This window comes from Quercus robur, chromosome 2 (genome assembly GCF_932294415.1).
Source record: "Quercus robur chromosome 2, dhQueRobu3.1, whole genome shotgun sequence".
Taxonomy (NCBI): Eukaryota; Viridiplantae; Streptophyta; class Magnoliopsida; order Fagales; family Fagaceae; genus Quercus; species Quercus robur.
The window spans coordinates 8,256,141-8,328,229 of record NC_065535.1 but is presented as its reverse complement, the minus strand read 5'-3'; the positions used below and the strand labels follow the sequence as shown (position 1 = coordinate 8,328,229).

General features: G+C 33.4%; 5 protein-coding genes across 10 annotated transcripts; 2 read left to right on the top strand and 3 right to left on the bottom strand.

The window, feature by feature from the left end:
• The first annotated feature begins 22,801 nt into the window (after positions 1–22,801).
• On the top strand, positions 22,802–31,757 carry LOC126712181 (uncharacterized). The gene is made up of 17 exons (XM_050411403.1): positions 22,802–23,357; positions 24,161–24,520; positions 24,618–24,758; positions 24,956–25,088; positions 25,206–25,319; positions 25,422–25,495; positions 25,578–25,652; positions 26,353–26,445; positions 26,578–26,638; positions 26,889–27,221; positions 27,840–27,966; positions 28,081–28,180; positions 29,017–29,086; positions 29,178–29,330; positions 29,451–29,546; positions 30,190–30,509; positions 31,164–31,757. Exons 1-17 carry the CDS (start codon positions 23,271–23,273, stop codon positions 31,419–31,421), a joined length of 2,595 nt encoding a protein of 864 aa, XP_050267360.1. The 5' UTR covers positions 22,802–23,270; the 3' UTR covers positions 31,422–31,757.
• A 2,981-nt stretch (positions 31,758–34,738) lies between these two features.
• On the bottom strand, positions 34,739–35,974 carry LOC126712179 (pathogenesis-related thaumatin-like protein 3.5). Its single transcript, XM_050411402.1, has 2 exons — positions 35,766–35,974; positions 34,739–35,561 (listed from the first exon to the last, which is right to left on the bottom strand). The coding sequence occupies exons 1-2, from the start codon at positions 35,821–35,823 to the stop codon at positions 34,879–34,881; spliced, it is 741 nt and encodes a 246-aa protein (XP_050267359.1). The 5' UTR covers positions 35,824–35,974; the 3' UTR covers positions 34,739–34,878.
• Positions 35,975–42,463: 6,489 nt separating this feature from the next.
• On the bottom strand, positions 42,464–47,345 carry LOC126712178 (probable 1-acyl-sn-glycerol-3-phosphate acyltransferase 4). 5 transcript variants are annotated; one of them, XM_050411399.1, is made up of 7 exons: positions 47,110–47,345; positions 46,100–46,154; positions 45,269–45,924; positions 44,807–44,937; positions 44,047–44,300; positions 43,190–43,271; positions 42,464–42,794 (listed from the first exon to the last, which is right to left on the bottom strand). In XM_050411399.1, the coding sequence occupies exons 3-6, from the start codon at positions 45,841–45,843 to the stop codon at positions 43,212–43,214; spliced, it is 1,020 nt and encodes a 339-aa protein (XP_050267356.1). In that variant the 5' UTR covers positions 45,844–45,924; positions 46,100–46,154; positions 47,110–47,345; the 3' UTR covers positions 42,464–42,794; positions 43,190–43,211. The 5 variants fall into 5 exon arrangements, with proteins under 5 accessions (XP_050267356.1, XP_050267357.1, XP_050267358.1 ...); XM_050411400.1 differs by lacking the exon at positions 43,190–43,271 and having other exon boundaries at positions 42,464–42,834; positions 47,110–47,344; XM_050411401.1 differs by lacking the exon at positions 43,190–43,271 and having other exon boundaries at positions 47,110–47,344.
• Positions 47,346–51,077: 3,732 nt separating this feature from the next.
• Positions 51,078–52,320, bottom strand: LOC126712177 (elongation of fatty acids protein 3-like). The gene has a single exon (XM_050411396.1). The coding sequence runs from the start codon at positions 52,076–52,078 to the stop codon at positions 51,191–51,193; it is 888 nt and encodes a 295-aa protein (XP_050267353.1). The 5' UTR covers positions 52,079–52,320; the 3' UTR covers positions 51,078–51,190.
• Positions 52,321–63,440: 11,120 nt separating this feature from the next.
• LOC126712176 (uncharacterized) lies at positions 63,441–64,763 on the top strand. 2 transcript variants are annotated; one of them, XM_050411395.1, is made up of 3 exons: positions 63,462–63,604; positions 63,711–63,729; positions 63,848–64,763. In XM_050411395.1, the coding sequence occupies exon 3, from the start codon at positions 63,886–63,888 to the stop codon at positions 64,582–64,584; it is 699 nt and encodes a 232-aa protein (XP_050267352.1). In that variant the 5' UTR covers positions 63,462–63,604; positions 63,711–63,729; positions 63,848–63,885; the 3' UTR covers positions 64,585–64,763. The 2 variants fall into 2 exon arrangements, with proteins under 2 accessions (XP_050267351.1, XP_050267352.1); XM_050411394.1 differs by lacking the exon at positions 63,711–63,729 and having other exon boundaries at positions 63,441–63,604.
• The last annotated feature ends 7,326 nt before the right edge of the window (positions 64,764–72,089 follow it).

Genomic DNA, 72,089 nt, shown 5'->3' with positions numbered 1-72,089 from the left:
CAATTGAACTGTGTATTGCATGTGGAACATGAACGTACACCAAAATATTGTGCAGACCGAATCATTAGCAGCAGTTGAATAATTGTCAAAATGAACATCTTCTGGCTTACAATTACATGCCGACATATACACTTCAAGGTTCAGTTAAATTAATTCTGGCCCTTTTGTCAAGACATGACCATGGCCATGCTCAATTATTTTTCGTTTTGGAAAATCTAGTCACACACTCCTCTGAAGAGAATATTCACGAAAATTTTGGATTTGTCATGAGATGCAAAAATAGAGAAACATATACACACAAAAAATAATAATAATAATTACACAAGATAATATTTACGTAGTTCGGTAATTTGTCTACGTTCATGAAGTTGCAAAGATTTTACTATTCTCAAGGAAAAAATACCAGATGAGGCAATACAGTTTTTTCTCTAAAAAAAAAAAAAAATCAAAACCCTAATCTCTAAAACAACAATTTTTCTATTCTGCACACATGATTCACAATAGGCTACAAAATGGGCCACCGCTTACCTCCGCTCCATGTACTAAGTCTCGAAAATCTCTCATTAAAAATCGTAACAATATTATTTAAGGTCGAGTTATAATCCAGATCAAATACAATTAAGCTCCACAAAAGCCCAACACTCTTCTATACACATTACCACTAATATATTAGTATTGTAGTTCATGTAATAGTGTGTATACAGTGGAAAAATTTAAGGCACACAAAAAATTTTACAATAATTGCCACAACTCACCACGTGGGGACTTATGAGATTTTTTGTGTTTCTAGTATTGCTTGTATACCGTGAGTGTGAAATAAGGCGGGTGTGATTATCACTACCCTTTTTGTTTTTGTTTATGGGTGATTGAAGTTGAATTTTTTAATCATGCAAGGCTTATATATTGAAAGAGAGACAATGGATACAAAATAGCTTCTACTTTTTGCAGGCGCTGGGGTCCTAATGTCTGTTGAGAACCTAAGAAGGGCACAACAGAATTGCAGCACAGGCCACGTGAAATGGCCCCATGTTTTTTCTTTTTTTTGCGTGAAATTCAACTTAAGGTTGGCATGAATGGGCCCATTCCAACAACACCAATCCAATCTCTGATTAATTCAGCCCCAAAAATTTTATATAAAAAAAAAAAAAAAAAAAAAATCCAGTCTTTGATTACGTATTTGAACATTGTAAAAATCTTTTCTAAAGTTTTTGCTCTGTGATCAAAACTCAAAATCATTTTCGTTTCCCAATTATTCTTTTATCAGCATTTGTGCCATTCAATTAAAAAAAGATATTGGGCTGTCCTTAATTACCATTACGGCATTATCAATGTCACCACACTCGTATCAGTTAATTTGATTATAAAAAAGTTATCATTAAGAGTGGACGTTATAGATTAAAACTAAAAAAAAAAATCAAGTCACCTTATCTATCAAGAAAAAAATATTCATTAAACACTGATTTTTTTTTTAAATATATATATATATATATATCTCTTTCGTTTAAGGCATAAAATCCAAAAAAAAAAAAAAGGCATCAAAGAAAAAGATGCTGGAGATACAGCTCATCTATCAAGTTGATCACTAACTACTGTCAAGTTCATTTTACAATTCCTAATACCTTACATCATGGAAGCCAATTAAGTTTATCAAAGTCGGTTTATTTGTTTTAAAATTTTTTTTTCTCACATTTTAAACAAATAAAGTCAAAACAAATAAACTAATAGTACCAAAGAAGCTTAAAGAAATTTCTTATTCTTTCGATAATCAAGCTTAGCCAAATTTGGCAAACACATGAAGATTCTCTACTGAACAAAACGAGAATTAGGCAATGCCAGAGTTTACCTTAAAGTTGGCCCAAAAAGCTTTTGGATATAAGTTTGGGCCAACTAAGCAAACATTGGGTCATTGATCTACGTGGCCCATCGTGCTGATTGGCCGTTTTAAGCTTAAAGTGGTGCTAGCAAACCCTATGAAGAAGATCAATTGGCAATCCTAGCGCTTATCCATTCATAGAATCTCTTTTATTTATTCGAATCTGTCTTAAATCCAATACTACTATGCACTGAATTTTAGACATGTTGAGATACGGACATATGTCAAACATTTGTCATGTGTTTACATCTTAATGGATCTAGTGCATAAGAGCACTGAACCCAAGCCTTATCCTTAATAATTCATTATTCATAATTACTGCGAAGAATTCTTGTGGCCTCCCTGTGTTATTTAGATTATCTAAACTCAGGATGTCAAGAATCAAACGAGGCTTGAGAACTCTTAAAATACTTGATTACCTGGGTCCAAACTTAAAAGCCTATTGAACTATATTGTAGTTTTCGCAGTACTGTTGTATACTTTTCTTTTCTTTTTTTATGAGAATCTTACTGTTGTATACTAAACTTGTATTGTATAAAAGCTTTTCTGTACAGTCTTATGAGCAATTTTCTTTTTTCTTTTTTACGTTTTAACCCCATGAACAATGCAATATATATAGTTTAATGAGTTTCAAACTATTTAAAGCCAATGGGTCGTTCCATTACAAATTATAAGCCCTCGTATTTAAAGGAGTTATTCAAAGCCCAGACAAATGTTAACAAATGGATACCCAAAACTAGTCCGTTTAAGGTCTAGGGGCTGTAACAACTTGTGACTTGGGTCAACATTAAGAGACACTGTGATCAACCCCAAGTTGATATAAAGAAAAGGAATAGTAGCCAAATAATAATAATAGTAGTGACATGTTTTGTCTAAAATACTTGAAAAAAGGGGTACTATGCTTGTGCATCTAACATATATGTTGTGGGCCGTAGTGGAGGCTCTAAAAAATTTTTTCAAGGTGTTCCTCAACAAGTATAAATTACACAATCTAATAAAAAATAAATTTTGTATATTGACGACAACAACAATAAAAAAATACACAAATACATAAAGTTTACAATTACCTTCTACGTGGTTTTCTTATCAAATATTTGTCCATAATTCTAGCAAAATAATAAACAATAAACTATAAGTTCATTTGAAATATTAATAAAATTATTAATTATTGTTGTTTAATTGTTTCATTAATTTGTTTGTCTTTTATAAACTATAATTTGTTATATTATTGTTTCGTTAATTATAAAATTATTAATTGTTGTTTAGCCTAACATAATTTAATTTGTTTGTCTTTTATAATGTATTGGTTAATTAAATTATTAATTATTGTTTATTAGTTGCTTCCCGCAATTAAAATTTTATTGTCTATTTTTTTACTCACCAATATTAACTACTAACAATCTGTTACTTAAAATTTATTGTGAAAATATTGTTGTAGGGTCACAATTCGGGCTCCAGGCCCAACAGTTATGGGGTTCTGGCCCAAAGAGCCCTAAACAATGAATTTGTAGAGAGTAGGTTACAGAACTGGACTCTAACGAAGTGCGTACTAGTTAACATTGGGCCATACAACAATTGAAAATAAGAAAATTCCCTTCATGTCCATTAGATATACGGTCTGAGGAGACGTGTGGGGTGTATCTTTGTCTCTGATCAAAGGCTATGGTTCTCCTCCTCTTCTTCTGTTCTAAGTTCCTCCTTTTTCAGGTCCCCTCTTCATGGGGACTCCCCTCTCTTATATAGCCCCCTTGAAATCATCAGAACCTTACACTTGTTGATAATCTGGACCTTCACTTGAGTGTCCGTCCCATCGGACATCTCCCCCATCTTTCTGTGAGTTGTAGTAGCTAAGGTAACACTGTTCGCAAGTCCTCTCCACATTAATGCGGCCAGAAAAGTAGTTATCGTGCATTTAATGTGGCAGTTGTAGTCTCTCCATTGACATCCTACACTTTCCTCCCTCTTACGAGCTCGTGGGATTCATCCCTGCTACTAATACTCGTTGGAGTGAATCTTTATTGCTGGTAGAATGCATGTTTGAGTCATATTTGGTACGTCCGAGAAGACATTCCTCCTTGGATCGCCTTTTAAATAATTTTGGGCCCATGAGAATTGGGCCGAGAGCCCTTTTGGTACCCACACCTTTTCCTCGAACGTGGTTGAATTCTATATGGGGCCCAAGGCCCATTGTATGTTCTGGGGACTTTACCCCTACAATTGTGGTAACATTTATCAATTGTGATTTTTTATTCTTTTTATTATTTTTCCTTTCTTTCCATGCATCCTTACGTTTCTTTTTTTTTTTTTCTCTTGTTTTTTTCTCCTCCACACACGTATCCCCATCCCCACTCCTCTCATCTTGTTTTTATTTTTCTAGAACTCTTCATCCTCACAATGTGTCCTCTTTGCTTTTATTTTTCTTTCTTCATCTCTAGCTCTCTCATTCTCATACTCTCACCCTGTCACACACACATTACCGGTGAAGAACAAAGCAAGAATTTAAAGCTATGATGTTAGAGATGGCAGTAGCAGAATTTAAAGCTTGTTTTGCCCAAGAGAAGTGTGAACAAGAAACGCTACAGTGTTCTCTACTTGTAGAGAAGCACTGTAGCAATTCTAAAAAAAAAATGGAGATGGAGAAGCTGTTGAAGTGGGTTTTTGGGGTGTTTTTTTCTCTAAAATTGGCTTTAAAAAAGCCATTGGAGATGCTCTTAGGTTAGGTTGTAATCACTTATATTGGGTTTTGGTTTTTTATTATTATTATTATTTTTTTTTTTTTTTTTGAGAATATGTGGGTTTGCTATAATGTTGGGTTTGCTTTTTCTTTAGATTGGGTTTGAAATCTGTTGTTTAGGAATGATGTTGGGATTTTTTTTTCCCTGGTGACTTGCTCTATTACACCAAAAAAAAAAAAAAAAAAAAAAAAGTTTTTAGTTCAAAAAAAAATTTTGGGCCTTTTTTTTTTTTTGCTTAAAAGTAGAACAAATATATATTTTTTTTATTTGAGGGTGTTTCTAATTTTTTTTAAGGGTAAACAAATAAAATTTTTTAATTATTATATATAAATTTTTTTTTTTCAGGTTAAGGTGTTCCTAGGAGCACCCTGGACTGAACGTGGTGCCGCCACTGGTGGGCCAGATCTTATGAGGTAAATGAAACATATATTGAATGTATGACATAATTATTGGGAGGATTGTAGGGTCTCGTTCAACAATATTTTTTTCTTTGTTTCTATTTAATAATGTTATTTTATATTTAGTAATTGTTTGCTCTTTGCGCCCATTGGATTATTGTTAAGAAGGCCATGAAGATGGACTGTAGTTATTGCAAAATTAACTCGATTTTAAGCCCAATAGCCTAGCTGTCTGGTGAAGGATTAATTTGGATTGGGCCAGTTTTCATTTATAAGATCAAGCCCTTGCTAATGATCAACAGTCTGAAGGCAATAATCTTAATTAGTTTTGCTTTGTTTTTGTTTTTTTTTTTTGTTCTTTTACAAAATTATTAGCTAAGAACATATTAACTCAACTGGCATTTTATTGTTTCCAATAGAGACACTTAGGTGGCATTTGGATAAGTAAGCGTTTGCTGCGTTTTTTTTTTTTTAGCTGAGCGCCTCTTGCACTGTTGATGGATTTAGGCATGTGAACGGTGAAAATTTTATGAATAGTAACTTTTTTATTATTTTTTTATTGTTTTTAATTTTCAGTTTTTCAACAAAATAAGTGATATCCAAACAAACCCTTAGGGTATATTTGGTAACTATTTTTTCCCCTTATTTTATGTTTCCAAAAATAATTTTCTATTTTTCAGACTAAAAAACTTGTTTGACAACCCAAAATGGACAGAAAACAAAAATTGTTCTCAAAACTAAGGGTATATTTGGTAACTACTTTTTCTCTTATTTTCTGTTTCCAAAAACAATTTTCTATTTTTGAAACTAAAAAACTTGTTTAGCAACCCAAAATGTGCAGAAAACAAAAATTGTTCTCAAAACTCAATTTGTAAAGGAAACTGAAAACATGCAAAAGACTGTTTTCAGTTTGTAATTTTCAAAAGTCAAAGAATAAAGACATTTAATTTAATGAATCTATCTCATTTAATGAGTTAGTATTATAGTTCAAATCCTAGTAACAACATATTTTAGTATTTTCTATTTTTTTCTTCAAAAAACTATCTTTTTAATTTCAACTAACCAAACATGATTTTGATTTCAAAAATAAAAGAAAATTGTTTTTTCTTTATATTCCCAAAAACAAGTTTTTGAAATAAAAAACAAAAACTGTTACCAAACATAACCTAAATTTGTGAAAAAAACTGAAAACATGTAAAAGGTTGTTTTCAGTTTCTAATTTTTAAAAGTCAATGAAAGCATACATTTAATTTAGGCTGGGTTTGGATTCGACTGAAACCCACGTTTTCAGTTCTTTTTTTTTTTTTTTTTTTTTTTTTTTTTTTTTCTGCAGGCGTTACTTTTAGGGGACAGCAGCACTGTTGAACACTGTTTATCACTGTTCATAGACTAAAAAAATATTAAAAATGAGTCGTACGATACTATACACACATTTAAAAATTATTTTGCTACAGTGTTTTCAGTTTTCAGTTTCAGCAACAATAAGTTCAATCCAAACAGACCCTTAATAAATCTATCTTATTTAATGAGTTAGCATTAGAGTTCAAACCTAATAACAACATATTTTAATATTTTCTATTTTTTCCTTTAAAAAACTTTTTTTTTTTATTTCAGCTAACCAAACATGTTTTTTATTTAAAAAATACAAGAAAATTGTTTTTTATTTATATTCCTAAAAACAAAATTTTGAAAATAGAAAATAAAAATTGTTACTAAACATATCCTTAGAGTTCAAATCCCTCATCCCAACTTTTTTTTTTTTTTTAATGGAAACTTCACGTTCACATCCAACAGAACAAATAGGCATGTTATATATCCAGAAGTAAGCCCAATGTGAGTTTTTTTAAAAAAAATTAATGGGTCTATCAATTAAAAAGACCAATAATCTAGTATCACTTTGATCCAAACTTTCTTTTCAGTTCATTGTTTCAAGTAGAAAAACCATTGAGTTTCCCCATAACTTATCCACAATAACATTTTTTTTCTAAAGGTTAGCAACAAACAAAAAAGTGCAACTCTAAATAACTTTTCCACTCTGCTTATTTTGCAAGGAAAAAAAATATAATATAACTAATTTCTCTCTATCTATCTAGGGAAAAAGATATTCCATCTCTACTCTGGCCATATAATTTTGTTTTCCCCATGTTGTAGGCCATACATATTGAGTAATAAGAGAAAATCATTAAGCTGTTTGGTACCCACCCTACTTCATAGCTAGATTAATATCCACAACCAATTGTGGCCCACTTTTTTTTTTTTTTTTTAATTGTGGCCCACTCAGATGTGATACTCGTTGCTATCAAAGCCTCGTGAAAAAAGCTAGCTACATACAATGGTCCATTTGCATATAGTCAAATAATTTTTATTTACAAAACAAAAAAAAAAAAACTTTCTTACCCGAACCTATAGTGGCTTGTGTGATAGAATGAGCATAATGACAATGGCAGCTGCTGAATTCACACTACTGTAATTGAATTAGGGCATTGACTTAAGAAATATTTTTTAAAATTTTTTATGAAAAAAATAATTAATTTTTTGACAATTTTTTATATTTCTCATAAAAGTAAGATCAAGACTTTTCTAAAAAAATCTTTTAACAAATACTCTAATAATATCCGTTAACTGGAGTACCGAATCCATATACCAATTATGCGATGAGACCAAGTATTATTCTCAAAATACTAAATTAGTACTCAAAATTGACGTCTATTATATATAAGAATTTATTTGAAGTTTGTAGAATAAAATAGGGCGTGAGAAAAGGAAACATTTGAACATTTCTCACAAAATACCCGACACTCATTCAAAGTTCTTGGCATGGGAGCTATCTAATGTATTTAAAACTTTACCCAAAAAAAATAAAAATAAAAATACAAAGGTAACCCAACCAATTCTCAACAAGGTAAGAGGAAATTGCTTGCATAACAGCATAAGCATAGACATATAGGTCAATGAGGTTGTCCAACTAATTTGCCTAACCATTCTCTATGCAAATCTACCATTCTAGTAAAGCTCTTGTGGAGTAATCAAACTAATCACTAAATATAATTTCCCTTGTCTTCTTCGCAATTGGTCCGTTGTTTCAGTGGGTTCCATCTAGATCCTAAATCATTTTCTTCTCCACCCTTGACTTGGACCATTTTATAATTACAATTTTCTTCATGAATTTGATTACCAAACGAAAAAATTGAAGTTTAAATTTGGTTGGAGTATGATTGTAGTATATACATTATGTGGTTACATTGTTACGATCGCATTACTTTAGTAGGTGGGCTCCATTATAAGTAGTTGATAATAGTCTTTTTTTTTTTTTTTTTGAGGAGGAGAAGTTGATAATAATCTTAATCCTTGACTTTTGATTTATACAGCTATAAACATTTTTGAAAGCATTGATGTTGGAGAATCTAACCTCAGCAGCATTTGATAAGGATTTGAATCTCTCTCTCTCTTTATCTCTAACACTTTTATATATATGCATTACTACGGAATTTATAGTCTATAACAGAAAAAGCTAAAATTATTATAAACTTTAATGTATAAACCATTATAAATGAATTAATCTTTTAAAACACAAATCAAAAAAGCAATTAACAAATTTTGTACACAATGTTCTATAACATCACCCTACTTATAACTCTGATAGTGCACTATAATAGTGGGTGGGTAGAATAAAAGTAATGGATGGAATCGCAATGGGAATGCCTTGGTCAATCAAACAAAATAATCTATGACGAATTATTGCCCTATCTGCAAAAAAGAGATAAACCCTTAGTGCAACTTGGACCGATTTAGTTTAGGGTAAGTCAAAGATATTCATATGATTAAATCGATCACAATAATACTTTGAAGAGATTTGGAGTTCAATCCATGCCTATACCAGAAACTGATTAGTATCTTGGTCTGATGATAATGAATTATTATTAGGAGTAGATGTCATAAGTTGAAACTCTTTCAAAAAAAAAATCTTTAGAATAACATTGATTAGCGAAAAAATGGCATAACTTGCCAAAAAAAAACAGATGGGTTTTTATAAGGAGGGATGTGAGCATGTTCTTTGGAGAGAAACATGCCCTAAAGTTGGGTTTTTTTTGGTGTGCCCTAAACTAGTCTGCTTGGTTGGTTGATGAGTGGGATTTATCTACTTAACCAATCACATCATTCACATCTGAATATTACAACAAATCTATCACGTTTTGTGTGAGACTTTTACCAAACCACTTGTGGCACTTTGGTTAGTCTCATCTTTGAACTTAAGTCTTTTTTCTTAACAATCAAACTAATGAACACTTGCTCTTAAATTATTGGCTTTGTTATCATTTGTTGAAAGACTCCAATTGAGAGGTTAATATAATATATAGGAACACTTATTAATCCAAAAGCTCAAATTAATGAGTTTAAACTAATTATGTTATATTAATTGTTCATTATAGTTATTAGTGTTTAACGTGTGAAACTTGACTATTTATCCAACCATACCACTCACACTTTCTATGATGAACACATCATATATCTGGTGCAAAAATGCACTGAATACAATGGGATTCGGACATATATCCAATTTTTGAAGTATTCAAATCTCAACATATCTAATGCACTGATGCGTTGAACACCAAAAACATAAGCTAACTAAAATCCTTCATCCAACGGTTCTCTCGAGTGCCCTGCACAAACTCCAATGACAGTTCTATTGGTTGTGCTCCATTCCGTTAAAGTTCATGTCTAAATTATTGTCCTAGTTGGAATCCAAATGAATTCTGTCCTATTATCCTACACAGCCAAAGACCAACATTTATGTCCTGGTTGCAATAGTACTGCTTTTATTTCATGGATTCACTGTGTTTATGTCGGCAAAGACATAGCTAATCCTTGATGATATTATTGATATATACACGTATTTGGGTCGTACTATGAATCTATTTAAGGGATAAGCCCAATCCATGAGCAATGATCAAAATCCTTGACTCGGAGGAAAATATTCTTGAAAGTTGAAACCAGAGTAAAAAGAATTGGTAAATTCATTAAATGTTTGCTATAAATGATTGAGTTATTATCCATTACTCCTTATCGTTATTTCTTCCTCTTCCCACTCTCTTTCTTCTTGTTATTAATAAATAGTATTAAACGTTCAATTACTGCACCTTCTTTTTGAAATAAAAAAGTTACACCCATTAAGGCATTAACAATTCATTTGTGCAAAAGCAAATTTAAGGTTGATGTCTTTTTTGAGTGAATCATTGATGCACATACAAAATCAAGATTATTGTCATTGATGCACCTGTTAGCATTTCTCTTTGTTATAGTTACTTTTCTTCTATATTCATTTTGAGTTTTTTTTTTTTTTTTTTTTAAGTAAACGCAATCAAATAATAGAACATTAAACTAATATATCTTTAATTTAATGTTGTGTGTATTTGTTTGTTTCTAAAAAAAAAAATGCATTTAAAACACATGTTAACAAATTTTTTTTTTAATCTTTTCATAAATAATAATAATCTTCTACATCAAAAGCCTTGTAACTCTATTAACATATTTTGGTATCTCTAAGAAAGACATTTAAAATTCAAATACTATCTCTCCTAACTATCAAATTAAAAATAAAAAAATAAAATAAAAACAAAGAAACAAACCTTCTAAAAAAATTTAGAAATTTTTCGTGACACTAGGATATATAGAAATTACAGAAGTATATTTTGAGATTTGAAAAAACAGAGGCCTATCAATTTATATTGGCTAAGCTGTGCATTTGTACCTCTTGAGGTTTCTAAAAGAGATATATAGGGTTCAAATTCTCCCTCCCTTCTTCGTTATAACTTATAACTAAAAAAAAAAAAAAAAGGAGTGGCACCACCACGGTATCATATCATATGCATTACAGATCTAAACGTGAAAGCTACTCAGTGGAGAGAGTTAGGCAAAACAAATGAGATGGCAGTTATGGTTATAAAACATTGCATAGAAATAAAGCCTGCACCGATTCACTTTTCTTTGTTGGTGCAACACAGATTTTAGTGAGATTTAGCTAGTAGTAACAAAAGCAACATAGCTCATGTCAACTTCTATTTCTGTTCTGTACCTAAATTTCTTCAATTTGGCAAGGGTCTGATCTCACTTTGTTTTGTCATATTTAATTAAGCAAACTATGCCTAATCATAAAATGAAGAAAAAAGGCAAACTAATATTATGTGATTGAGTGGAACCTAACCAAAATACATATCTTAATCTTGCTTTGTGATTATGAGTGCAGGCAAATCCTAATTGCTAAGTTTTCTCTTTGAGGATTGTAATCAAAGCCATATTTCTTTCACTAATCAGCTTTAAATTGGGATTTGGGACCACTCTTTCTCATGTGGCTAGGCTAACCCATACGTGTGACTCATATTCCCACTTTTTGTTTTTTTAGTGATTAACAAAAGTAAAGAAGTATTGGTGGCAATCAAAGAATTGATAGTTAGCATATACCTACAAAATGAGTTTCATACGAATGACCAAATCCCAATAGGCAATTGCCTTTTCCAATTTCATTCTAATAAGTTTTTTTGGTAAGAATTCTAATAAGTAATACCATGTCTTATCGTTTCCTGAATTGATCAACTGTTCTTAGCTCTTGCTTGCATCTTTTGGCTTGTCAAACTGTGCAGAAGTACATCAACTCATGTTATTTCATTGCTTCACGGCAGTGTGCATCATATAGTCCATATAAAAAACAGTATTCCAACTTCTTCTTCTTCTTCAATTTTGTCTCTTAGCTGTTGGCATCTTAGATTTCTCAGTTAAACTTAAGTGCATGATGTTAGAAATTTAACCTAACTCCTAGAACAGACCTATGAGATGCGAAAGTAGAGAAAAATTGCTCAAAAAAACAATCACACAACTCATAAATTTACGTGATTCAGCAATATATCTATATCCAAAGAGTTACAACAATTTTCACTTTGCTAAGGAGAAAGATATAAAGAGCGCTAAAGTACAACAATACAACAAATCCTAATTCTATGGTAAAAAATATAAATACCCTTAACAATGGGTCGGTAAAAACCTCCACTTCATAGACTAAGCCTCACAAAATATCTCATTTAAAACAACAATGCTTTCAAGTTGGGTTGGATCATAAACTAAATCAAACGCAAAATCAAGCTCCACGTAGTCCAACTCATGATTGTATTGATCAATACAGTGCAACCAATGTTATTAGAACAATTAAACTCAATATAAAACCTTATGTTTGAATTTACTAGTTGAATCTAAGGTTCTATACCCAAGTTTTATCCCAATTAAAAACGAAATATTTTATTGTTTCCCTTAATAATTCAGCTTCCTTATTATCAGGTTACAATTAAAAATTACAAAGACGAAATGATGGTATTATGAATTGCACAAAGTATGACGTAGGCCACCATATAAATATAATACCATTTGCTGCATACATTGTAAACGCCGTACCACGAAATTCAATTACGCAGACATCATTGGTTGATTTTACCTAGAGTGAGAACTAGTATTTTACAAAGAAAAAAAAAAAACACAAATCAATGATGGTGTTAGGCAACCTAATTGCTAAATTACCCCCCCAAAAAAAAAGATGTCAAACCCGCCATCTCTATCCAAAATTTAAATACGAGTACCAAATCAATATAAAAAATGAGTACTTCAATTATGGTTGGAAGGTCCAACTTGTGAAAGCTTTTCTCGCATGACAAACTTTTTCCCATCCCACCAACTTTACATTATAATTAAGAATGCAAAGAGAAAAAAAATAGTAAAATCTTAGATCCAATTTCGAATATATGACCTAACCTTCTTTCAAGAAAGTGACAATATAACAATGGAGCTAGCTAATAGCTATGTTCCAATTAAAATGTTTAATCCATGGTTTGAACTTTGAAGCCTCAAGGATTTGTTCAACGACCCAACTAATTTAGCAAGAATGAATATGAAAATAGTGCATAAATCGTGCACATGCATTATTCCATTTACACTTTCAATGTGATTATTTTATATATCCTCTAAAGTCTACCATTGAAAAAAGAATAAGGTACGTAGTTCAATGAAATTTTTGTAAGGATTTTACGACCAGTGAAAGAGGGTCAACACAAGAAATTATAGATGCCTCTTAAATAAGGACTAGATTATTGTTCTACTCATCATTGTGGAGAAAAAAAAAATTGATGTATTATTGTTCATAATCTGCATTATTTTCTATAACAACTCTTATTACCATGCAATTTTTTTTTGGGGGGAAATTTACCCATTGATGAGTGACCCTAGGTCCTTTTCTGAATGCAACCATGCCTAGAAAAAGTTCAAACATGCTTTTGTCGATGTCACAATTATATGCTGACCAGTGACCACACTGTGATTAATTAACTAACATACATGTTAGATGTCTTATTCAGTGACCATTGCTACCTATTTGCTTCAAATTAACTCCAAAGCTTAACTAAACATGTAGTGTTTTGGAGCCTGGTGGTGTTCTTTTCTGCTCTTTATTTCATAAAGAGAGGCATCTTCAATTTCCTGTATTATCAAATTACATTCCCATTATTTCTTAAAAGCAAAGCATGATAAAATTTTCAATTTCTTTGCCCAAAATGGAGGAAATTTTGTTCATATCTACTAACTTGAGCTACAAGCTTTAATAGGGATGCAATTATTTCATCCAAAATTTAATGCATGTTAACATCAAGAAAGGCTGGCTAGATAATTGAAAACCTGTATTTATTAGCATATTTGGTTGGAATTTACTAACTCTGTTTTAAGGCCTTAAATTCCTGTTAAATTTTCTTCCCCTATTTTACCTATGTTTGAAAATGATTATGGACACGTCTGTGAGACTGTGACCCTACTATATGTGATTTAATTAAGATACAATCTTGAAAAAAAACCCTCCTGGCTTTAATAAAGGACAGTGATTTCGAATTTGGGGTTTGAATTTTTAGTGATATCTTTTATTAAAACATGCATACATGATTACAAAGTCAGCAAAATTTAGGGGATGTACATGTTGTGTAGGTGTTAAAAACTTAAAATAGTGATTAACTATTACTTCATTCATAATTTTTCAAGCCCTGTACACTAGCACGAATTCTCTGGCCCCAAACAATCTTGAGAGAATCATTTAAACCTTGTATTTCTTGCCTAAACATAATGAGCTTTTAAGTGTTATCCCATGGTTCTTATAAAAAAAAAAAAAGTGTTATCGAGATTTTTTTTTTTTTTTTGGGTAAATTCCTTTAACTTATTTTGAGATTTGGGTTAATACCAACAAAGTTCAAAATATTACAAAACTAATTAATTTGGTTCTTAAATCCAGCTTAGTTTCTAAATACTTTTAGGCCGATTAGTCATTTTTCTCTTCTCTCTTAAGGACTAAATTGGGTTTACGGACCAAATTAATTAGTTTTGAAATGTCTTAAATCCTATTTCACATTAGCCCAAATCTCAGTGTAGACCTTCTTTTTTTAATTAAAAAAAAATGAATTAGTTACATCTTGGGATGAGCTGTGACATCTTTGATCTTTCCACCAATATAATTTTTTACGAAGGTCATATGACTGCATTAATTTAAACCTTCCAATTGGATAAGTGGGTGTTATTTTATTGGAGTGCAAAGTACAAATGTCCCATAGTTTAAGATGAAAACCCAAAAAAAAAAATAATAATAATATGATAATAATGGGATCCAATAGATTAATAAATATTATAACCAAAAACATTCAGGGCCAGTTTGGCACGTGTATTTAAACAACAGTTTTTAGTTTTTTTGAAAATATATGTAAGTAAAAAAACGTATAATATTATTTAAAAATTAAAAACATGTGTTTAAATATACAAACCAAATAGGCCTCAAAATTTTGGAAGGGATTAGGTAAAAATAATTGAGGCAAAAATACAGCATAATCAAGTGAAGGTTTAAAAAGTCAGTGGGGGCTATTTATATATATCTCGAAGCATGGACCCCCTACTCCACTGGGCCACTTTTTATAGTGTAAAATATTTCATGTCGATATGTTAATCAGCCTTATTATAATATAGTGCATGAAGCCGAATTTGAATTGAGTTAGATTAGATGAGCTGTATTCTAATTCATATCGGTAAGCAACCACATTCCAAGACAAATGGTTGACTGTAATTTTTATTTTTTATAGAATTTTATTATGATGGAACAGCTTAAATAAATGGGAAAAGAGGGTCAAAGTAGCAAGAAAATGTTGAAGATTATGATGTAGGTTTAACCGGATACCAAACCTAACTCACCCCTCTCAAGTCCGTTTGTGAACAATTTATTTAGTTGAAATTAACAAAATTTTGTTGAAAATATTGTAAATAAAGATAAAAATTAGTTGAAGAGTGCCTGTTTGGATTGGGCTGAAAGCTGCGTTTGTGTTTTTTCTTTCACGTTTCGTTTTTTTTTTTTTTTTTTTTTTTTTTTTTTTTTTTTTTTTTTTTTTTTCAGCCTCAACATTTGACTTTTCCATTATGAACAGTGCACCCGTGCACTGTTTACGAGTCTCACAAATTACACTTTTCAACAACTTTTTCATCAAAAATGGGTCCCACAACACTATTTACACATTTAAAAATTATTTCACTATAGTATTTTCAGTTTCAGTAAAAATAAGTTATATCCAAACGGACCCGAAATAGTACAGTGAGACCCATGAATAGTACCAAAAAGTGCAGCGAGACCCATGAATAATAGCAAAAATAAGCTGAATAGTAAAATAAATTGGCAAAAATAATTCTTGCCAAATAGACACTCAATCTCCAAGAAGTAAGTATTCATGAGTTTTGTTGCGTCTTTCCCTTGTTTCTTAAGGTTCTTCTTCATTGCCATTTAGAACAAGAATTGTTCCAAACCAAGTTTGTAATCTAGGTAATGAACCTACCCATCAATTGTGTGAAACTTATGCTACATGGGTACACTCTTCTGGGTTGGAAAGTACCTTTCAATGATTCCCTTTCCAAAAGTTTAATTTATCCACAAAAAAAAAAAAAAAAAAAAAAAAAAAAAAAAAAAGAAAGAAGAGGAGAAAACCCACTTTGTTGGCTTGCTTGTCTTGAGAATTTGGTTGTTTACCTCCTTCTTCTTCTTCTTTTATTTTTTATCCTTTTAGTTTTGTTTCTTTTTTGATAATACAATACAGATAATCCAACTGAGAATTTTTCTCATAAAGTAAAGGATATAAAGTTACTGTAAAAAAGATACGTAACCTTTTTTACAATTTATTCAAGTGGGAGATAATGAGTTGTGAAAAATAAAAATTATATCAATGGTGTGTTTAAGTGAAAGTAATTATTTATCGCTCACAACTTTTACCATTTTTATAAAGTGGGCAAATAAGTTAAATTCATAATGAATTAACTAATCAAAATTCTCACCCAAAAAAAAAAAAAAATTCTAGTTTATTAAACCCCGACCAAAAGAAGAAGATTCGCCTAGCATGCTATGGGGACAATTTTTGCCTAAACCAAGTGTTGCACTTGTAGTCATTTTTGGCTTGGAGAGTCCCACATTGGAAGGAAAGCCTTCCTCTTCATGCCAGACTAATCACCATTGGTCATCCCTTATATGGCATGAAGAGGAAGGCTTTCCTTCCAATGTGGGACTCTCCAAGCCAAAAATGACTACAAGTGCAACACTTGGTCTAGGCAAAAATTGTCCCCACACATGCCAAAGTTTGTTCTGGTTTGGATAACAAGAAAAGATAATGGAGGAAATTTGTGTTCCTTTTCCAAGTTCATATGTTAGGAAAGGAACTTCATTTGGCATCTTGAATCCTTTAATGGGTTTAGTAGTTTATTTTGTCCCAAATTTTTTATATAAAGTTTGAGGATAAGGAATCATCATCAATCTATTATATCTTTTAAATATTATAGAGTAATGTTTATTATTTATGTTGGGCTCAAGAACACTAACATCGTTCACAAGGTGGTCCAGCAGCTTAGAAATTCATCAGTACCCCGAAGTTAGATATATTTGAGTTCATCTTTGTCTAGACAAAAAAATCTCTGAAAATCTCAGACATTAAAAAAAAAAAAAAGGGATATAGTAATTTTTTTTATGATTTTTTCTTGTGATCAAAACTTTTTTTTTTTAAACCTTCTCAAAAAAACAAAAAAAAAACAAACAAACTTTTTTAAAAGTGTTTTTGCGATTAGCTAATGGAGTATCATTTTCATATGAGATGTTGTTTTTATTAACAATTTAACATAAATGATAAATCACGTGTAAATTTTAAATACTTGAAAAATTATGAAATATATATATTTTTTAATTACCGTCTAACAAAACAAATCATTTATGTAACTATGCATCAACCATTTACTTCATAGCCATGATCAATATGAGCATCAATAATTTTATAATGACAAAATTATAGAATACTCCAAAATTATTATAAATATGTATTATTTTTCTTTTTATATGAATTGTAGATTTCACAATAACGCTCTATTTGTTTCAATGGAAAACTTTGTGTAAATATAGTTTTTCATGTTTTCCAATGTTTGGTAGCATAAAAAAAGATAAGTAACAGGAAAACCATCTTTAGTCAACATAAAAAGTATGACTTGTTTTTAGATACTATTTTCCATTAAACTTTTTTGGAAAACAACTATATCTCACAGCAAGCTAAATAAGAGAAGTTAAGAGGTTGTTTTTCAACTTATTTAATGTTACTACCAAACATTGGAAAATGAGATAATTTTATAAAAAATGCTTCTTGGAAATTAACTCATTTTCTAAAAAACATCATTGCTGAAACAAACAAAGTATAAACTTAACAAGTATAATCTACTATTACTTGAGAGGAATAACACACATTTATGATACTTCTAGTATTCTATAATGGGAAAAGTTAATAAATAACTTCAGGTATTAGTTTAAAAAATATTTTACAAAACTTTTTTAGAGATACGTTTTGCAACCCAAACCCAAAATGGATGGAATATTGGCCTAGTGAGTCTAGTACAATAAATTTGTAGAGAGTGGGTCAAAGGTCAAAGAACTAGACCCTAATGAATTGGACAACAACTAGTATGAATTTAAATGATGATCAAACAAGAGCAAGAAGCACTAATCTGAATCAATTCATTGTCCGAGGAGGTAAGTTTTTATATAAATCAACTAGACTGAATACAAGTATATTTTTTATGGCTATAGTGTTCTCTTTCTATTTTTCCGATCCCTTCCTCATGGGGGGTTTCTTACATTATATAACTCCCTTTGGACTATCTTGATCCTACACTTGTTGGTAATCTGAGCCCTTATTTGTGCACTTGCCCCATCAGACACTCTATTTGGCTTTCTGTGAGTTGTGGCAACCAAGGCAGCACAGTTCAGATGTCTTCTCCACATAAATGTGGTCAGAAAAGTAGCTGCAGTGCATTCAATGCGATGGTAACAGTTTTCCCTTAGATATTTTTAGGTTCCGCTCATTCTCGTATGTTCATGATGCACGTCCCTATCATTGGAGTTTCATGGAAGGTCTCTCTGATCATTGGAATACATATTTAAGCTGTACTTGTCGTATCCAAGGAAATATTCCTCCTCGGATAACCTTCCCATTTGTATCTTGCTCATTGAATCCTGAGCCTGAACCGTTCATTACCGTTCATTCCTCCTCGAACCACTCACGCTCTCGGCCAAGGCCCAATATATAATTTAGACCCTTAATCCTACAACTTTTATGGGTTAAAAAAAAAAAAAAGTAATTTTTTGACAGTTTTATTTATTTATTTTTTTATATAGAATTTGGTATAGGTGAAGATTGATCCCCATATCTTTTATTCAACCATAAAATACTTTATCAATTGAACTAATTGAAACTCATAATTTTTTTAACAACTTTTCTCATGAAAATGTTATAAAAACTTTATTAAAATGGTCAATTAACAAATGTTTTAAAAATACCCGTGTACTCAAAACTCTTTTATAATTATCCCATGTGCAGGGACAAATCTATATATTGACTAGGGGGCAATGGCTCCCCCTAATTTTTTTTTTAAAATTAAAATATTAATAGGTACTAATTTTAGTAATTTGTTCAATAAAATTACATTTTGCCCCCCTTAACAATGTCATCAATTTTTTTTAAGAGTAATGTTATAGTCACACATTTTTTTTACAACATTTTTACAAACTATTGAAGTAGTAAATTCTTATTAGTTCGCACACTTGCATCACTTTTTACTTATCAATAACCACTCACCACATTAGCAATTGGTAAAAATTTTGTAGTTTTAGCATTTTTCACCTTTTAAAGGCTATAAAAATTAATAGATTAAATTTAAAACAAAATATACAAGTCTAAAAAAATTAGTTCAATAACTAAAATTACCAATAATAAAACTAAAAAAATTAAGTTCAATCAATTTATTTTATCAAAAACAAACAACTTGACCATTTAAAAAGTTTTAAATAAAAATCCTTAGTGATAAAGTAATAGAGTCAAAGTTGGAGTTGCCGCATACAACTAGCAGCAGAGCCATAAGTAGGGATTGAACAACAAATTTCTTATTTAAATTTTACTAGTTGAATTAACTGGAACCCCACATCTTTGAAATTTGAACAAAATCATTAGAGCAATCTTAGTTTAATCATTTTTTTTTTTAAACGTTAGAAGCAATTAAACAATTTCAATATATATATATATATAAGAGATCTGGGGTTCAATCCCCGCCTACACTAAAAATTGATTGGTATTTTGGTCTGATGATAAACGGATGTCATAAGTTAAAACTCTCTCTCTCAAAAAAAAAAATATATATATATATATATATATTATACACACGCGTTAACATTTTCTTTTTCTTTTTTACAATCAGACAATAGGAAACATACGTTAACACGAATCTACACATACATGTGTTGACTCTTAACTGTATTATGATAAATAAATAATAAAAAAAGAGTCAAATTATGAATTACTATTCATTTACTATTGGCCTTTAACAAAAAAAATCTTGCTGACATCTCCAAATTTACAATAATTTTTATATACATTCGTACAACTGGGAAGGTGGAAGACAATAATGAATCGTACGATTTTTATTTTTATTGTTCTTTTAAATCACTATCTGCCTGTTTTCTCCTTTTATGGGTCTAAAAAATGTGAGTTCATTTGGATATGAAGAAATGGTTAGGTAACCAAAATTTTGAAAAATAGTTGCTTTGTTGAGTTCATTGTGAATGCTAGTAGGGGCACACGTTAGGTGCATTTAATAGTTAATTAAGTTTTTATACAATTTTCAAAACGATAAGTCAATTCATGCACAATTATTAAGAAAAAAACACATAACTATGATTTATTTATGTATATAAACTAATAAATGGATCATAGATACTTGTATTTTTCTTATCAATCAAAAATATTTATTTTATCAATCAAAAATAATTATTTTATTTAAAACTCTAAAACGAGATAAAACCAGAGTTGACAGTAATTTTATTAAAGGTATATAAGTATATATAACCATAATATAAGCAGTTGACAGGAAAAAAAGTTTAAATTGTGTACAAAAAAAGGTTTTTTTTTTTTTTTTTTTTTTTTTTTTTGAGAAAAAAGGTTTAAATTTAGTTAAAGGATATAATTATTTCTGCCTCTAAGCCAAGTTATAATAATTAATGCATGTGACCCCACATATATCTCTACGTTTTACTCAATCGTAAGTCATACAAAACTGGACTCCCTTGTTAGGAAAAAATGATCGTACAAAAATCATATACTAATCTTTACTCATTAATTGCCATGACCTAGTCCATGGAACAATCTTCCTCAAAAATAAAAAATAGTCCATGGAATAAATCAAACAAAATTGTATAAAATTTCAAGTAAGGTATACATTAAATTAGTTGGCAAACCACAAGATTAGGCCAACCTGAAGTTTTTTATTTATTTTTATTTAGTAAATTTTGAGGTAAAACATATGGTTTAAAAATGAGATAGATATATATTATTACGTAAAATTTCGTATTTACTTATAGTTACTTCAAATACATTATTATTATTATTATTATTTTTGCTAAATCAAATACATTATTTTGATAATCAATAGGACAAGTTTTTCATCAGATTAATATGGATCCTTTAACACATTATATGTTAATTTAAAAGACTATCCATATACAGTCACATGACTTTACTTAATAGTTATGTGATTCCTTAAATTAATTTAGTGAATACGTGAATTAATATGTATCAATGATTTTATGAATTTTCACATATTATTATTATTATTATTATTTGAGAAACAAATACACGCACACACAAGGGAGAGGAAAATAGGTTCTAACATAAAAGCACACCTTAATTCCACTCAAAAGCCATTGTAACTTTTAAGGGAGGGTGGGACAAGTTATACTACACACAATACACTCTCTTAAGCAATTTTCACATATTATGTTGAAGGATATTCTTCAAAACAATATTAAATTTTCGTGACTTAATTCACCAAAATAATAATAAAAAAAAAAGACAAAAAGAGAATAAAAAATGTTAAGTATACATTAAACTATGGGGATATTTAGGAAACCTTAAAATTAGGCCAACCAAAGAGTTGTTTTTAATTTGGTAACTTTTTGACTCAAAAACATGGATTTAAAGATGAGATTAGATAGATTTTCACATTTAAAAAAAATCAAATTATATCTTCTTCTTCTTTTAACATAAATCCAAAATTATATTTCATATACATCCCTTCCAAAATTAAAATTTTAAAGTCTAGTGTTTATTCAAAAAACTAGTCTTTAATTTAAGTGACTGACTCAGATAATGTTAGTGACCGACTCAGATGAAAACTTATAAAATTTTGACATATTAACAATTTAAAAAAAATGTTATAAAATAATTTGTAACCATATCATTACTGCTGTGTTTGGTTCATGTAAAAGCATTTCCGAAAAATATTTCATTTTCCGGAAAGGAAAATGTTTTCATGTGTTTGGTTGCATTTCAAAAAAATTTTTGAAATTTTTTTTTTGGTGTTTGGAAAAGAAGAAGGAAGAGACAAAACCCAGGAAAAAAAAATCATCAAATCCAGTCAAATTGAAAGAAGAAGGAAGAGAGAGAGGCGACTGGGTTCGACGAGGGGCGAGATTGCATGGCGGAGGCGAAGGCGAGATCGGCGCAGTGCTTCGCGAGATCGCGATCGACGTTTCGCAAGATCACGATCGGCGCGGTGCTTCGCGAGATCGCGATCGGTGCGAAGGCGAGATCGCGATCGACGGCTCAATCTTTCTCCCTTTGTGTGTTCGTGAGATCGACGGTGCGATCGACGACGCGATCTCTCTCGTTCTCCCTTTGCGCGTCTGTGAGCTCTCTTTGCGCGTCTCAGTTCCGAAAATCATTTGAAGTGAAAATAGGAACAAAAATGAATTTCCGTGGTCAACGCTACTTTTTTACGGTCAACTGAAAATGATTTCCGGAAAATTTTATTTTCAAAACCAACCAAACAGCCTATTTTACGAAAAATGATTTCCTGAAACCATTTTCACCCAAAACAAACACACCAATGAAAAATTAGTTTTGATTTGATTCTACAGATATAAAAACATTGACCCCTATATGTCATAACTGTACAAAGATTTGATTCATCGAAACAATTTAGGAAACACAAATTCAAATTCAAATTCATCCCTGTAATTTTAAGAACCAGCTGTATCACTATTTAATTTATCAAGTAAAAAAAAAAAAAAAAATCCCAAAAGGTCAAAACATTAAATAATAATAATAAAAAAAATGTGAGAGCTACCCACCCCCACCCAATCTACTTTGATTTTTCTATTATCTTTCTCTCTCTGTGTCTCACTCTCTCACTGTTCATTGTCTCTCTCTCTCTCTCTCTCTCTCTCTTTGTATTTCACACACACACTCTCACAAATAAAAATCAAATGCCACGAAAACAAAATCCACTGAAATTAAATTTCCCACGAGACCATTGAAAGCAACTTTGTTGTTGTGGTGCTATTGGTGTTGGTGTGTGGGTGCTTTCAAAATCAGAATCTCTTTTCACACACTGACACTTGTTCTTCTTCTTCTTTGAAGAACCCAAAAAAGCCTCTCTCTCTCTCTCTGTGAGAGAGTTTGTGTGTTTTTTATTGGATAATTTTTTTGTATGTGTAATTTAGATTTGGAGGCAGAGCATTTGGGAATAATGCGGGAGAGCCAGCGATTTTTCGTGGTTTTAAACCCGATCGGAAAATCGCCGGCGATTTGATGGAATCGGAGCTCTTGGAGTTTGAGTTTTTCGCGATATTGAAACTTCATGGAGGTAATGATTTGGTGTGGCACATGTACGGTACCCAGATTTCGATTCCTTACCAAGCTTCGCTTCGCCATCGTTATTTACGAGGTAAGCTCTGCCATTTTTTTTGGGAATTTTCGGTGCTCTAAGAAATTGAAGATGTAGGGTTTAGTTTTTAGTTTTTTATTTATTTTTTTTTAATTTTTAATTTTTAGGATTATAGGCTGTGTTTGGTTGCCGACAAAGTGTGGGAAAGTAGTAGGAAAAAATTGGGGGGTGTTTTTGGAACTGACACTATACTTGAGCTTCGTTTTGTGTTTTTTTTGGGAACCAAACGCGGAGATTTAGGGTTTAAAATTAACTGATTTTGTTTGGGAAAAGAACTTTGCCTTTCCTTTTCTTTTCTTATTTTTTTGCTGTTTGGATTTTGTTATATTTATTTCTATTTTTGGATTTTTTATTTTGTTATTTATGGAAAATTAGTGCTTGAGCTGGCAAATTTGTTAGAGGAGAAATTGCACTACTTGATTTTGCTTGGGTTTTTAGTATGTGCTTTGTTTTTAGCTACTTTGAGTTCAGTTTTCTTAGATCTGTTCTTTTTCATAATGGAAAGAGGGAGGAAAAATAAAACTGAACTATGTTTGTAATGATTATTTGTTAGATTTATGTTTCACCTTAAATTCAGGTTTTTGATTGTGTTCATGTTTTCATTCTGTTTAGAATGCCCAGATGAAAATTTTGTTAGATATATCTGCATTCTTATTAGTTTTATGTTTCATCTTAAATTTCGTTTTTGGATTGTGTTTATGTTTACCTGATTAGTATAGAATGCCCAGATGAAAATTTTTCTATTTTTCTAATTTTGTGATTTTTTTTTTTTTTTTTTGGTGGTTACCTGCTTTCTGCTTCAGATTTTCTTGATTTTGGTATGGTTGGACGCTGCTAGTGGAAAATTCCTAGAACATCAACAGCAATGGCAAGGCCTAGAACGGGAAAACGAGGAAAACATTGCATCACACTCTTGTATCCATGACCAGATAATTGAACAGAGGCGGCGACCTGGTCTCAAGGTTTATTCCGTTACCCCACAAGTTTATAAGGAGTCAGATACCTCAAAACCACTTCATCAGAAAGGTAGGGCATTGCTTGAACTTCCCAAATCCCCTGTGAGGAAAAAGGATGCGAAGCAGCCTATTAGAATATATTTAAATTATGATGCCGTTGGCCACTCGCCAGACAGAGATTGTCGACGTGTTGGTGATGTTGTGAAGGTGAGTGTTAACATTAAACTGGTATACTCTGTTGTGTACATGGCCCATGCCAGTAAAACTTATGTTGGTTTGCTCATGTACCTGTTTCTTTAAACAGCTTGGTGAGCCTCCTGCGACTATTCATCCCAGGTCTCCTTCTTGCAATCCTCATGGTGAGCCTCCAATTTTTGGTGACTGCTGGTATAACTGCACCTTGGATGATATTTCTGGGGAGGACAAAAAGCATCGTCTTCGCAAGGTTTGATTTTGTTCTTTGTTTAGTTACTCTTATTTTGCGTTTTAAATTCTGATGAAGTTTGTATCAGTTTTCTTTGTGCAATGATTTGTGTCCTTCCTCTATCACTGTATGGCCACGGGCATTGTCATTTACATCACTCTTTTAGAGAGTTTTTCATTGAACAGGAAAACTTATCCTCTGAAAGCAACTTATTGCAGGCTTTGGGTCAGACAGCGGACTGGTTCAGGAGAGCCCTATCTGTTGAGCCTGTGAAAGGGAATCTGCGGTTAAGTGGATATTCTGCCTGTGGACAAGATGGAGGAGTACAGCTTCCACGTGAATATGTTGAAGGTATCTTCATCGCAATTGAGTAGCTTTTGTGGAGCTTATACCTTTCTGGTTTCTACGGGTGCTTCTTGTTATGTTGCTAATTAACTAACATTCTGTTTATTCGCTGCTTTTCCTCAGATGGTGTTGCTGATGCTGACTTGGTTCTTTTGGTGACTACAAGACCTACCACTGGCAACACTCTTGCGTGGGCAGTAGCATGTGAACGTGATCAATGGGGCCGTGCTATTGCTGGTAATTCTTTAATGTGACATCTTTTGGTCTGGAGTGTTATCTAACTGTTGCATGTGATAGAAGTCTGAAATTGGAGCCAATGGTTCTTTATTTTTTTTGTAGGACATGTGAATGTTGCTCCTCGCCATTTGACAGCTGAAGCAGAGACTTTACTTTCAGCCACTCTCATACATGAGGTCAGTTGGTTGTATATATTAAATTCGATGAGTATTGGAAGTAGTGTTTTGTGCTCTTCAACATGTTTTTGATCTGTTGCAGGTTATGCATGTTCTTGGTTTTGATCCCCATGCCTTTGCTCATTTTAGGGATGAAAGGAAAAGACGACGTAGTCAGGTAAATTGTACTTGTAATTTTAGATCCACAATAGAGAGATAAAGACAAGAAAATTAATTTGTATTGTTTTTGATCCGCACATTTTCAAATAGTAAATTGGAGTAATTACCACACATGCCCAGGTAGTTGATATCTACAATTTTACTTGCCCAAAAATAAAAAGGTTTCTTCATTTGCCATATTCAAGTAAGCAAGATGCAATGAATTTGCAAGAAAATGATAAGTCCTCTTGCCAATATAACCTAATTTTTGTGCCTTAACACTCTTAGCACATTTGCCTTGGTATGGTCAATTAAATAGAAAATTTTGATATTTTGTCAACCACTCATATGCAGCTTTATGAAATAAATACAATAAATTTTGACCTAAAATTTCTGCTTAGTTGTTGGTTTTTATGATAATTACAATGGCATTGGGTCAGCATTCTAATAAAGTTTTATTCTTGCATTTTGACATGAAGTTACTTTAAAAATTAAAATATGAACTTGGAAAATGAAAGCCTCAAGTGTTGCTTATATGCTTGCCTGAAAATGAATGCTATGGAACCTTCGTTTTTGTTCCTTAGTTTATAGATATATCTTGTCTTTTCGGTCTTCAGTATGAAAGACCATTAATGTCTATTGTTATAATTCTAGTCTTCTACATCTAAAGGTTCATTGGCACTCACTTCTGGAACCTTATTGTCACTTCTCATCTACAGGTTACAGAACAAATTATGGATGAAAAGCTTGGACGGATAGCGACACGTGTGGTGCTTCCACGTGTTGTCATGCACTCCCGATATCATTATGGGGTAATTGTCAATGTTTTTTATGATGCAGTGAATTGATCTCTTGCTTATTAATCCACATTGTTGAATGGCATTTTGTTTGATGTTTTGTTAATTTAAATTTCCTCTATATGATTTATGAATGTTTCATGGCAGGCATTTTCTGAGAATTTTACTGGTTTAGAGCTAGAAGATGGAGGAGGACGCGGCACATCAGGTTTTCTTTTATTTCTTTTCTTATGAAGTTTGTCCCAGAATCTTGCAGAAGTGGTTTATAAGTTGTCCAAAAACCTTTTTGTCATAGAAAATATGATATTTATGGAGGATGACATTTAGTTGGTTGATGTGAGCTTAATGTTTTTAAAATATAGGGAAGTAATTAGGACAGCAGCATCTTTTACTTTTTGACACATACCTCATTTAATGAAATTGAATATGTGATTAATCGTTTAACAACTTGCTTGCAGGATCTCACTGGGAAAAAAGACTTCTGATGAATGAAATTATGACGGGTTCAGTGGATACAAGATCAGTAGTTTCAAAAATGACACTTGCTTTATTAGAAGATAGTGGATGGTACAAGGCTAATTATAGTATGGCAGACCGTCTTGATTGGGGTCGCAACCAAGGAACTGAATTTGTCACCTCCCCTTGCAATCTCTGGAAGGGGGCATACCATTGCAACACAACGCAGTTGTCAGGCTGTACATATAACAGGGAGGCAGAGGGTTACTGCCCTATCGTAAGTTATAGCGGAGATCTCCCTCAGTGGGCTCGTTACTTTCCGCAGGCTAACAAAGGTGTGGTCTTATTTGTCATTTACCTCATATGTAGTGATAATATACTCATCAACTTCTCATTGTGCTTTGTTTTACGCATGCAATTACCAACTGGAATCACCAAAAAAAGAAAAGAAAAGATGGAATTTTGCTTGATAATTTGATTTAGAACCCTTCAAGAATAAATATGACCCAAAGCCCTGTATAATGAACGACAAACAAAATAATATCTAGGTTTCTATGGAACTGAAAAAATTATTCTTGATCCTGTATATACTTAAGATAAAATAGTATAGCTTTAGTGCAACCAATTTCTAATTGAAAGCATTGTGATGTGTCTGGTACCCCTTCTCTATGCTAACCAGTAAAGTTGTAACTCACCAAAATATTGATGCTAGGGAGTGAGATCCCTTGGTTGGACGGTCATCATTTCCACTGACCTGACAATATTGAAATCTTTTAGTTGGTATCATTGATGATAGTACCCATAACTCTTTTGGTGGTATGCGAATAAATTAAATCCATGCATTCTTCATTTCAAAGCATATGCTGATCCATTTTATGGATTTCAATATCAGGTGGCCAATTGGTCGGTTTGGATCACTAATGTAAAGTTCTGTAATATTTCTACAATTGCAGGTGGGCAGTCCTCGTTGGCTGATTATTGTACGTACTTTGTTGCTTACTCTGATGGATCATGTACAGACACTAACAGTGCACGAGCACCGGACAGAATGCTGGGTGAAGTGCGGGGGGGTAACTCTAGGTCAGATTTGTGGTTGGAACTTTCTTAACTAGCTCTATAAAGCTTGATATGCTATATAATGTAGTTTAAACCTTAAGTACCATTGTTCATGAATTTTCTCTTTTCAAAATCTAGGTGTATGGCCTCGTCATTAGTGCGTACAGGGTTTGTACGTGGTACTATGACCCAAGGAAATGGTTGTTATCAGCACAGGTGCAGTAATAACTCACTAGAGGTATGATTTGGAGCTTCAATATATATATAGTATCTACAATGCACTTAAAAAACTATGAACTAAACAGAAAGCCCTATATGTTGATTTCTCTGTTGGATTTGATGCCATGTTCGAGCCTTCTGTCACTGCTGTGGAGAGATAAGGTCAAATAAAATATAGACAGAACTTTGAATGTGTGTTTGGATGAGCTTGTTTTGTTTATTGTGTAAGTACAGCTGCCATTACAAATGAAAGCCTAATTAGATCCTAGAATGCTTGACATAGGAAATTGTCAAAATTAGCCCTCAAGAATAGGTAGCTTGATGGTGACTGCATTTTGTCTAGCGTTCTTTTGTTCCTGGTTTGATGCAGGTTGCCTTTCCATATGTCCACACCAGTTTTCTGTGTATCTAAACCTAAATAGGTGGGCTTGTCATTGATAGCAAACACCCCTCCTTGGACAAATTGGGGAACTTTGAATTAAATGCACGTCCATAAATAGGGATTGAAGTTCATATCAAAGTTACACATGATTATATACAATCCTGCATTTGCAGTGCAAGAGTTTCTTATGAAAATAGAACAACTGTGTGAAGACTGAAGGAGGGGAGTTAGGCATGGGTCATGGGAGTGAATGAAGTGTGACAACTGTGTTCTGATGATTTGAGCTTCTAAGTTAGTAGAACTCCATCAAATTTCTATGTGATGACTTGGATAAAAATAAATATAAAGAAGGCCACAACTGCTCCTGCTATTTACAGCAATTAGTGGGGTGAAGATTCATTTTTGGATTTAATTGTTTTCTATCTTTTACTGCAGTATTTCTCCCATTGTAATTCTAATAATATACTTTTCAGGTTGCCGTGGATGGTATGTGGAAAGTATGTCCAGAAGCTGGTGGACCAATTCAGTTCTTGGGCTTTAATGGTAATTATACTGTTCTATGTACTGAATGTTTATATCACAGAATCTATTTCTTCCCGGATATCTTTAAATAAATTTTGATGTCTGTCTGTAGGTGAATTGATCTGCCCTGCATACCATGAGCTATGTAGTACAGGCCCAGTTGTTGGATCTGGGCATTGTCCCAATTCGTGTACTTTCAATGGAGACTGTGTTGATGGAAGGTGTCATTGCTTTCTAGGGTTTCATGGTCACGATTGTAGTCAACGTGAGCTTTTATTTCTCTCTTTTCCTACTTTGTAGTTACTATTCAAAATGTAATATTATTTTTCCACACTTCTCAGCTATCTTTGATTTGCTTTCAACTCTAAATTGCTCTTTTTTACAGGAACCTGCCCAAGCAATTGTAATGGGCATGGCAAATGCCTCTTTAATGGGGTTTGTAAATGTGAAAACGGATACACAGGCATTGACTGCTCCACTGGTAAATAAATAACCTATTTTGTTGACTATTTCTTTTTTTATTTATGGTGAAACTGCAAGGAACCTACTTTTGGTGGCTTTCATGTTTTCATGGTTGATATTATTAGTAATCAATCATCCTTTCTCAAAAAATCATTCTGTTTATGGGGGAAAACAAATAATGATGGCAATGCCGTCCATAGCACTGGCTCATATAAGGGAAACTCTGTATCAATGTTGAGGCCATTGTTACTTAAGTTACAGATAAAGATGAGACCCACTTCATTCCAGGGACTTCTGAAATTTATCTTGCAACATTTGTTAGTGTCTTAAGGCACAGATCTGTTGGAAGAATGGCCAACTTTTGAAGGATGGTTACCTATCCTTAGTGTAAGGGTCAGTTGATTTGAGTTGAGCTTACCTTTGAGATGAGTTCTATCTCAAAGCTCATGGTTCAACTATTGCATGTATCATAACCATAGCCAACTCAAGTGCGGTGGCACAGTTTTTACACATAAACACAAGCCAGGTGAAGGGGTTTGGACCAACTTTCCTGGCTTCATAAGCGTCATTGTTTTATCCTTGCATGCACATGATGCTCTTTCTTTATATTATTGCAATCGGTTCTGTAGTCTGTTAACATTGTTCTTTGGCATAATATGCAGCCATTTGTGATGAGCAATGCAGCCTTCATGGTGGGGTCTGTGATAATGGAGTCTGTGAATTCCGTTGTTCAGACTATGCGGGTTACACATGCCAAAACAGCTCCATGCTCTCCTCTAGTCTTTTAGTTTGTAAAAATGTGCTTGAAAGTGATATATCTGGACAGCACTGTGCACCTAGTGAACCAAGCATACTGCAGCAGCTAGAGGAAGTAGTTGTGAAGCCCAACTACCACCGATTGTTCCCTGGTGGTGCCAGGAAGTTATTTAATTTCATTGGCAGCAGCTACTGTGATGCGGCAGCTAAGCGCCTTGCGTGCTGGGTGAGTTGCCTCTCTCTCTCTCTCTCTGGTTTTATTTGGTTCATGAAAGAACCTTACAGCATACACACATACACGACCTCACTCAACAAAACAACTCATAAAATCAACTGTTGAAGAGCTTATTACTGATTTTTACGAATCTAATCATGCGATAAGTTCTGGTTGGTAGATAGAAGAACTTTTCAGCATAAACTTAAATGGACAAAAGTTTCACTTTACATAACCACCCATAAAATCAAGCAGGGATTATGGTTGTGATCATCTTTAGTTTATGCCAAATCCTCCATTCACGTTTTACAGAGGTTCACATAGTGGCATCACTGGTTAATGAAGATGAAATTAGTTGAATATCTCACTTTCAAATATGAAAAATTGTGTCACCCTTGTATGCTTTAATTCAGCTCATCTATATACATGTGTGTGTGGTCTCTAAATGGCTCTCTAATGTGCGGGGAATACCATATATTTCTAGTTACATCTTTAATAGCTATTGCCTTGTTTTACTTGTAGGGCTTTAGGATTTCTTGTTGTTTGTAGCTTTACACTCATGCATATATATTCATATAGATAGTCTCATTTTTAATTTTTGGCTATTTTAAAACACTTAATTGGTCACTATATCTGCCTGACTAAAAAAGTTTGGACATTTACCAGATCTCAATCCAGAAGTGTGACAATGATGGTGACGACAGGCTTCGTGTATGCCATTCAGCATGTCAGTCGTATAATTTAGCATGTGGAGCATCACTTGACTGCTCAGACCAAACCCTCTTCAGTAGTGAGGAGGAAGGTGAGGGGCAGTGCACTGGCTCTGGGGAAATGAAACTCTCATTGGTTGATCGTGTGCTCAGTATTTTCTTTATGAGTAACAATTCCTGGAAAGGAACGTCTGTAAAAAATAGGCAGCTTTAGTTTTTCTTTTTTCCCCTTCTTTTTTGGGTTAATTTTTTGGTCGGTTGTTCAATTTGGGCTTGTAATTTTCTAGGGTTTATTGTAGGAAAAAAAGGTTTCATGTAAAAGTCACAAGCCTTAGGTGTAGTGTTTCCTTCCACTTTGCCCAATATTATGAGAAATTGGGTCGGAAGGTTGCTTGGGCTTTCAAAGCTGAAAGCCACTTGTAGAGAAAGTTTGAGGGTAAAAAAATGGAAAAAGAAAAAGAGAAAAAGAAAGAAAGAAAGCTTTGTTGAGTGAACAGAGCTTTTTGGCCGAAGGCCATGAATGAAAGTAAAGAAAAAGCTTCATGTTGTATTGTTTTTGTCTCATATCCTCTCTTTACTTGACCAGATTTTTCTTTCCATCGTTGGCATTTGAATGGTGTGCATTGTGAATGTGATCTAATTAAGGCTAAGAAACTGGTTCTAGGAATATATGTAAGTTATGCATTCAATTGGTCATGAAGTCGTGACCTTACACTACATTTAAGACTTATAGCATAAGGTGCCAGTTGAGCTAGAGTTCGTTGACTCTCAATAATTTTGATCGCATTATGACAACATTTCTTCATGACTGAGAGCAAGTAAAATCAATACCAAATCTTGGCTTATAATTGTATAGGACCTGAAACAATATATCTTCTAACTGATATTATAAGTTATCTTCAAAGTTAAAACTAAGAATCTGGATCCAAATAACATAATAATCTTGTCCTCGCACATGTTTTATATTTGATATTGGCCCAGATTTCTGTTTTGCCATTAGTCAAGTTTTCTGTTAATATCTTGATAGTAGAAAGTAATCGCCAATTACAACGTTATAGACTAAATCAATCTAGCTTCGTTTTGGGTTGTTGCTTTCCTATTAAAAAATGAATGCTCTTATAATTCCAATTTAGAAATGGAGTTAGATGCTAAGGTTGTTGTAGACATGGTGTCTAACTTTACAGTGCTACGTTCTATTGCGACCGATTGCAAAGAGTTCATGGGCAGGATTCCTTAACCCCGTCTTAAATAACTAGAGGGAAATATTTCTCACGTTAAGATGAGGCATGAATGGACTATGATAGAGCTGTGAGAGTCTTTATCATTGCTTCTAAAGTTCATATGAAGATTTTTAAAAAAAAAAAAACCAAAAAAGCCTCTTTATAATTCTAATTTCAACGTTATATATGCTTCCTCAAATGGAACTATTCATAGTCGGCAGTCATTACATGATGTGACGTCTTTCAAGAGTACAAGTGACATCTCAATAGTAATAGTATTCTCTGTGATTTATGGTATTCTACCGTTTGAATCTAACTTTCTCTCTTGGTCCTACTATTTATTTATTTCACAATTTATTTAGGGTGTGTTTGGATACTGTTTATTTTGTTGAAACTGAAAAATTATTGCTGAAAGTACTGTAGATAAATGTAAGAGTTAGTTGAAATAGTACAGTGGACTGAGGCTCCTGAATAGTGTCAAAAAGTGCAATAGAATCTATGAATAGTAACAAAAATAAGTTAAATTGTGAAATAATTTTAATTTTTTATTCTTAGCGAATCGCATGCTTAAATGATGATTGCTTGCAATCAATTCACCTCCATTTACATCTCAAGCAATTTTCAAACAGGGTTTAAAAAATTGACTTAGTTTCTACCGGTAAAGTCATCAGATCAGGTAGCCATAGCACATGCATGTCATGTTGAAAATGACGCAGGGCAGGACACAGTTGACAGTTCTACTGAATTGTAACAGCTAAGGAGAGGCCCAAGGGTCCTACAGAAAAGGTGCATCAATCTGCTACAAAGTGAACCAATTATTTCCACAAATTGCTTCAGTATTTCAAAGGCACCAAACTGAGCACGTACACTCATTGCCGACATTGCAACAGAATCAATTTGAATGAAGGAGAAGACAAAAGTGGAAGCTTCAGCTTTAACATTTAAATGGATGCAATAGCTTTCTTTCATTCTTGGTTTTACTCGCCATTAGGAAATGTTAAGAGATTTTATGTGAATAATTGGGATTGGTATCCTCACCCGCTTATCATTAATGTACTGGATTGACCTTTCGAGTTTCGATGTGAAATATCTTGCTCTCTAGGCTCTAGCTGGATCAGACTGGGCCTGCTTTGTTCTAAAATCTGTGACCTTTAAGATGTTCAATCTTCATTCATTTACTTTGTTATTGAGTTTTAAAGCCGAACTTAAACTTAATACTAATATCTACTTTTACGTTTAAACTTAGTTTGTAAATATCTTAATTAAATGATCTTGGTACTCAAGCTCTGTAGAATTGGTGAAGTAAACTAACCGTGTACAACAGTTACTTAAACCACATCTGTTTATGCATATTAATTATTACCCATTAGATTCATTTAAAATTCAATAGTATTCCTGTATAATAATTGGAATATGATGCGATTTGAGAAAACAAAAATCTTTAGCGTTGCAACATAGGATCTTTAGAAGTTTAATTTGAACTTCTCACTAGTAATACTAATTTGATTGGTACTTCTGTTTGGATTAAACTTATTTTTGCTGAAACTGAAAACTGAAAATCCAGTAAAATAATTTTTAAATGTGTAAATAGTACCGTGAGACATATTTTTAATATTCGTGAACAGTAATTTCTACACAGTAAATTCATGTGATTTTACTGTTCATGTGCTGAAGAAAAAAAAAAAAAAAAACCCAAAACGCTAAACGCAGACATACAAAACACGCAATCCAAAAGGGTACTTTATAACCCAAGAAGTAAAAACCATGAACCTTACATGTTCTTCTCATTTTACTAGTGTATAATATGATAAATGGGTTTTAATTTTAAAATTTATTTGAGTTTAAGAAGTGACCCATCAACCGTTAAAATTTGTAGTATTTTTAAAGTTTCTAATAGCTTAGGGTTTTTCTAATTAACCAAAACCTTTTCTTCTGTCAACCTCATTGATTGACGAGGTTCAAAGATAGCCCAAGACTTTCCAAGCCAAAATAATGAAAAATAAAAGAAGGGACAAAGAGGGTTTTTCAAATTATATCTTAACCTACCCATTGCTATCCAAAATTAAATGCAACCTAATCAGAAACCCTAGATTATGACAAATATGAACATGCAACTGATGCAAGTCTTGCTTGAGACTCACCCAATCGCCAAATGTTGAATATAACGCCAAGAAGCCCAACGTTGTTCTTGCCTTCTCTCACATCACAAAATACTGAACACATTGCCATCAATACCAATTATCAAACCGTTTCTTTCCCACCAAACCAAACAACCAAAACCCCATAATGCAAAGAATCTTTACAAACAGAATTAAAACTTCAAATCAAAGTATAACAATCAATAATAACCAAGCACGTTAAAGTTAAGAATAACATAACATAAATAATATGAATATTAATAAATAAATTCATAATAGGCCCCAAGAAATTAACAAACACTATAATCTATGATCATCGTGACCCGGTTGGGCAAAACGTGATCAAATAATCCGACCCGGAACAAGTGCACGTGCTAGAAGCATCGTCGTACGCGTAACTGTAAGCGGAGGGGCAAGCATTCTTGAACATCTGCGAGTACTGTGTCGGCGAACATGTCTGAGGTGTCGCGTGGTCCCCAGTGCAACAAAACTCGGCCGTGTTGAATGCCTCGCACGCGCTCTTACACGCGACTACCGAGCCACTCGCGGTGACCTGCAACTCAGACGGGCAGTTACCGTTCAAGTCGGTGACGCACCCGGCGTACTGGCAGTCACCGGTTCCGCCGGTCGCCTTGACTCCCATCCCAACGTTGTAACCGTCGACGAGGCTTACGTCGTAGAAGTCTTTGCCCGTGGGACCCGTGCCGATCGTGAACTCGACCAGAGTGACAGGTGGCGTGCCGCCATTGGTGCATTGTAGAGAGCCGCAATCTCCTGTGGCGCACTCGCCGTTACCTGAACCGTCGAAGTTGCACCCGGTTCTTCCCCAGAACCGGCCTGACCAGCCGGGTTGGGCCGTGAGCTGGCTTGATGAACCTGGGCCCAATGAAAATCCACCATTCCCGAGTGTGGGCCCGTTTCCGGAGAGAATTCCAGGCCACACTGTGTAAGCACAATGATTCTGGATGGTAAATACTGTCGCTGAAGCTAGACTACCTGCAATCACATAAAGAAACAAAGATATAAAATAAAACCCAAGATTTTATTTTTCAAGTCACCATAAAATTCATAGTTGTTTTTCAATGACAGAAAGAAAAAGAATACACGTGACTGACTGATTCGTTCAGTACTTAATTTCATGTTTTGAGCACATAAAGAGATTTTCAATGTTGTAAACTTGAATTAAGGGATTGACTTTACCTAAAGAGAATAGGAGGAGAAGAGAGAAAATCTTTGAGCTTTTCGCCATTGGTGTCATGTTGTGTGAGAGAGAGAGAGAGAGAGAGAGAGAGAGAGAGAGAGAGAGAAGAAGATAATTAATAGAGATCAGGAAAAGAGAGGAGGGAGGTTAGAGTAGTTTTGACAATAGGGTTGTGGGGGAGTTGTTGTGTAGAGCTATACGTATTTATATTTGGAACGCCGACATACTTTTCTGCATTATCAAATTTCGCCCTTTCTTTTCGTGAGCATTAAATCGTTCATGTGTGTAGTGGGGTTTTGCTTGGGTGAATATATTATTGTCTGCGGAATCAGTGAATCTTTGCTTGTTGTGTGAACCAATTGCAGCTCCCCACGTATTACGTTACCTGATTTGGCATTCCCGCATTGGCAAGCTAAAAACTTCTCTACAATTTTGTCATATAAATATTAAAGGTATATGTACATGATAATATTATTAATTTATTATATAAAAGGAATTTCCTCAAAAAAAATATATTAAAAGGAATAGAATAGTACATAGTATTTATCAAAAAAAAGAAAGAAAAAGAATAGTACATAGTACATATAAATGTTTATACCACTTTTCTAAAAAAAAAAAATGTTTATACCAAAAAAAAAGTACATATAAATATAAAAGGTATGTACATAAAATCTCCAAGAAATAAATTGTGTCAACAGACATAATGAAGTTAATTAATTAATGATTAAGACTAAATTAACGTTTTTGGTCAAAGGTATATTGGTACCATCATGTCAATTTTTATTTTTGGTAGGTAAAGAAAACGAAAATTACTTTATTCGGCATGGGTGCATGGTTAAAGACCATGCAGAAAGAAGTGTGGAACGTATTTTTCAGCTAAAAATATTTTTCGGATTTAATCAAAGATACGCCATTAATGTGCCGTCTGGTTTTTTTTTTTTTCTTTTTTTACTTCCATAATTGTTTGATAAATAACGTAATTTCCTTTAATTTTATTTTTACAAGATCGATTAAATTGCATGTGGATGAGAATCAAGTCACGTGACAACGGCTTTTTCCAAAGACAACGGAAACAGAGGACGTGAATGTTATCTGTCAAAACCCCCACGTGGCAAACATCAGCACAACCTCCCACCCTCACACGTACTCCAGGCAGTCGATATCCACACCCACACACTCCCCACCACCCAATTTCATCTCAACTTATTTCATTTTTCACTCTCAAAATTTGCTATAGTATTTTGGAGCAATGCTAAGAATAAAATTTACCACACAACTTTCGTTATAACTTGGTACATAGCGAGCTGTGAGTAATAGAAGTATGGACCCATATGAGTCCATCAGTTTTTTTCTCACAAGAATCACAACTCATAACTCACCATGTGACAAATTGTTACAAAAATTATATAATAAGTTGTGTCACTTGCATTTCTTAGTATTTTTTTTTTCTTTTGGAATAAATTATAAATATAGGATACACAATTTTCAATTCTTTCTTCACAATGGTTAACGTGAATACGTAACATTTTATGAATAAGTGCTAGTTCACAAACTACTTGATTAATTCATTTTTTTCCCATTATGCAATAAAACTATGACTAAAATTTTTCACATTTTTACAAACGAATGAATTTTTACTATGAATGTTCAGATTGTATTATTAATTAGTTACAAATAATAATATAATAATATATGAACTTATTTACAAATTTATACCATCCAATCTCAAGTCTATATAAGTATATTTGTAGACAAGTATACGTGTAAAAATATAACATTCTATATAATTCATAAACATCTTCGTTTATTTACAGCATTTCACATTTTTTTTTCCCTTCACAATTGTTAACATGACATTTTACGATAGGTTTAAATATCATTATTTGTATTAGTGGTGGAAACTTATGAAAGTAATGTTGTTTCAAAATCAACTGTAAGTTGTTATTGGAAAAATTTGTGAAAACTTTATATCGTTTACATCAATCAAATTATTATTATTATTTTTAAATTTTATAAAACTAAGGATTTATTTATAAACTAAGGAGCATTGTTACAAGTATTGTCCATTGGGCACTCGCGAGGAGTGTATAGTTGCAAAATATCACAGACATATTTTACATAAACAAAAGGCGGACATTCATTATATTCTCTGACACTACATTGGTGCTCTCGTCCCCTCTTTGCTAGTTCATCTGTCACACCATTTTCTTCACGAAAGACATGACGTGGAAGGACAGTTCATTTTTGACCGAGCAGTATCCTGCAATCCAAAATCAAAAGAGAAAGTTCCAATGCCAGAACACCAAATGTTGTTAGAAAATTGAGAAGAATTTGATAATCAATTTCTAGATTTATATGTTTATAACCTAATTCCTAGGCCATTTTTAAACCATATCTAACAGCTCATATTTCTACAATATTATTTGAGGCAATGCTAATGTGAATTGAGAAACATTTTATCCATCTTCCCTTATTGTCTCTTAAAACACCGCCACCTCTTGCTTTACCAGGGTTATATTTAGAACTATCACCTGTATTTAAAGTAATAAAAGGGGTTGTGGAGGATACCAAGATATTACTTTAGTGACTTTTGTACCTTTTGTTTTTCTATTATATGCAAGATGATAAAATTCTGCAGCTAAATGTAAAATTTTGTACATAAATTGGTTAAGTGTTTCTGAAAGAGGATGAAATATCCTATTATTTCTAGAAAGCCAATGTTGCCAAATTCCATAAGCAAATAAAATATTCCTAGGCATCATTTGAAAAGAGCTAGGAGATATATTAGTCAAATTTTCATGTAACCATTCTACCAATGATTTATGGAAAAAAGATATTTCTCGTTGTCCAGGAAGAGCAATCTAGAATTCCTTTGCCCAAGGGCAATCTCGAATGACATGTAAAGTACTTTCAAGATTTAGACATCGAAGACACTCAGGGCCAATACAATGTTGGTGGTGAGCAATAAAGGAACGTGTCAATAATCTATTATGGGTGCATTTCCACATAAAAAATTGAATTTTTTGTGAACGTGGGGTTTTCCAAATCCAATTCCATCTACTTTTATCAAAATGAATCCCTTCATGCATATATATGAATTTGGAGGCTTCTTTCATAGTGCACTGGCCGTTACTATTTGGCCAAATCACTTTGTCTAGTTGGATATGGTATTATGCTAAAGGAATACCTCTAATAAGTTCCTTGATTTCGTCAGGTGGTAGAATGGTTAAAGACTCTAGATCCCATGCACCTACTTGATGTATGAATTCAACATTAATTTCATCTTCTACATGAGATAATGGGCCCTCAATATGATACCTGAGAGGTTCTCCTGGTATCCAATTATCACGCCATACATCAATCTATCTTTTGTTAGTCTCAGGTCAAAAGCTACACATTGATACTGCAATACCCACAACCCGCTTCTTATTTTGCCATCACTTAATAGGTTAATCGGTGAACCTTTTTCCTTTTTTACTTATAATGATGTTGTTATCATACATTATGTATAATGTATTGATATGGCTCTAGTATGAAAATACAGGTGAGCTCGGTAGATGGAAAAAGGAACTTAAGACAAGTCAACAGGTTACTCATATGTCATATCACAGCTAATTTCAAAAGATTTGGTAAATGAAAGATCACAAGTAGGTCACCAGTGCTGCTGTTTTGTTCCTAAGAAGAAATTTTATGAACATTTCGGTTTGGGGCTTAGTTCAACCAACCCAACATTAAGCAAACAAACAGTGCGTGGAAGAGATTGCTATGTTCCTTTTTTGACAAAAGACAATGGCAAATAGTCATAGCTTCTTTCATTGTCGTTAAACAAAAATTGGACACAACAGTAGTCATGATGTTGAAGCTAATTACCTAATAGGTTAAAAAACATTCATGAGGTCAAAAGGCAAAGAAACCTAACACATGCAAAGAAGGTTGGCAAGGTTGTCATAGTTTCATCTAACCAAAACCTTGATGACTAATTGACCCATTAGTTGTATTTCAGGTGTTTTTTTTTTTTTTTGGTAAATTCCACAAACCTACCTAAGGTTTGTCATAATATCCAACTAGGTCCAACACAATTTAAAACTTACCAATTTCATCCTAAAAGACCATTTTGTCCCTAATTTTTATTATCTCTTCTTTCTCTCTCCTGTCTCGTTACTCTCCCTCTCTGTCAACTCTCTTCTCTGAGTTCTCTTTCTTAGAACTCTCTCTCTCTCTCTCTAACCGGTGAAACCCATGAGTTTTGGTCATTGGAAACACCACCCAGCAAAGGACTTCCCGATTCCCACCGCAAGTTTGAGTCGTTTGACGCCATCAGTGCTATTTAACGGACTCTCGTCCCTCTCAGATCGGAACCCATGCGGTGGTGATGGTGCTTCAATCTGGTCACCGGCGAAACCCATAAGCTCGGTCATCGGTGTCAGCAACACCACCATGCAAGGGTCTTCTCGATTCCCATCAAGTTTGATGCCATCAACAGACTATCGCCCCTCTCTCTCTTATCAGAACCCATGTGGTGGTGGTGGTGGTGATGGTGCTTCGATCTAGATCTCTCCATTGTCTTTGCAGCGGCGGCATGGATCTCGGCATGGGCTTTAGATTTCAAATTTGGGCAGTGTTCTGTGTTGTGTTTGGTTGAGATTTTTTCTGGTTTTTGGGGATTTTTGTTGGGTTTTTCTAGAGATTTCAATGGGGTTTACAAGCGGATTAATGGGTTTTGAAAGAGTGATTTTTATGTGCTTTTTTGTAGCATTTTCAAGGGATCTTCAGTGGGATTTTGGTATTGTTCTTTTGGATTCAGAGATTTGGGTTGGGTATTTTCGGTCAGAGAGAGGTTTGAGAGTGAGAGAGACGAGAGAGAATAGAGAGTTTGTATGTTTAGGGGCAAAGTTGTCTTTTAAGGACCAAATTGGTGGGTTTTAAAATGTTCTGGACCTAACTGGTATTATGACAACCTCAGGGTAGGTTTGTGAAATTTACCTTTTTTTTTTTTTTTTTTTTTTTTTGACAACCAAAACCAACTAGAGTTTATCCATATGAGACAACCTCAAATTTTACCTCAAAAAGAAAAAAGAAAAACAAGACAACCTCTAATAGGGTTGTAATCGATCGAGCCAAATAATTAAAAAATTATGATTGATTTATTTAATTTTATTTCAAACATAACCGAATTGAGCTCATCATCAATCTGTGTTATATAGTCTCTAAGCTTGTTTATGAATTATTTAATTAATTATTCTTTCCTAATGTAAAGTAAATACTAAACACCATGACTATTTTTTTTGTTCTATCACATGCATACTAATACTAATGGTTAATAATTTAATAATAACTAAATTATAGTTTGACATTATGTTATTCAAGTTTATTAGATATAGATTATTTTTTACTTATGTGTTTATGAAAAAATAGATTTACAAACTCTGTATTATTAGAAATAAAATATTATCAATAAATTAAAAATAAAAATTTTATATGCTATGAACTTATAAAAAACTTACATTGCACCATGCACAAAGACACATTATGTATTGGAACTTGGTAGGCCAAATCCACAACCCCTCCCCCCCCCCCCCCCCCTCTTCCATAAACATTGATACACACACACTATTAAAAAAAAAAAAAAAAAAAAACATTAATCGGCTGGTTGCATGGGTTAAGTTTTGGATATTTTTCAATTTTCAGCCCAACCCTACTTCCTTGGATCGAGAACTTCCCAACCCAAACCATGGTAGGTCTAAATATCAAGCCTATCCCTGTGGTTGGGTTGGCACCATGTTATTAGCTTAATAAAACTTAAAAAAAAAAAAAAAAAAATTCTATTTAACTATTTAAAGTTTAGACCCATTATTTAATGAATGATTTCTATAGAGAGAGAGATGCATGCATATTTATTTTTATATATATGTGTGTGTTATTTTGTTTTGACTTTTGAGTTTATATTGACTTGTGAATCAATCTAAAATATCATCGTCAAAATGTGATCTATTGTGCATCCTTTCATTTGGGCTCAATTTGAACTTCTTCAATTGCTACAAAAGTAGGCCCGTTGACAAAATTTTAATCCTAACCGTATGGAGAATTTGGTGGTGGACAATAAGCATCTTACAATTTATTGAAAAGAAACTGCTACCGACAATTATTTGTCAAAAAGCTGTGGTGGACAATCAGAGTATGATGGGCCAGATGTGTAAATGAGTTCGCCTCTACTTGCAAAAATGTGTGGCATTGTTATTTGAATTAGAAGTATTTAATTTTAGTCTTAGGGATAGATCTTTATCTGAATAGATATATATCTGAATAAGGTAGTAGTAGATTAGTATTGTTATTTGCTTGTATTCAAATTAATTCCTATGTTTTAGGATAGGATTAGCTCCCTATGTTTTAAGATTTGTTGATGGAGTTATCTCATCATTAGCTACTTATGTACATTAAATGCATTAATGAAAATTAAGCAAAAAATTAACCATCTCTCAAGTTCAGAAGATTAGTCATCTCAAATTGACTATTTATCTTTTATTTTCAATAAATTATCCTGCTTTACAACATACATCCATTTTATACCGTGGACGGACTAGATTATTTATGTAACATATAAGGCATGGAGTGTGGAACTAATGCCTATGAACGATGAAATGAAATATGAAACACCCGATATATGCATCATCCCTTTTATATTGTGAGATCTACATGATGAGAGAAAAGATGCATATTGGATACATAAGATAAATGACTACCTGTTGCATTTAAAACTACCTTGAAAGTTGAAACGTGAATAAAGTTCCACCAAATAAGCCGTGATACTTTCCACTTTAACATTTGCACCTTTTTTTTTTTTAATAATCCTATGTAATCATCTTTCCTCGAAACATTTATAGAACCTGAGATTCATTTCTGTCCAGACATTCAGTACTTCCAGCTAGCTTAAGTTCAGTAGCACCCAAAACACCCACAAAAATTGCAATGAATTGAAGTTGAAATACTTCAATGAGTTCGATTACTTTCTGTGACGTTTCTACCTAGTCCTGTCATTCACAATTTTTCTTATGATGCCACCTGCCAAATCTTGAAAGTTTGAACAAATAATTTAAAATCTTTAACATTATTGAGTTGACCACACGATAGGAGGGAGTGGATGTAAAGATGAATGACTTTAAAACACAAATATTGACCACAATTCTTATAGTGCAATAGAAGCATGGAGAGTGAGAAATTTTCTTCAGATGTGTGTGCATGCAGCAACTAAAGAGCACATTAGACTTGCCATATCAGGAGTCTTCTTTGTTTTATAGAGATTTTTTTAAGGCAGGGTATAGGGGGAGGCAAATATTATTGCAAAGTTACGACTGCACAACATAGTACCTAGTCAATAACCAATAAACTTGTCAAAAGAAAACATTTATTTTGATTAGAACATTACAATTTCAACTCTGCACTCAGCACTAGTTTGCCCAGGTTGCAAGATGAACGGTGTCATAGATTGACTTGAAGCTACATAAGCGCTGATTTACAAAATTAGAAAGCAATGAAATGTGAATTCTAATGGACCATACATATGTTCAAACAAAAGTTTATATCTTCAATAACAAATGGTTGTGGTTTAGCTCAACATTAGGTACAAAGTATAATCTGCCTTAAATAAAAGCATGGAGCATTTTTCTTGAAGCTAACTGGCAATTATTTAGAGCTTAACTTTCTCTAAAAAGCAACATCAATTGGCACAACCTTTCAGCTTATGTTACCGTCAATTCCAAAAGAGATCCCCAAATAAATAGATAACTTACCTTAATTACTCAATAAGGGGCCTAACCACAACGTCATGCCTCTTCTATAAGCAATATTACAAATTATTCCTGAAAGAAGGAACTGAGCATTTTCTACTGAATAGTTATCATTTCAGCGGCAAACTTGAATATGTAAAAAGTCTCTAACAGTAAAGACTAAGGAATTATTCTCAATGTTCTGATCACCCAACAAATTGTCAACATTCCAGAACATTAAAATTACAGCAGGAGATTCGAACATTCAGAAATTAAGTTCATAAACAAGAATTTATTGTTCCAATTTCTAATTCACAAGCTACTACGCACTTCTTGTCTTTTTGCTATAGAACATTGCTCTAAGAAAGCCTAAAACTGGCCAAGGTTGAATTTTGAAATATGTAGCAAATGAAAGGTATGCACATGATAAACCTACGTATAGTTTAAACCAAATGGACGAAAAAAAGGTAAGATAAGTAAAATAAACTGTCAAAGAAATTACAACAGCAAAATTTACCAAGCACTTCAGCGTAGAAAGTTCTTCTTCTGTTCCTTGGTTGGGGAAATGGCCTTGAGCCTTAAAATCGGAGAGTAACTGGTCCTTGAGCTGGAAGGCATCCATTAACCAATCAGCAGCCTCACTATCAGATGCAGGAATCTTCTCAACAGGGAAACGTCGAATATGAATGTGAACTTCTGAAGGATCCACACCAAATGCATTGTCCAAAAAAGAAGGGCATTGATGCTTGTATGCAATGGTCACATCATAAACTGCAGTTTAATAAACATGAAAGGTTATTAAGCATCAAACAAGCTATTTGAGATGAAAATGATAAACAAGTACAACTCCTATTATAAGAATTACAAGTAACAAACAAACAGCTATCAAGATTAGATGTAACTAAACTAGCAAACATTTCAACTGAGTTCACCACCTGCAGTTTCAATCATCAAGACGTTGTCAATAGATTCTACTGAAAGCAGTCATTTTTCTTCCATTTCTTTGTAAGTTTCACAACACTAATCTACAGTCCCAATGGTAATGCGAAAGGAATCAGGAATTGCAATTATTAAGGCAGAGAAGGCTGCAAAGCGTCATCTTTGGGAAAGAGTTGGCATTACCACATGCGCAGCTCACAGTATAAGCACACTCAAATTCTCATCCCTACCAGAGATATGCAATTAATTTTACTAAACAATTGCCAATGCAAACCCCTCCCTTGAAAGTGGAAAAAAAAATTATGCAATGGAAGACGAGCATAATTTTGTAAAAGAACCTGCATCCAAGGAGCCCTGCAGAGCATCTAAGCAAGCACAAAAGCCCCTTGTCTTGGGGAGTAGGACATTCTCCAGCACAGGAAGTCCAGCTTCAGCTGCAAATTTTTTACTCTTTTTGCATTTGTCTTCACTGTATAAGAAATCAAGGAAAAGTTAATGTCTTACATGGAGTAAACATAAGTCTTACATCCAAATAAAATTTCATGGGTTCAAAATGTGTTCTAGAACAAAACAATATGTGGACAGCATATAAGGAAAGATGCATAGTATATATGAAAAGGACTGCATGCATCACTTACTATGTGTCAAGATCTGTAATTGCTAGCCAAAATGAGGTAACTTAAGATTAATAAGGTCAAAAAAGACACATGCTGAACTTAATTATATTAATCTTTTCCTATAAAATAAGATTCATGCACAAGGAATTTAATAGAATATGAAAAGAGATAATGAGGTCGTACGTAAAATCAGTTCCTTCGGGAAAAACAGCGAGCCATAATGGATCTCGAGGATTCGTAAATGTTGAAAGCATATTGCGCATAACAGGTTCATCAGTTTCCCACTTCCTCTCCACAGGAATAAACTCCAAGATGTGAAATCCCCAACCAAAAATAGGTAATTTCATCAAGCTGCTCTTAAGGATATACTTGATGTAGCCCAGACGCCCCTTCCGCAATGCAAGATTCCACAAGTACATCCAATCAACCTCAGTTCTGTGATTGGCAATAAGCAAAACACGCTCCCCTGCTGGAACAATGTCTCCCGAAAAAACCACTTTAGTCCTGTTTATTTTTTCAAATAGAGATGGCCACATAGCAAGCCACATACCAAAGATGAAGGATGTTACTTTCCTACTGCAACGTATGCTGACAAGCCGCAACATAACAACAGCCACGGGTGTAAAATACACTACAAACATGAAGGCAGTGGAAAAATACACCAGTAAACAAGTAATACCCCTTAAAGTCCTAATAGGAGTCAAAGGGCGGTGCTTTAATTTATTTATATCAGATTTGAGCGGCCCGTAAACTTCCATATCTCTTCAGAGAAACTGTTCAAAAACCTTACTCCTAAAGACAGCTACAATAGTGGGCCTCCAAAGTTACTGGAGATGTTCCTAAAATTCGAGGGAAAATAAATAAAAGCAAATATTAGGGGGGGAAATGTCCATCTTAAAAGAAAAACAGTCCATATCCATGTCATAGCTTCTCTATCAAACAGCTAGATTGAACATGTAAACCAATTCCAAGAGAAGATCATAAGTCATCAGTACAACTAATAATAAATCTTACTGCTATAGGCTGAGCAGTGTTCCAATCGTCGAAGAAACCCCCGCATAGCTCATCCCTGATGAAGCAGAAGGCCATTAAACCTTAGATTGAGCGAGAGTTTGGTGTTTTTGATAAGTGTCTCTAATGCTAAAACTCAAACCGACATTCATTTGGACTAGAAGCCCAACAAAAATGAGGAGATCCAGTCAAATATTAAAACAACATAGCAAAGCTTGAAGAAAATATTACTCTTCTTATTGCCATCATGATACCAAATTTTCTAAATTAAAAGAAAGTCTCCAACCAAAGTGGCAAGGAATGATCCATTTCACGGTTAAATTTGGTTTCTTGTATCTAAAAGCGTACATGATGTGCCTAGTATTAGATACAACTTTAAATCTGTAATATTTGATCCGTACTATAAAATGAAATTTATTTAAAATGGATATTGGAGAGGATCCTTTTCTGGCAAGGAAAATACAAAGCAAAGATCAACGTCATTTATCTTTTTAACTTAGGTACGGTTTTCAGGTGTTGTATCTAAATTTCCTTGAATTGAATTCAACTACATGGTTGTATTGACCAAATACAACAAAAAATGATGTTATCTTTATCCAAGGACAATTAAATTCAACCACGTGGTTCATTGGTCAATACAACAACATGGTCCAATATAATTGGAAAACCAAAGGAACAGGAATCAGAACAGCTTTCATAACTCTTTGTTCTTTACTTCAAAAATTGACTATTAATCACTCAAATAACCAATTCACAACTTAGCATAAATCAAATCTCAAAAATTGTACTGCTCATCAGTTTATATCAGTTTCATTAACCAAATCACAAATGGAAATCTAGACCTATCCTGAATAAGATAATTAGGCCTTAATCATAGGAATTATAAAATAAAAATCCTAATCACTTTTGACAATCTTAACAGAAACCGCTAAACCATGAATATTACATAAAAAAACAAATCTGAAATTCTAAATTTAATTTTTCAACATGAACATGATAAGTTTCAGAGATACCTGAAAGTCAGACCAAACGCGAAGTGTGAATTGTCGGAGAGTGGAATGACTAAAGGTTTTGCTTTTGGCTTCGAGATTAAGGTTCTAGAAGACAAAACCTGTCATATAGATATAGTTATACGACTTTTTTTTTAAATATATATTGGAAAAGTTTGGGTTAGGTGTTGCTGTGGTATATAAGGGGTTATACTTATAGACCAATAGAACAGAGAAATGTGAATCTGAAGAGTTTTTGGATTCCAGGGGAGAGGTATAGTATAGCACAGGGTTAAGCACAATGAGGTGGGCCACGTCATTGGTTGGATTCATTCGGATAAGTCAAACTGAAAGCTTCGTTTCTTTCGGTTACATTGGTTAGAAAGTAGTACTATTTTTTAGCTAATAATAGCTCGGAATAATCAATAATATGTTTAAATAAAGTGGAGGTTGGGTTTACACTGTTTAGTTGCATTTAATGGACTCTCAGCATTTGTGGGTTAGTTTCTACTCCACATTGGACCCAAAATGGCCCAACAAACTGATCATTGCTTCCCAACCTCTAACAATGTTAGCTGGGGTAAGTTTTTTTTTTTTTTTTTAGTAGGATAAGAGCCAAATTTTTCAATACATGTCTTCATGGACAAGCATTCTCCAAATTAAGTAAAAGCTTAGTTTGAGTCTAACAATAAATGGATAGGATTAAGAACCTAGCAAATTCAATCCATTATACTCGTCTTTATAAGAACATATATCACCGATCCGATATATGTATTATTTCTCTCACAATTTGTGAAGTGAATTTATAAGAAGATATATTATGCATCCGATATATGTATTATTTTTCTCACAATATATAAAAAGAATACTTAATTATAGGTCGTACTGAATTAAAAATACAAAAATAAGGTAAGTCTACTCATTTTCATGGAACATTTCTAATAAGATGTGAGTTTTGTAAATTGTGGAGTCCGCCTATTGTGAGAAAATAATATTATAAGCATGAATTAAAAATCAGTACGGTCAAAGAACTGTTTTTGCTCCCGGTTCTCAATTTTGTCTAATTTTAAAAGTTTTTACCGGATTAGATTTGTGACTGGTTCTCAATTGAACCGATTCAACTAGCCAATCCGATTCAATTTTTAAAACTATGATTATATGTCATATCCATTGGATAATTCTTGCATCTTTATATACAACTAAAACATTAAAGTTATACTATTCAATAGTTGAAGTAGCTTCGAGATAAATTCTTGTTTGATAACCATACGATGACCTACGATTTGTTTTGCAGCAAGCCATTTTCAACTATATTGCAAAGACCTCCTCTAACGTGTGAGAGAAGCTTACTACTTAATAGGCCGACATCACAGATTCACCAGCATTAATGCCTAGGCTATCCACTCTAGACCCAGCCAAGCCTGTAAGGTCCATGACCACGAGAACACCTTAATACAAGAACATTATGGACGGAGATTTTTAGTATTTTTGAATTAAATGATGTGAAAATTGAGGTTTAAAAAGTGTTGTAGAAACACGTGTTTACAGTATTCATAAAACAAAAAATATGTTTAGTACCATGTTTCAAATAACATGTTTTGATATGTGAAAAAACATAATTGTGTATTTGGTATGTGTGTGTTTTATTTTTAAAAAACTGACAAGCACAGTACAATTTAATATTTTTTTTATTTGATGAGTGAGAAGTCTATGTTTTGTCTAATCAAGTGAGCCTTATGGTTTTCAACATATTTACAAAAGTGTCATTAAGTAATGTTGTTTGAAAACTGAAAACTGAAGATGAGTTTTCTAAATTCAGTGTTTAAACACCTAAAATGAGCAACATAACTCAAACACTCCAGTAAAAAACACTCTTATTAAATGTGTTGGTTTTTTTTAGCCCACCGTTTTCAGTATTTAAATACTAAAAACTGTTGTTCAAACACTCTAACCAAAGGGACCCTTATTTTCATATTTATCTTTTTAAGTGTTTCAACTTTCAACCAAACACTTGTGAGAAGTGAGAACACATTAGTGCAAGAAAACATTTAACATTTATTTTCAGATTTATCTTTTAAGTGTTTCAATCAAACACTTGGAAAAAAAAATGTGAAATTTTTTTACACTGAAACAAACAAAACCTTGATTGTAAATGCAATACATTGCTTTCATATCCTTTGAGAAATTGATTTCAATACTTTTTTTTCGTACAATCTTCAAAATTACGGAAACGGCCAAGGTTTGTGATAAGCCTATGATTTTCTCCGCAGGTGAACACTGACCAATTGTTCATCATAGCCCTTAACGTGTGTTTTACGTATCTACATATTTTGATTTTGTAAGGTTATGTTGCTAATGTCATGTGTCTACATTATAAGCACATGAGTAGGTAAAAAGAAATTATTAATAATTATCATTCAAGACATGATAAATGCATCATTGAATTCTGTTTTAGTTAGGTTTAAAAAAAAGAAAAAAAGAATTCTGTTTGATTTAAAAATTGAAACAATTAATCATTTAGAGATGAACCAAAAGCTGACGTATAGTTAGGACAAAGGTACCATTTTATTGCTTGTAAAAAAACAGGGTACCATTTTATTTTATAATGAGTATAAGAATGTTGAACATTTTGAACCATAAAAAAAAAAATGTTCAAATGTTGAACATCTATAAAAATGATATTACTTCAATCACAAATCATTCCATTAGCAAAATAAAAATATTGTATCCCTAACATTCTTTTTTATTTTATTATTATATGCAAAAATTGCATTCAAGTGTACCTAATACGTCAAAATAAGTTATTTTGAATTAATTAACCAATAATTCTAGTTATACAACTTATATAACGTTACTCCAATAAAAACTTACCACTTTCACATGTTATGAAAAAAAAAAGTTGTGCCCAACATTGATCTTCATTGAAAAATGAGATTCCCCTATTTGACAACCACCTCTCTAGAAAACATCTTGTTTATAGTTTATAAACTTTTCTTCTCCTGGTAAGGTCAAGCGATGGCCGAAAATAATAAATTTTAGAGATCATTTGGAAGAATATATGTTGGGTCAAACATAACTAAAAAATATTTCTGAATACTCAACGCTTGAAATAGACAGTAGCTACCTTGCTTATAGAAAATAAACCTCGAGGGTACCAAAATCATTCCATAATCCTTAGTTATTCTTGTGCGTGGGCTCATAGAATTCAATTTGCATTTGCTGAATTTGAATATTAAGAGCCCACCCACCTCATCAAAAACAAAATTCCCATTGCTGGACTTTTCTGTTCAAAGTGGAAGCTTCTACAAAGAGAGGTAATCTGTGGCTTCACATTTTCCTTTTTGTTGACCGAGCAAACTTCCTTTGCCACCACTAAAATATAAATAATATTCAGTGAATTATAGTAAGTTAAATTAGTAAAATCTTTTTATGATTTTATTCTTTAAGGACATCTCATACAAATACCAAAAAGAATTTAATTAATGTTAGTATGATAATAAAAAACAATAGTGGGTCCTGTAAATTCTATTAGCATATTTTGGAATTTGGGTTAATGCCAATCAAGTTTAATAATTTTCAAAACTTATCAATTAGTGAATTTACCAATTTGGTTCCATTAGTAAAATCTTTTTATGATTTTATTATTTTAAGGACATCTCATATACACCAAAAAGAATTTAATTAATGTTAGTATGATAATAAAGAGTGGATCATGTAAATTCCATTAACATATTTTGGGATTTGGACAAATTACCAATCAGGTTTAATATTTTTCAAAACTTACCAATTTAGTGAATTTAAACTAACCAACTTAATTCCTACAAAATGTTAGATCAATTATTCATTTTTTTCAATTGTTTTAAGGATTGAGTTGGCTTTAAAGACTAAATTGGTCAATTTTGATGAATTTTAGACTTGATTTGCATTAATCAAAACCTTAGTATAGGAATGAAATTAACCAAAAAAGAAAAGAAAATTATTATGCAAAATACAAAAGTATATACTCATTGATCACATCTACAATCCTCAATTATGGGTATATCATTATAAAAAAAAAAAGAAAAAAAAGAAAAAGGGATCGTAAACTCGTACAAAGTATAAACCATCAGGTGTCCTTATCTTTGAGTTTCATCGAGGAAGCGTCATCTTCACGCGCTACCTCGAGCGTTGATTTGTTCCTCGTCAAATACATCTTGACATAGAACCTCAAGAACAGCAACAGAATCGCTCCGTTGAGAACCGAATTGAACCCCCACGCGCCCATGCCGTTACACCCGCCTCTCAGGAAGTGCAATAGGAAAACCCCAAAATGGCAAACCAAGTTGCAGCCAAGCAAAACGACCTGGCAGTTGACGACGAATGGAAAGCACGCGCTAGGCAGCCCAATCGCGGTCCAGAAACGGTACCCGTAAACCACGGAGTACAGCAAAGTCGTCAGCAGAATCGCAAGAACTTGAAACGATTGCGAAAACTCGAGCCAGAGGAAGCTCATGAAGATTAGGATGGAGTGGTTGAAGAGACGAAAGAAAGTGAGTTTCCGTCGACGGAGGATAGCGAAGAATGTGCGGAAGAGGTGGAGGAAACGCGAGAGGTAGAAAATGTAGGACCAGAAGAACACGCGCCCGCTGGGGCGCGTGCCCAGCGGGAAGCAGAGGAGCCACTGAAACGGCGTCGTCGTCCTCGTCCGCCGCCAGAACCAGCGCGTGTCTCGGATCTCCGCCGCCGCGGAGAGGAGAATGCCGGTGAAAATGAGGGCGGAGATCAAGGCCATGGCGAGGCTGTGGACGGCCGGGATTGGGCCGAGTGGCAGCGGACGGCGGCGTCTGATTAGCACTAGGTTGAGAGTGGTGGCGAGTACGACGTAGGAGGAGATTGCTGTAATGACGAATGACCACGTGGAGCCCCACGATTGGGTTGGACTCCAGCGGAAGTTCACGATTGATGGGTGCTCTGATAACCAATATGTTATGTTCTGTACCAACGTTAGCCCCATTTTTCGATTTTCGCTCTTGTTGTGTGAAACTTTTTTTGTTTTTGTTTTTGTTTCTGTTTTAGCGAAAAAATGGGTATTTGGGAAAATTTATATGAGCTTGATTGGTTAAGTTGTGTTTGTGTATGGGGTAGAGTTGAGAGAAAAGAGAGAGCTCAGCTAACTGGTTTGAAAAGGAATAAATATGTTTGCGTCAGCGGATTATAAATTGAAAAATAAAACAACTTGGAGGGAAGTAATCACAATCACAAAGATGATATATAGCTTTGAGGCTTGGAACTCAAGTTTTTTTTTTTTTTTAAATTTTTAATAGTGAAGTTGTAAGTGGGAATGTAAAAAAGGACAAAAGAGACCACGTCGGTCTAAAAGGACAACTAGACAAAGATTCAATGAGTTCGGGACCCATTTAAGCGTGTGCCATATATATAATCGACAACGTGTGCTATGTGCACAGGAAAAAAAAAAAATGCTTAGCATGCTAAAATTGAGTTAATAAAAAAATCATTTACATTAAGCAAAAGAAAAGAGATTTTTGTTGCCTTGGATTGGATGGTTCCATAATGGGTTTTCCGTTTTCCAATGGATCACAACGATGAGTGACATTTATGGTTTTTAACATTGGCAAAGAGGTTTAGACCAGATAACCTTTTTACTATGTTGTTTTTTATTCATATTAATGGGGGGGATCTGCTTTCAAAAATACTCCAAAGAGTTGAACTCTAGATTAAGCAATAAGCTCAAAAAAGAGAATTCCAAATTCTCACCTCTTATTTGCTGATTAGCTCATCATACTTGGTGAAGCGAATAGAGAATACATTATAGTACATTACTAGTTTTGGAATACTTCAAGACTTGTGCATCATGATTGGGCCAATATACCAACTTCTCAAACTCATCCATCATGTTCAGTAAATACGTGTGAGCTCAAGTTAGAAACATGCTAGTAGATAATTTGAGCCTTAATTAAGGTGTCAATTATGAATGTGGAGTTTATAGGAATCACTTTATCCTTGGGAAAGGGCCAGATCAACATTACATAACTTGTGGAGGTAGTTGAGTGAACAAGAGATCGGATAACAATGATGAAAGGTGAGGTTATTATCACAAGCTGCCTTAACCTTCTTCATCCGCATGGTAATCTCAATAATTCACTCAAATTCTGGTTGGGTGTCTATGATTAAAACAAACAATTTTGTTATTTAAGAAGGGTGGGAGTTCATCTGCAAATCAAAAACATGTGGGGGGAGTTTCAATTGTGATACCCTACATTTGTGAGAATTTGATTGAATTGAATTGTTTGAGTACAGGTTGTGCAAGCATATAGTTAGTCTCACATTAGATGTTCACTATTTGGATCTTGAGTTTATAAGTAACTAGCATGTAACCCATATTTACACATGGGAATGTTCAATTGTAGTGGTACTATTAATGTTAAGCTTGGATTATTAAACACATAGAATATTAGTTCGACCAAGACTTTTATATTTTGGAGTAATTATGTTCTATAATACAATGTCAAATAAATAACGAAAAATGTACATTTGTGAAAGTTTAATGATCATTTGATTTTGTTATCTCAAAAAAAAAAAAAAATAATAATAATACATTTGAAGGTATTAAAATGGTTTTTCTTGCAATTTTGATAATATTGTTTTCATTATTGTGACACATATTTAAAACACCACTTGCTAATTAGTTAAAAATGAACATTTAACAAATACCATATGTGGGTACCTAAGGCATGCTTGCAACGTCCTCGGTCGTCCTCGGCATACTTTGCAACGTCCTCAGCATACTTAACAACGTCCTCGGCCGACCTTGGCATGCTTTGCAACCTAGGCGTCCCACATCGAAAGAAAACCCCTCAACTTTCTGCCTTATAAGCTGTGAAGCAAAGGGAGTAGTGTACCACCAAGTCTCTTGTGATCACAGAGATGCTTGGTGGTACACTACTCCCTTTACTTCACAGCTTATAAGGCAGAAAGTGGGGGGGGGGGTTTCTTTCGATGTGGGACGCCTAGGTTGCAAAGCATGCCAAGGTCGGCCAAGGACGTTGTTAAGCATGCCGAGGATGTTGCAAAGCATGCCGAGGACGTTACAAAGCATGCCGAGGACGGCCGAGGACGTTGCAAGCATGCCTGTAATCCTTGGTGGTACACCACTCCCTTTGCTTCACAGCTTATAAGGCACAAAGTGGAAGGGTTTTCTTTTGATGTGGGATTCCAAAGGGTGCGGTGTAAAAAGGCTACAAGGCAAAAAAAGCCCTTGGCCCAAAGATTCGTCCATCCAAGGAACACACACCAAAAAGGGCCCTTTTATTGTGGGTACCTAAGGCATGCTTGGCAACGTCCTAGGCATGCTTGCAATGTTCTCGGCCGTTCTCGGCATGCTTTGCAACGTCCTCGGCATGCTTAACAACGTCCATGGCCGACCTTGGCATGCTTTGCAACCTAGGCGTCCCACATCGAAAGAAAACCCACCCACTTTCTGCCTTATAAGCTGTGAAGCAAAAGGAGTAGTGTACCACCAAGTCTCTTGTGATCACAGAGATGCTTGGTGGTACACTACTCCTTTTGCTTCACAGCTTATAAGGCAGAAAGTGGGGGGGTTTTCTTTCGATGTGGGACGCCTAGGTTGCAAAGCATGCCAAGGTCGGCCAAGGACGTTGTTAAGCATGCCGAGGACGTTGCAAAACATGCCGAGGACGTTGCAAAACATGCCTAGGACGTTGCCAAGCATGCCTTAGGTACCCACACCATATAAACATAAAAGTAAGGAACTTCTTAACCTATTGCACTATATATTAAATGTTACTGAAAAAATTCTTTTTTATTCTATTTCATCAATCGGTTGTACAGATTTCTACAAATTATATTTAATTTGTGAAATATTACTGAAACTAAATGCAAATTACCCTTGAAAACCAAATCTTTTTGAACTTTCAACAAATATCACAAATTATTATCCCCCTTCTCCTCCTTAACAATTGCCAGTTTTTTTTTTTTTTTTTTTTTTTTTTTTTTTTTGTTCTTTTTCTTTCCTAAAGAAGGATTGCCCTTAAAATAAATTTCATTAGCCAATCATCAATTAAATTCAAATTATGTAATTCAAAATCAACCAAATATTAGCAAAAAGAAAAGAAAAAGAAAAACCATTTTAGTGATCACCTTCATTCCCTGATATCACAATTTACAACACCATTAACAACATAAGATCCCTCTATCAACAATATATACTCAATCGATCAATAAAATTATTTGGGGCCTATTTGCTTAGCTGAAAAAAGCACCACTTTTTATTTTCATTTTCAGTTTTTAGTGGGTCCCACTACTAAAAAATTGGTTTGGTTTCAGCATTTTTATTTAGTTTTCATTTTCAATATCCTAAAAGTTTGATTTAAATACAAAAAATAGATACAACATTTCAGCGTTTTCGTTTTCAATGAATACGAATATAGTGGCATATTCATAAATATTTTGAAAACACAAAGTCGTTGTTTTTGTTGTTGTTGTTGTTGTTGTTTTTTTTTTTTTTTTTTTTTTTAAAGTAATGTTATGTGTGTGAGTGAGAAAAGTTACTTTTTTTGAAATAGAAAACAATGACCAAACTCGGGTATGATGTACTCTATATCCAAACTATATATTCAAAACAACTTACCAAATACTACCAAATATGAAAATAAATGTTTTTTTTTTCTATATTCAAATTCAGGATTTGAATTTAGAATAAAGAAAATAAAAACTCGATACACCACTTTTTGAAACCAAATAGGCCCTTGGTTCCTGAGATAGGTTTATATTTGCAAAGAACTGTAAATGGGAAAGTATATATTTTTTTTTTCCTTTGTGTTAAGCAAGCAAGCAAATAAAACGCAATTGAAACAAAAATAAACTAATTAAAAAATAAAAAAACAAAAAAAAACACTGTTAACCGTGCACACATACAGGACGTATTATTATATAACCACAAAACCTTTTTGTCCTCACTATTTTCTTACAACCAAACAAAACTTTTACCAAAATTTCATTAGAATGAATTTGTAAATTTTTTAAATTAGAAGTGAAAATGCATCAAATCCTTTGTGGTGTGGGGTGTATCTCTATATCTGTCTTATATTTTCCCCCTTGTCTCCTAAATCAATTAACTTGCCCCATTGCCGTAATCGTTCCTAATCAAAGCCAACAATACCATCACATGAGAAACTAAATAAAAAAAAAGATTTTTCCAAAATGCCACGATTGAACCATTACTCAAATTTGAAAAACAGCCAAAATATTTATTAAAATAATCGAAGAGATAAATGATGAGACTAAAAGGGCTGACCTGTTAAGTTTTGTCACCTAAGAAATGGATTTCATATGAAAATCATTTAGGTATCTCAAGCAGTAGGTCTCGTCCCAACCTTGAGGAAAAAAAATGTTACAAAAAGCAATTCATTACTGTATGAGGAGAACAACTAAGAAAAGCAATTCATTGCTGAAAAAAGTCCAACCAAACGTGAGTTAGAATGAAACTAAAACTTTTTGCACATGAAACATAAGATATTAGTGAGTATTTGACATGACCTCCATTGAATTGCTCTGAGAGTAGGTGAGGAAGAAAAACTTCATGAGACATATCCTTAGAAGATGCATGGGCACCTTGTGGATTTTTGTTGAGTAGATATTATTGGTTTTTTGAAGGTTCATTACTATTGGACTCTTTGGTTTTTGCATCCAATAATTTATTTGGCACAAAAATTAAAAAAATTGATGGACATGTGGCACTAAATTGAATTCTAATCAGAATTTAATTGGATTTGAACTCTTTGATTTTTGCACCTTATAATTCACTTGACACAATAATTTAAAAATTAAATAGGACACATGACACAAAATTAGACTCCAATTGAAATCTAATTTAAAATCTAATCGGATTTTCTCTAAACTTTACCTATTAATATATATTAATTTTTTTTATAAAAAGTAATTATGAAGACTCTCAATTGCAACTTGACTAATCTTTTATGGGTATAGGTAAAAATGTGGCTGATGCTAAGTATATGAAGATTGAAGACCTTGGTGTCTAAAATCCTTTGTTTAGGTACTTAGGAGTTTTTGTTTTTTTGTTTTTTGTTTTTTTTTTTCATTTATGGGAAGGTCCTTTGGACATTGATATTTAACTAATCATCATCTTTCAACCAAAAAAAAGCTAATAATCACTTAATATAAATTATATAATTTTTGCGGGATTTAATTACCTGAATTTAAAAATATATTCAATCAAATAAGGGACTTAGGGTATGTTTGGTAACTATTTTTTCCCCTTATTTTCTATTTTTGAAACTAAAACACTTGTTTGGCAACTCAAAATGGACAAAAAACAAAAACTGTTCTCAAAACTCAATTTGTGAAAGAAACTAAAAACATGCAAAATACTGTTTTCAGTTTCTAATTTTTAAAAGTCAATGAAAACGCACATTTAATTTAATGAATCTGTCTTATTTAATGAGTTAGCATTAGAGTTCAAATCCTAGTAACAACATATTTTAGTATTTTCTATTTTTTTCTTCAAAAAACTATCTTTTTAATTTCAGCTAACCAAACAAGTTTTTTATTTCAAAAATACAAGAAAATTGTTTTTTCTTTATATTCTCAAAAAAAAAAAAATTTAAAAATAGAAAACAAAAACTATTACCAAACATAACCTTAGAATTGAATGTGAGAGATTTTCTCAACCAATGCATCGAAGTGTATAACATTTTGCACATTATCCTCGAAATACAATAATCCAACCATCCTTATCTTTGCGTTACTAGTCCGCACTACTAACTTACTAAGTAATGCAAGAAACTCTAAAATAACAACACTACATTACTCCTTATTTTCTGTGAAAAGTGGAAAAAAAAAAAAAAAAAAAAAAAAAAAAAAAAAAAAAAGCAGTATGACAAGAAATTCTACAAAACAGCTACGACGTAAACCACCTGTATAAAAAATGGGGAGCTTTATTTGCTTCTCTATAAACCCAAGCAAACTTACAAGACCAAAAATTCTCCATAGAATAACATTTATTTATTGGAATAGTAGATTAACGAGCTATACAAAACAAATAGGTCAATTAATATGTATTCTGAATCAAGAGTTTTTTTGGTTTAGTGGCATTACCTAGTAAACATGAGATCTCATCCCTTCTCCCAAGTTGTTATAAGGGTAAAAAAATTTTGCTATTATATTTTGGTCCTTATATTTTAGGCCTATTTTTAATTTTCTTGACATTCAAGAATCAAAACTAGTCCTTAACTCATTAAAAAATATAGAAAAGAGAAAAAATTGATGTGGCTTTTTTGCCATATAAGTATATAAGTACTAATATGACCACTAAAATTTAAATACGTTAAAATCTTTTAATATTAGGCAGTTTGCCCAAAAAAACAGTTTTTTTTTTTTTTTTTTTGGTAAGCAAGGTACGTAATTATATAGACTAAATTAATTGCAAATTTGAAAATATAAGGACTCGATTGAATTATAAGAAAACTTGGGGACTAAATTGACAGTAAGCCTAAAATATAGGGACAAAAAAAGTAAATTTTGAAAAAAAAAAATCACTTATTACTTGATATAATAATTTAATTTTAGTGGGATTTGACTGATTGGTTTGAATTTTATTTCGGTTGACGAACAAATGTATAGAATTGAATCTCACCCCCACCAAAAGAAATTCAAACTTCAACCTTTTTCTATTTCTTTTTGTTTTTTTAATAGAAACTTCAATATCTTCACCTGAAAGTAAAAAAAGAAGGTAACAAGAAATGGAAAAATGTTTAGCAAAAAATAAAAAGTAACTTGAAATAGAAAAATGTTTAGCACTAAACAGGAATGAGGCTATTTTTCTCAAACTCACTAAGTGGTAATTAAAAAGATAATTTTTGTGTAATTCTAATCATACGATTTGATTTTTTTTTTTTTTTTTAACATAGTGGGTTGGAAAAGATTCTTTCAAAATTGATATTTTTTAAAATAAATATGGAATCTTTGATGTAGACTCATCAACCCCATACCATGTGATGATAAGTGTTATATCATGTGTATCATTAGAGTTTTTTTTTTTTTTTTGGTTGAGAAAACTGAAATTTTATTAAGAACTGGATGAAACTGATACATCATGGATAAGAGCTTGCTCTAGAAAATAAGGAGTCTCTTGAATCTAGGTAGTAAAATCAACAATGTCACATGCATGTTTGGCTAGTAAATGGGCTAGTTGGTTGCCCTATCTCCTAACGTGAGAAAACATTACCCCATAGAATTCCCTACACATTTCCTGCATTCCTTGTACAACAGAAGCCACAGAGGACGATGGATTGGATGAGTCACATAAAGCATGATGAATAATGAGCGAGTTGCCTTCAATAATAAAGTTGTGAATACCTATATCCCTTGCAAACATCAGACCTTGTTCAAACGCCATATCCTCTGCCTCTACAGTGCCCAATGGAACATGCATGTATATTCTTGCTCATTGCCGCTTCAAGCCTACCCTTTTTGTCTCTTATGATCACGCCAACACCCACTGCTTTTTTATCCGTAAAGACTGCGCCGTTGACATTAATTTTGAAAACATTTTCTGGACATGGAATCCACGACCTCACTCCCTCAGCCATCGTTGCTTTGCAAACCATATTCTCAGTTGCTACCTTATATGCCTCCATGTACTGAGAGGCCCAGCATACCAATTCCAACCCACTCCTTCGTTTCCCTCCATGCCGAACCTCATTTCGATTGTGCCACATGGCCTATGCGATATTGACAACCTTTGCTACCTTGTCGACGTTGCTTCATTCCACAGTCAACATGTTCCACAGTAAGTCTTGGAACGATTGCACCCATTCTTGGTTTAACAGCACAACAACTTTTGAACAAGCCCATACCTCTCGAGCTCTTGGGCACGTCCAAAACATATGGCCTGTTGTTTCAGCCTCCAAACTGCATTCCTCACAGAGCTAGTCGTTGTCCACTTTCTGCGCATGAGATTGACCTTAGTTGGGAGGATATCTCTGCATGCTCGCCATGCAAAGTGGTGAACTTTGTGTGGCAGAGGTAGGTCCCATATATTCTTCCAAAACTAACGCATTTGGCTTTGATTTGAGCTTGCACCTTGGTCGACATGTTTGGAGAGTCGCATGGCCACACCGTAGTCAATTTTAACACTAAACTTGCCATTCAGAGTTTTTGCCCAAGTCAGTTTGTCTATTGGAAGGCGAGAGCTTATCAGAATCCCTTTGATCACATCAGCTTCGTAGGGAACAAACAGAGCATCCAAAATGTTTACCTTCCAACTTGCTGAGGTTTGGTCAATTAGTTCACTTACCCTTGTATCGTGGTGTAGAAATTGTCTGGGTGAAGCAACTTTGTATGTGGTGGGTGAAGGCAGCCATTTATCTCCCCATATATGGATGTTGCTTTCATTGCCTACTCTCCACCATACCCCCTCTCTATCCAAGTTTTGAGCAGACATGATGCTATGCCAGTCAAAAGAAGGGTTATTACCAAGGGAAGCCTCAATGAACTCACATTGTGGAAAATACCTCACCTTGAGGACCTGATACACCAAGGAATTTTGGTTGGTTTGGCGCCTCCAACCTTGTTTGGCTAGAAGAGCCAAATTAAACTGTTTAAGTTGCTTGAAGCCCATGACACCATTACATTTTGGCTCACACATTTTCTCCCAACTAAGCCAAGCTATTTTCCTTGCTTCCTCCTTTTGGCCTCACCAAAAATTCCTTATCATGCTTATCAACTCATCACAAAGTGCATTTGACAATTTAAAGCATCTCATGGTGTATGTTGGTATCGCTTGGGCCACCACCTTGATTAATACCTCTTTACCAGCTTTAGGCAACATTTTTTCCTTCCATCCCACCAACTTTTTACGGAGCTTCTCTTTAATCTCGTTGAAAGTATTCCTTTTGTTTTTCCCCACCAAAGAAGGTAACCCCAAATATTTCTCATGTTGTTTTATTACTTGGGCTCCAAATCTTTGCTATATCTCCTCTTGGATTGCATTTGGTGTGTTACGGTTGAAAAACAAGGATGTCTTAGCCCGGTTTAACTACTGGCCTGAAGCATCCTCATACACTTTCAAGATTCGTTGGAGAGCCTCACATTTTGCCAAAGAAGCCTTGCAAAATATCAGGCTATCATCTGCAAAGAAAAGGTAGGATAATTTTGGGCCTCCACGACACACAGCAACACCCTTCATAACATCATTCGCCACTGAGGATTTAATAAGAGATGATAGGCCCTCTGTTCATAAGATAAAGAGATAAGGTGATAAAGGGTCTCTTTGACGGATCCCCCTAGATGGAAAAAAATTACCCCTAGGCACCCCATTAATCTTAATAGAGTATGAAATAGTTGTGACACACTTCATGATAAGACTCCTCCACTTTACATCAAAACCCAATTTTTCCATAATTTTATCCAGACAAAACCACTTCACATTGTTGTATGCCTTACTCATATCAAGATTTAGAGCCATCCCCCCAATAATTTCCCCCTTTGTTATGGCTAATATGGTGCATAGTTTCAAAAGTTATAAGAACATTATCAGTAATTAATCTACCATGCACAAAAGCACTTTGGGTATCATTAATAATGGAAGGTAGTATTTTCTTTAACCTATTAGCTATAGCCTTTGAAGCAATTTTATAAACCACATTGTATAAACTAATAGGCCTATAATCAGTTACCTTCTTGGGTGTCTTGACTTTTGAGATCAGAACAATATGAGTTTTATTGAAATTAGAAGGAGAAACACCATGATTAAAGAAATCCAATACCGTTGTTGTGACCATCTCTCCACATATCGTCCAAAATTGCTGGAAGAAAAGAGGAGGCATGCCATCCGGACCTGGAGCCTTCAGTGGGTACATCTGCTTTAGTGCAAGTTTAATCTCTGCTGCATTATAATTTGTACCATTAGAGTTTTGATGAGACTATCATTGTAGAGAAATTATTATTTACACGGGAGGACTGCTGATGTGGCTCTCCCTATCCAATGAGATGATATTATCTGTGTAAATATATGTGTAAGTTTCTTAATCTGCACAAGGAATAAAAAAAAAAAAATTACCATATGATGTCACATTTGCATAAATAATAATATTTTATTAGTTAGGAAGTTAGAGAGGATCATTTTAACAGCCCTCCTGATAGACCTAATAATTTCTCATCATTATTAGTACAACACAATGGTTAAAAGTTAAAACACAGCTACTTAAACTACTCAACTATTGGGTCAAGCATAATGTAAAGCAACATGGAACTGTTACCATCGAGCCACAAAACTACATTTTTTGTTCGATTCAAATCATACTGGTATTAAAAAATAAAACATTATTTTAAAACAAAATAGACTTGTTCCTGTTATCCCAGGCTTGTAATGTGTCGGTGCATGTTGGTTTTAGGTTCGGTCAGTGTGGTGTGGAACGCGGCTACATGGTCAAACAGGGTGGTGGTTACCTGTTAGTCAATGCGAGGGCGGCCCAACCAAATCAAAATCTGGTAATGGGAAACAAATCCCAAATCCCGTTATTCTAGAACGTGGACTTGAATTCTCTCTCTGTCTTTAGCACCGTTGATTCAACGGTAGGTCCATCCTACGGTCTGTATAGCCCCAAATTACAAAGTCTTTAGTACCGTTAATTCAACGGTAGGTCCATCCTGTCAGCTAAGCAATTAAAAAGTTTCATCGTTAACTAAGCTCTTAAAATTTGTAAGTGTTTAAATTTTACATTCTAAAATTTTTGAATTTGAATTTTTCACTCAAAAGTTGTATTCTGTTTTCGTTAGTAGCTTCTCTGTTCATATTTTTTGTTAACTGTCATATAAACTCGTTACGCGTATTTAGTTTATCTAATAAAATAATGCTATGTTATTTTTAATTATTTAATTTTTAGGTTACAAAAATGACGTGTTGTCATTTTATCGTGTGGCAAGTTTATGTGATACTAAACGAAAAATATAGACAAAAGAGATGTTAATGCAAATAGAATAAAATTTCGAGAGGTAAAATTTAAAATTCTAAAATTATAGAATTTCAAAATATAAAATTCAAACACACCAAATTTTAAGGGTGTATAATTTACAATTTAGCCAAAAAGTTTTCACACTTGAAGAGAAAAAAAATGGAGAATTTGAAAAAAATATTTAATATCAAATAATAACATGCTAACAGTATTAGAATCTAATAAATATAAGACATATTATTAAATAAAAATAATTATTTTTAAATATATATCCCTCGTTTATTGAATTTTAATAAGAAATCCAAATCACTACGCAATGCTAAATATAGGACCGGGTGGAGAAAAGTCACATCAACGTTACGTCACGTTATAGTTAATACTAGTTGTTAATATTATATCAATTCCCATTCCCATTCCCCCAAACCCCAAATTTTACCCGGAAAACTCATTTCCCAGCAATTTCCTTCATTTTGACTTCGGGGTCGATCTCTACATTGGATCGATCGCTCTCTCTTTTAATCTCAAAGGTCAGTGATAATCTCTCAACCTCTTAATCTTTTACAATAATTGTGTTTCTTGATTTATGCAATTGTAATATTATTTACCTGATCTGTGGCTTTAATTTTGTCCTAGGGGTTTCTCTGTTTTCCAGGTTCAAACCTAGATTTATTTGGATTTTTCTTAAGTTTTTGTTGTAAAATTGAATTATATTGCAGCTGTTATTCTAAGAAAAATTGTTGATTTAGGGTTATATAATGTGGTTGATATAGGGATTTTAGATTTGGGGGCAAAAAGACCAAAAGAGATTATGGCAAGTGGGTTTGGTGAATCAACAAGCAGACCTTCACAAAACCCTTCTTTTTCAAGCAATAACAATAATAACAGTGATGCTGGTAATTTTGAATGCAATATTTGCCTTGACTTAGCTCAAGACCCAATTGTGACTTTATGTGGACATCTTTTCTGCTGGCCTTGCCTTTACAAATGGCTCCACGGTCACTCGCAAGCCCAGGAATGCCCGGTTTGCAAGGCCCTTGTTGAGGAGGAGAAGTTGGTCCCATTGTATGGTAGGGGAAAGACATCGACTGATCCGAGATCAAAGTCTATTCCTGGTGTTGACATTCCTAATCGTCCAGCTGGGCAGAGACCCGAGACAGCTCCTCCACCCGAACCAAATCATTTTGCCCACCACGGCCACGGGTTTGGATTAACTGGTGGGTTGGGAGGTTTTGCACCAATGGCAAGTGCTAGGTTTGGGAATTTCACTTTCTCTGCGGCTTTTGGTGGTCTCATTCCATCTCTGTTTAACCTGCAGTTACATGGGTTTCCTGATGCTACTATGTATGGTACCCCGGCTGGTTTCCCTTATGGGTTTTCTAATTCATTTCATGGTGGCCATGTGCATGGATTCCATCAGCGTACAGGTCAAAGGCATCAGGATAATAATCTGAAGAGGCTGCTTTTGCTTATTGCATTTTGTGTTCTTCTTGCTCTTCTTTGGCAATAGCTTAGATCTGCTATCGGAACATGAGCAGCTATGCTTAGGGGTAACTCTTTGTGCGGTTGTTATCTGTTAGTTCAAAAACCCTTTTTGTGATTAAGAAAATTGTCTATATTATACTTTGTCTGTGAGTTTCTAACTCATTCTATCAGAATATAAAGTGTGGTTAAATGTTTTGGTTGTTCTCTCTCTTTCTCTCTCTAGACACAAAAGAGATACATCATTGTGGCTGAATATGATGTAGCAGTGGCATTGCAGTGTAAGTTGAGCATTTTATCTTTGCTCTTGCCCCATAAAACAACATGTGAGGGTTTCATTGTTTTAATCATGTTATTGTGATTTTTTTTCTCTCTCTAATATGGTCCTTAAAATGTGGCTATGATATCAAATATATCTTTTATGTACTTTTCCTTCTGATTTTGGTCTCATTACGCTATCTCAAACATGTACATACCTGAGCTTATGAGATGATCTGCATGATTACATCTAGGTCTAAATCTCCTTGTTGCCGGCCTGTTCATCCATCTGGTAAAAATGCATTTCTTTGTGTTAGTTGCTAAGATTTCTTCGAGTTAGTTGCTAAGATGGGTTTTGTATTTAGGTTTTGTTGCTCATTGCAAGCATGGGTCTGGATTAGCAGTGAATTTATTGATTGTGGGCATGCCTACGGCCTTCAATGTGTCTTTATAATTTAATGAGTATTTAATTGATGATCCTTTGAGTATGTTATATCATGGATTGTTATGGGTAACACAATTATGATTTGTTTTTGAATCATGAATTTTCTTTTTTCTTAGATAATATTACTGTAAAATTTATTAATTGATGAGGTAATAGAATAGGTTACATGTGTAGATGACTTTAGCTTGTTCTGCTGCTCTGTTTTATGCTTTCCATACCAATGCTGCTCTTGTTTATCACCTACTTTAAGTTTTTTGATGGGGTTTGCAGTAATTTTTCATGTTTGGCAAGATTTGAAAGAATGGAAGCTTTGATTTACCATTGTTTTGGATCTCAAGCTTGTAAGCTAAAGTTGTTAAGGTATATACAGAACCATGCATCAGATGTACAGTGGCAGTTATTGGAGCTTGGAGGTATCAAAAAACTGATGATGTTTCCGTAGTTTAATATGCTGGGAAAACTAGTGGTGAAGGCACTTACAGTTGGGAAGCTGGTGTTTTGAGATGATCAGTTAGTCCTCGGGAAAGTTGTTGGGCTGGTTGGTATCAGTTATTTCCTGTGATAGTTTTGTAAGGGTTTAAGTTATTAAGTTATATACAGACTTATGTATCAGATGTGCATGTTATTGGAGGTAGGAAGTAACAGAAAAACTGATAATGCTTTCCCTAGTTTAATATGCTGCTTCTGAGGAGACTAGTTGGGCAGCTAGTGTTTTGAGGGGATCAGTCAGTCCTTGGTAAACACATTGGGCACTGGGGCTGGTTTAGTTATCACCTAGTACTTCTGATTAGATAAGTTTCTTAGAATGTTTTAGGTTGCTGTTTTAACATACCCCTTTTTTGCTTTGAAAGAATTGCCAGGTTTATATATTCCATTCTGTAGTTTTATACGGAGGGATTTCAATCACTGTTAGATGTACAACTTTCAAAGGATTGTTGGATCATGATGACATCATATAATTCTTTCTCAATAGTATTGTACACAGCCTTTTACTTTTTTATTTCGATTGTTTGCATAGATTTGTTTTGTAACTTAAACATTTGCTGTTAAGTGTGCAACTTTCAGAGGATTGTTTGATCATGATGACAGCATATAATTCTATCTCAACAATGTTTTATGCGTCTGTTTGGGAATAACTTATTTAGATGAAACTGAAAACTTTTTGTTGAAAGTACTGTAGATAAAGGTAAAAGTTAGTTGAAATAGTATAGTGGGACTTATGAATAGTACCAACAAGTGCAATGGGACCCATGAATAGTAGCAAAAATAAGCTAAATAGTAAAATAAGCTGGCTTTTTAAGCCAATGCCAAACGCAACCCAATAGTCTTTTTTATTGCATAGTTTGCTGAATAAACATTTGCTGTTCAGTGTTCAACTTTTTCAACAATGTTTTACACAGCCTTATATTCTTTTTGACTGCATAGATTTGCTATTAAGTGTACAACCTTCAGAGGATTGTTGGATCATGATGAAAGCATATAATTCTTTCTCGACATTGTTTTATGGTCTTTAATTCCTTTTTTAGTTGCATAGATTTACTGTGTAACTTTAAAATTTGAGCCCTTGATATTTATACTGTAGTCGATTTGAACTACCTGACTTAAATGACAGCTTCAGAATTCAGATCCATGAATTTGTGTTCAGTGGATTCAGTTCCGAAGGGCTGTTTTCAAGTTTCAACGCATAGAAGAGGTTGAGTATCAAGCCAGAGATTCTGAGGCTAGTATTTGGCTTTCTTGAATAAAATTTTCTTCATCCCCAGTGTGATCTACAATAACCACATAAGTCAGGTCATTATTGTTTGACTTCAAATTACAATTCATTTGCTTATAGACTAGAAAACTCTGTTGTATTTTTTTTTTTTTCTCTTCTCAAAAGGCAACAAATTGAGAATACTTTTTACATCTTTTGAATGAGCATGCATACAATGAAGCGTGACTGTATGAGTAGGCAGAGCTTCCATAATGTTCATGTTTGTTGGTATTTTCTAGGGAGCATTTGGCTATGTTTCATATGCAATCAAGGACTTTCTTTTTATGCTTATCTGAATGTTCTTGAGACGCGTCTTAACTGGTTAACAAAGTCATGCAAATGTCGTTAATATCTCTATGGTAGATAGTAGTAGGATCTTATATTCTTATGGCATCTCATCCATGATAATTAATTTTGGGTAAAATGGTAAATTGCAGGTATAGTTCTTTTGAGTGTAGTGCATTAGAATCATTAAGATTCCCCAATATGATCTTTAGTTTTGCCTAGTGCTTTTTTACCATCTCTAAGGGCACTCAGATTAGTGAGTGCATAATAGAAAAAGTGCAATAGTTTATACAATATGGCTTAAATCAGTCCCGCATTAGACTTTTAATATGTGTGTATATTTACACGCTACAGTAACCGTGTAAATATACACGGTTACTGTAGATGTGTATTTAATATTTTAATATATTTTTTACACTACCCGATGTATTCTCTCTCCCCTCTCACTCTCTTCTTCCTCTTTCTTCTTCTTAACTTATCTGCTTACAAAAATGGCAAAAGCAGGTGAGTACAATCACTAAAACCACCATGATCACCAGGCTTTCCAATAGTCGGTCACCTTCACCATCTCACCGACATGCCCCACCGCCCTATCTTATATGCATGAACTTTCTATTGCCCATCCCTAACCCTCCTCCTATATATCATTCAAAATAGAAAAACCCATGTCAAATATTGGTGTTTTACAACCATGTTAATTGTTAAATCAGCAAAATATGCGACTTTGTAGCAAATAATCAAATGGGTTTACCCTGAAAAGTTGTGGGTTTGTTCAAGGTAGGATTGTTCTCATCAGTAATAGCCATTTTTGCTTGATTAATTGAAGGAAAGAAACAATCCCACCAATCACCACTAGACAATGACAAGATCAAAAGCATGGCAGTGGGTTTAGCTGAACTCTATTGCCAATATTCATTCAAAGAAGGTAATATAAAATGTAGTGTAAAATAGATAATCTGATGTGAAGTGTTTTGAAAAATAACTGTAAAATATAGAAAGTAGGTTTTTATGCTAAAATAGGCGAAAAGTTTTGTAAGAACTAATGCTAATGCTCTTAATCTTCTCCAAGAATAGGACCGTCCCACTTACAAAAACAAGCCAACTGGCCAACGCATTGAGCCTTAATAGTTACAATCTCTTCTTAATATAGAAAGCTTCCAACTAACAAATTTTTTATAAAGAGCCTGAATTAATTAGAGAAATATATTTTCCCCTTTTCTTTTGACTGGAAAACAACTTGCGTTTGTGATACTGGTAAAAAAAAGGACTTTCCAATTGTCATAAATGGCCTTCTTCTCAAAACGGTGATGTTCTGGCGACATTTTGTGAAGCCAAATTGACAAGCCTCCACTCATGACATTGTTTCTCTGTCACGGTGAAAAGCACATTGCCATTTGAGGATGATGCCTCTTAAACAAAGTAATGTGACATATACAAAAAATTTCATAATATTTTTCACAACAATTGAGTTAGTAGAGTTTTTACTAATTTTCATTTGGACTTATTACTGACAGTCTGATACCATTTTTTTTTTTACCTACAATTAACAATCTGCCACATCAATGGTTGAAAGTTTTTTTGCAAATTTTTTGTGTCACTCTCTCAGATTTGGATCAAGTGCAATTACCTTATATTTCTCTCTCTTATATATATATATATATTTTTTTTTTTTTTTTTTATCATTTTCACTTTTCATCTTTAACTTTTTCTCATTTATTTTATTCAATAGTTGAGATTGAAAGTTGCTTTTTACAATTCTGAATTTCAATCATTGAAAGCAATTACATAAGGTGTAATACCTAAGTATTGCATCTGATCTCAATCCCTTTCTCTCTTAAACAACTCGTATAGTGTAGATACTAGGAACTTGTATAAAGTAAAACGATTCTCTCCCACTCTCCCACTTATCTGCATAGTGCTTTATTCCTTATACCTCTTTACAAACATGCTTTGATTACTTGAATTTTTCATATATGGTGAATTTTTATTGGATGAATAAGAAAAAGGACTTCTTAGTTTTATGCTGTCTTTTGCTCTAGTTCAAGCCACGGATAAGCTTTAATATGGTGTACCATAGGTGTAATACTTGTAATCACATTGTAGTTCTTGTGAAGAACTAAAAAGAGTCAAGAAGCAATTACTTAGTTAGTTAGGTACAATATTTAATTGGTTAGTTGTAAGATTGTAAAAAGTGGAGTCGAATTGGTTACAAGTTGTTAGTTAAGGTTGTATAAATACTTGTAATCCAGAACATTTCGTCATTAAAGAAATAAGACAGTTTCTCAAGTCTTTTTTCTCCTTTTCAATTCTCCCTTTCAATTCTTTCTTGGAATGTGGCTACCTCAAATTAACTCAAATTCTTTGTTTCCTATTCATTTTCCCTAAAACCATATCCATTCATTACATGCTTACGTCGGGTCAGAATATTTTGATCAATATTGCTAGGCACTTTCTTCCATACTGAAGGCCCCAGTTCAAAGAAATATGCGTTGTAGCAATTTTTAAAGATGCTTTTCATCTTTTACTGTTGTGTTGTTAAACGTGGTTCATTGTCCATTTCTGCAATTTTATATGGTCCTAAAATAGTTTCTAGTTTGAGTCAAGTCTTTTAGTTATAGTCTCCTGTATTCTGATCCACAAGTTTAAAGATAGTTTTTGGGCTGTGGCCCCTTTAAACTCAAAGAGATTCAGCTTTGGAGCACATGCATTGCTTGGAATCTGATATTATCCATGGTAAAGCGACTCACTGTTCCGATTGCTTGTCGGATTTTTGTTCTGTACTAGTGTGACTTAGCTTTCATTTGCTACTAAAAATAAATGCAAATGTGATACACGAAAGGAGGCTAATCTATCTGAATCTTAGAATTGACATTTTTGTTAAGCTTATTTGTGAATTGTAGAGTGAAAGAGTTGCTCTCTCTCTCTCTCTCTGTGGGCCAAAAATAAAAGAAGGGAAAGTGTAAATTTTATTGTGATATTACAAAATGAGAATGCTTCCAGGCCTGTAAATGTGCAAAGTATGTAATGTAATGATCATGGTAGATCATTTAACTTTGTGCCTCAAAAGTCCTCTGTTAATGTCAATCATAGATGATGGGAATTGCCAAAGTCGCTTTGTTGATGGACATATGAACACGGTGGGCCTAAGGGCCTATTACGTTCTACATTATGGCAGTCAATAAGGCCATGCTTTTGTGGGCTGTTCTTTTCAATATGGTACACGATTCTTGTCTTCATCTCACGCTGGATTGGGATGGTCTAAAAGTCAGGCTGATCGATAGTTTTAATTTGCTCTGGTTCTTCTGTTTTGGATTAAAATTTTATAAGGACCATGTTTATCCCATTTAAAAATTTTCTCTCCAAAAAAAAAAAAAAAGTTGAATCAATTAGGCAAGTGGAGCCAAGTGTGGTATAAAGAGGAATGTTTGAAGACAAATAATCGATTCTAAAATGTGTCACAGAGGATGTAAAATTCTGAATAATTTGAAATCTGTATCCTACTCCTACCTCCACCAATATTCTTACACACTCCTTTTACCTTCTCTTCGGAGTTCAGAACAAATCCTCATAAATTACTTTTCATAAGGGTAATGCAACTACTTTCTCTGTTATGTCATAGTACAATAGAGCACTTACATGCTTACCTTTGGAGAGTTTGATTTTTTTTTTTTGAAAAGTCTATGAACATCACTTTTGTGACACAAATTTGAGGACTTTCTCAAAAAAAGAAAAAAAAAAGAAAAGGTAGATCAATATAAATATAATTATCTACCATTTACTTCATCAAATTGTGATAAAAATTAAGTGTGGTCATATAAATTTTGTTTTATTTTTAATCACTAAGGCAGTGTCACACCTAGAGATCAAGGCGCCTTTTGTTAAGCGGTCATGGTGCTACAATAAAATTTTTATTTTTATTTTGTTTTGACCCTCTAAAATGAAAATTTGAACACTCTAACCCTAAATTTTTTTTAAGCACAATTAAAATAACCTTAAATATGATCCTCTTACCAATATCTTGGCATTTTTAAACCAAAAAAAAAAACCCCAAAAACTAGCTAATTTAATCTAAAATCTTGAAAATAAAAATTAGTTGTCGAATCTGAAATACTTTAAATTTGTTATTTGTTAAGTGGGGACTAAGGGTGTGGGACAGGCCAAGAGTGATTGAGTGAAGATAAAAACAAATATTAACACAACAATTTTTTTTTTTTAATATCTGCTTAGAAACAGCCTATCTAACTTTTTGCTGAAAATATAAAATAAGTAAGAACTCACATGAGACCCACAAATAGCAGCAAAATAGATAAAGTTATAAGTTGGCTTATAATCAATACCCAAACACACTTAATACAATTACAAAGAACGACAATTGTCAAAATTGAGTTGAATTATTAAATAAAAGAATTGTAAAGAGTTAGTAACAATAATTAATATGTTTATTGTATTTAGAAACAATTGATGATTTTCAAAATTTCATCTTAGCAATAATAATTAGTATGTTCATTTTATTATAAAACTATATGCCAAATGAACTAATAGTTTATATTTTATTTTTTTATTAATATCATGGACAAATTTATAATAAAAAAACATGGTAGACCATAAAATTCAATTCCTATCTAAGATTTATCTTTTTATTGACCTTGCTAAAAAAAAATCCTGTGTATAGTGGCATGAGACACCTGTGCTTCTATAGATTATTGTACACATTCGTTTGGTCATTAAATGCGGTGTTTGAATTTTGATACTTTATTGCCCAGATCAAGACAGGAAAAAGAGTCGCCTGGGG

What these genes read in the sequence shown, in the direction of transcription:
- LOC126712177 (XM_050411396.1), bottom strand. Translation starts at nt 52,078, where the DNA reads ATGGGGCTAACGTTGGTACAGAACATAACATATTGGTTATCAGAGCAC.
- LOC126712176 (XM_050411394.1), top strand. Translation starts at nt 63,886, where the DNA reads ATGGCAAGTGGGTTTGGTGAATCAACAAGCAGACCTTCACAAAACCCT.
- LOC126712181 (XM_050411403.1), top strand. Translation starts at nt 23,271, where the DNA reads ATGGAGGTAATGATTTGGTGTGGCACATGTACGGTACCCAGATTTCGA. An exon ending in TCGCCATCGTTATTTACGAG is followed by an intron (nt 23,358 to 24,160) that starts GTAAGCTCTGCC and finishes TTTCTGCTTCAG; the next exon opens with ATTTTCTTGATTTTGGTATG. An exon ending in AGGAGGACGCGGCACATCAG is followed by an intron (nt 26,639 to 26,888) that starts GTTTTCTTTTAT and finishes ACTTGCTTGCAG; the next exon opens with GATCTCACTGGGAAAAAAGA.
- LOC126712179 (XM_050411402.1), bottom strand. Translation starts at nt 35,823, where the DNA reads ATGACACCAATGGCGAAAAGCTCAAAGATTTTCTCTCTTCTCCTCCTA. An exon ending in TCTCCTCCTATTCTCTTTAG is followed by an intron (nt 35,562 to 35,765) that starts GTAAAGTCAATC and finishes ATGTGATTGCAG; the next exon opens with GTAGTCTAGCTTCAGCGACA.
- LOC126712178 (XM_050411398.1), bottom strand. Translation starts at nt 45,843, where the DNA reads ATGGAAGTTTACGGGCCGCTCAAATCTGATATAAATAAATTAAAGCAC. An exon ending in CCCGAAGGAACTGATTTTAC is followed by an intron (nt 44,938 to 45,268) that starts GTACGACCTCAT and finishes TTTCTTATACAG; the next exon opens with TGAAGACAAATGCAAAAAGA. An exon ending in GCAGGGCTCCTTGGATGCAG is followed by an intron (nt 44,301 to 44,806) that starts GTTCTTTTACAA and finishes ATTAAACTGCAG; the next exon opens with TTTATGATGTGACCATTGCA.